We start from the raw sequence: 72,089 nt of genomic DNA on the forward strand, positions 1-72,089 counted from the left end.
TTGGAAAACAAGAATGAATGACCTGGCCCCTAAAAATTTTTCTCACATTCACCCTTAAAATTCTTTCTTCACAGGGTTGACTCATTTTATAGATGGTAGGTCAGCATGGACCGTCTTATAACTTTCACTACCATAACAATTTCCATAATCTCTAAATTACATTGCTATGTGACTATCATTACACTTGAAAAATCTCTAATGACCTCATTTCTTCACTTGCTTGTTAACTGTCGATTCCAGTAAAACATCCCTTCTCTGAGGACAGAATCATCTTTGTGTTCATCAGTTTATATGCAGGACACAACAGAAGCTGATACCTCTTAGGCATTCAATAAATATTTAAGTGAATTGGCATATATACACATACTGACTGTGAGTTCTGGGTAGGACTAGAACTTTCCACAAAGTAATTTCTATCAATGTCTCTATTAATTGAACAGATGAATAAATGAAATTATTATTTTCCATTTTGTTATTTGAATGTGAAAGACATGAGCTAAATAATCCTTGATACCCCAAATTTATGCTTTAAAATTTAATGGTGAGAATTTTTGAACATGTGCTCATTTTCCATCTGCTTTTCCTTAATAAATGTTAATTTATGTAGCCTACTAGATATGATTCACAGTGAAAGACAGTATGAAGAACAAAAGTTATAGTTCAAATATCTTAATTACTCTGAGGCTTAGGCTCCTTGATTAAAGATGAATGAAAATAAGCCTCAAGTCCTTGGATTTTGATGAATTGTAACAATGGCATTGTGTTGTATTAGAGAAACACTGAACCATTTGCTGGGGGTTCAGAATGTCACAATGCCACAGGTCCCAGCCCATGGGAAGCCTGGTGAGAGCTACAGAAATCATGGAGAGGCTCATCTCTTGGCCACAGCAAAGAAAGATGCTTAGCCTTTCCCAGTGCAGAGCCATCTTACAGTGCACAGTATGTTTCACTCAACAGGGAAAGGATGGAGCTCAGGTTACCTGAGAGGAGGACACCATGTGTCTGTCCTTAGATGCAGAATGGTTTTCCAGCTGTCACAGTAAGTCCCATTACTAACTGCTTGGCAAATAAATTGATCTTGGAAAGAGGAATGGGGGGAAAGTTGAGGAGACATATCTGATATGGAGGTTTTCTTGAAAAAAAAAATGAACATTTCATGAATTGATAGTTGTTGAAGTGCCTTAAAATTAGGGAATTTTAAAAGTTGGTTTATTTATCTTTTGTTTTATTTTTCTTAGTTGAAATTTCTCCTTTATTTGTGAAAAAAAGTAAGTAAGATCTGAAGTTGGAAAGATCTATGAACACATCTAACATTATTCCAGATAGAAAGTGATGCGTAATAATTGGTGATTTCCTTTCCTTTTCTTTCCTTTGTGCTGACGAACCTCTAAACTGAGTAAGGTGATATAATGAACACCTCGCACACACGTTACACACAGAGAGATGGGGACCGAAATAATCACTTCTGGCTCAGAAGTGACAAATTCTGTGGAGTTCTCCCTGCCTGTTCTTCTGCCTGTTCACAAGGGTGTGTATGTGTGTGTGTGTGGGGGGGGGGGTTAATTGATGACAAGTTCAATCACTGCCAAGGGTAACAGCATCACTGGCAAACAGGGTTCAGCTTGCACAGAAAACATAAAATTCTAGAAGTATTTTTTTGCCTATTAATCAGTAAAAAGTGTGGTTTACTTTCATGCAAAAGTGATACAAAGCCATTAAGCTCCTTAAATTTATAATTCTTCCTTACTTCATGAATTTTATAACTAGTATAGGGCTTGTCATATTATTGAGTACATCCGATACTCATTGAGTAAAATACACAAATTTCTGAATAGAATATTTTATAATTTTTTTTTAAAACTCATTATTGAGCTTTTATTTTATTTATTTATTTTTTTTGGTGCTCAAGATATGAGGATAGTCATGCAAAGGATGCAAAGATTAATGGCATAGCCTCTTTTCTTCCACAGCTTACAGTGAGCAGATAAAAGGGCTTACCTAAAAAGGATTTTAATGTAAAATGTTCTGTGATTATGACTATGATAAAAGTAAAGTTATCCAGAAGCACACTGAAAGGAAACAGTAAATGCAATTGGAAGAGATTTGAAAGCATACCGGGAAGAATTAGGGTTTGATTTAGTCCCTTTTATTTATTTTTAAATTGGTTTTGATAGCAGGAGCAAGCAAAAGAAAATAATGGGAAGGCATACAGCGTTTCAGAAAATAGTTGGAAACCTGGAGGTCTAAGCATAAAAGGTCTTTAAAGAGAGTGGGAAGAGGGGACGTAGCAGAGTGGACTGGGGAGGCAGAGAGCACCAAGGATCCCAGGCAATGATGGCTTTGAATGGTGACAGTGTTATGGTTTAGATATGAGGTGTCCTCCCAAAGTTCAAGTGTGAGACAATGCAAGGATTAGAGCTGAAATGGTTGGGTCTTTAAAGCCATAAACGAATCTGTGCATTAATCTACTGATAGGTATTCCTGGGTGTAAACTGTAAGCATGTAGGGTGTGGCTTAAGGTATGTATTTTGTCCCTGTTGAGCACAGTTCTCTCTCTCTCTCTCTCTCTCTCTCTCTCTCTCTCTCTCTCTCCTTCTTGCTACCATATTTCTAGCTTCTTTCCCCCACCACCCACTTCTGCCAAGATGTTCTGCCTCCCCTTGCACCCAGAGGAATGGAGTTGACTGTCTATGGTCTGAGACCTCTGATAGCATGAGCCAAATATACTTTCCTCCTTTAATTCTTCTCATCAGGTGCATTGGTCACAGCTGTAGAAAGCTGACTAACCCAGAGACTCAGTGGAGTACTAGTAATCAGGTAATGAGATGACACTATGAAGGCCTTATTCGCATTTGGCGTAGAGAGAGAATCTGTAATAAACCCAGCCTTAAGCAGTCATAGTCTCATATTCTAGGTCCCAGAAGTGGTCATGTGCCACCAAAGCCACTCTTGATCTGACCTCTACATACTGGTGTGCTTGTTCTCATCCTCAGTTTTGCTCAACCATAGGTATTTTAATTATCTTTTCAAAAACATCTCAAGTTGTGGTTGATTTTTAAAATATAAAAGTCTTTTTGTTATGCTTTCACAATTTTTATCTGAATATGTTTTTTGTAGGTCAACATAATGCTAGTCATTGAAGGATATTACTAAAAAACACCAAGAAGCCTGGACAAAGTCCCCTATGATGGTCATTGAGACATGATCAAGGTGTGCTTGGGCTTTCACCTTCCATGTTTTTCCTAAAATATGTTCTTCACTGGAAGGATCTCATCTCTGTGTTTTTCCTACTGCCCTTCTCCTCTTAACATTTCACCACAGGCATTTCCCACGAATTAAAAAATTATATTAGAACACTTTAATTAGCTATAGAGTACATAAATCCATTTTCTTGTCTTTTTCTAAGAAACATTATTAAAATAGAATTATTGAATAAATTTGCATAAATTTTAACAAAATGTCTATGTACAATGATAAAAACCTTTTCCTTAAGGTATAATAGAATTAAAAGGGTGTTTTTCTCTGTCTCTCTCTTTTTTTAACGTATATTTGTGATATCTGTGGTCACTTTAACATAAATTTGTGGAGTCCACAGCAAGCACTGATTGTGTGTATCCTTCAGCGTCTGCTTCTTTCACTCAGCATGACTGTGTGTTTAACCGATACAATGGCAGATATCAACTGTTTGTCCTTGTTATTGCTTCCTAGGGTTCTTCTAGATATGTCATTCTTTGTACTGATGGATACTTGAATTATCTCTAGTTTTTGATATAATGAATACATATGTAGTCATACATTGCTTAACAATATTGATATGTTCTGAGAACTGCATCATCGGGTATTTTCATCATTGTGTGGCTAGTGCAGAGTGGACTTGCACATACCTGGTGGTGCAGCCCCTGGACAGTTTGGCTCTGTGGGGCACCCTGGTTCTCTTAGCCTACATGCTTGAACAGCATGTCCTTTTACTGAGTTCTGTAGGTAATTGCACATGATTGTAAGAATTTATGTACCTAAACATAGAAAAGGAACAATAAGCATATGGTATAAAATATGAAAATCAGCACACCTGCATAAGGCTTTTACTACGCACAGAGCTTGCAGGTTCAAAAATTTCCATGGCTAAGCCAGTGAGTGGTAGGTGAACTTGAAGGCCTTGACATTCCTGTCTACTGATGTAGACTTTATAAGAGTACAAACTTAAGCTACACTCATGTTATTAAAATAGCTTCTTTGCTTAATAATAAGTCAACTTTAACTTTCTATAACATTTCTCTTTTATAATTTTTTTATTGTTTTTGACTTGTTACTCCTATATAATAACTCAGATTTAAACTTATCGAATAAATGTACAAAATATTTAATTCCTTGATATTCTTATTCTTTAAGATGTGTACTATGGTTTTAATTATTTTGATTATTTTTTTTACTCTTTAAATTTTTCTGTTAAAAACTAAGACACAAACTCATTCATGAGCCGAAATCCACACAGGATCACAGTCACCAATACCTCTCTCTGTCTTGCACCTTCACGTCTGTCTCACTGGAAGTTCTTCATGGACAGTAAGAGAGCTGGAGCTGTCATCTGCTGTGCCAACAAGGCTTTCTACTGGAACATCTCCCACATCCTAAAGAACCTGCCTTTTGTTAATAAGTAAGAGTAAACCTTAAAACAAAAATGAAACATACAGAATAGTAAACACATAAACCAAGAGCAGCCAATTGTCATCACGACCGAGCATTATTTTTTTTAAATAGTTTGTTTAGTTGTCAATGGATCTTTTATTTATTCATTCATTTATTTATATTTGGTGCAGAGGATCAAACCCAGGCCCTCACTTTTATATGGTGGCTAGTGCAGTAGGTTTGTTTACACCACAAACTGGCAGGTGATACAGTGTGTTACGATGTTGCAACAGTTACAATATCAGATCCATTGGTGTCTTATGGGACCGTCATTGCTTGTCATTTATGCAGTTTATCATTGAACAAAATGTCATTGTGTGGTGCACGGCTCTACAAGACTCTGTGCATTTTCAATTCTCTTAGGAAAGTACTTAAAATTTTGATTCCTGGGTTACATAATAACTATACATTTAACTTTATAAGACACAAACCAATTTCTTTGCTAAAATGAATTAAAATTTCCTATGTATACCAACAATGCAAGAGAGTTGCAGTGATGGAGTGGTTTAATTCTGGAGGCCTGTGGAAGCTCTGCAGCTGTCTACGGGTTAACGTCCTCCAAGCTCTTGGCACACTAGAGCGAGCAAGAACAGGTCACTGTTCTCAGGATACACTCTGCTGACATGGTCAGACTTGCTGCAAGTTCCTCTAGAGACTGAGAATTGCTTCATGCATTCCCTGTGGTTAAAATTATTTTGGGAATATTCTTGCTAATTTGTTTCCCTTGAATTGTGCTTAATCATTGGGCTTAGATCTAAGATAGAGATTAAGGAAGTGGTTTATGAACATTGCATTATTTTAATGTTATTCTTGGTATCTTATTTATTTTAACCTCAAAGAACTTGCTGAAATACAAGATTAACACAAGGGATATATAATGGCTGGGTTGCTTAAATAAACATCTTCAGCTTTCCCCAGCTCTGGGTCCCCTGCATCCTGTTTCTCTCTTGCTCAATTCCTCAGCACTAATCTTCAATGTGGCAGCTAGTCCACATTCCCACCAACATTGGGTTTTACTGTGTTTTAAATTTTAGACCCTCACCTATTGTGAACTGGTATCTCCTTGTGAGTTTAATTTGCATGTTCTAATGACTGATGTTATATCGACTTTATAGATGGCATCCAAACCCAATTATCCTAATCTTTTTAAATTCATTCTTCATGCCTTTGTCATAGGACATCCCTTTAAGTACAGGCTAACTTTACAACATGTTTCTTATCAATAAATTAAAGAAAGTTATGAGATGCCATTTCTAAGATTAGGTTGTTATTTCCATCAGCTAATCAATACTGTGTTCTTCTGGTTTTGATGATGAAGTCCTGTGTTGTGGGGGTAGACTAAGATGTCCCTCTTCCAGCAGCTAGCAGGGCTCTCAGGACATCAGTGCAACAGGTCACAGCAGAAGAATTCTCTAAGAAGCATTGCAGCTTGGAAACCAACCTTATACCAGCTGTTGAGGTGGGACTGTGGCCCCAGTTAATAATTTGTCATCCCAAAAGCCACCCTTCTGAAGCAGAAGGATAATTAATTTATGCCAAAATGACTGATGAAAAGTAGGGAAAGTTTACTGGTTTTGAGTTTCTGAGCTTTTGAGTAACAGTTTTGTAATAATAGGTAACTACTATAAGAACATCGCCCTTTAATTCTTCAGCCATAGCTTCTTAAATTCTATAATAAATGCAATCACCAAATAGCTCAGGATTCTTTCCCTCTGGGTACTTCTTATTTTTTTTTTTTAATTCATAATTCCTTTTTTACTGCTTTTCTTTGGGAGTTTAATAATATTTTATTTAGGACTTGATGGTTGATATACTACAAATACTCTGTGTTCTGTTGTCTTTCTCAGGCCTTTGATGTGTGCTTTGGATTAATCACACGGTACTTGCAACAAGCTTAGCTGCACCATTTGCCCATTTCTGGAAGCAAAAATCCTTCCAGTGCTCCCTAATTCAACTCAGTTAAGCTATGCCTTCAGAGTCTGTCCCTCTTGTGTATCTTCTCAAAGCTTAAACTTTGCCTTTGATAGGATGTGTCCAGAAAAAAAAAAAAAAAAAACTTACTTTCCAGTCTCATGCCTTACTTTAAGACATGGCATTTTTGATATCTCAGTTGGAGGCTCAGGGTGACATTTGGCCCTAATAAAATCTATATTCTCCCGAAGTCAGAACCTGAACATCTTGCACTGCTGTTCAAACCCTGCAATATCTTTTCTGCTCTCAACCTTATAGCTGCTCTCTATGTAAGCATATATATTCATGCCTAAGACATCCTCAGCCAACCTTCAAGCCAAAGACTCATGAGGGATCAACATGGACTTTGTTCAACCTCAGCAACTCCTTTCTCTGTACTTTTCTGCTTTGCAGACTCTCACCATTTATACTGCACTAAGGTCAGAAGGCTTCCTGCAGGGAACTCTAATGCTTCTCCTGGATAAAACCTCCTACAGCATTAGTGAGACCTTGTCTCAGGTAGAGGATGGCTCATCACCTCATTCGCTTTTCTCTGCTCTAAGGATTATAGTCTGCCTTCCACTGTCTACAAGCTATTGCCTCATGTATCATTTTCCCATTTTATAGGTTTTTACTATAAGACAGACAGTCTTGTATCAGTTACTTTGTCAAAATTTAGATATTCTTTTACTCTGAGTCATTATTCACTATTTTATTTATTGTTTTCTCAGTTTGCTATATCATAATTCTTTTATTTATAGCTCTTATTCTTTCTCACAGCACATTCAATTCTTTAGCCATTTTTATGTCTAAATTTGGCAGAAAACTACAAGTTTGATTTCTTACTTTAGCAAGTTTTCTAATGGGTTCAGAATGCAATATTTTTTTCATAACCTTAAAATTAGTAATAGCTCACCTATATGTAAAGCTCATACAATTGTTCCTGATTTTAAGTAATTTCATTTTGATAAATACATTCTCTCTTTTCATGGAAACAATTTCCTCTTCATTTCTGTTGAGAATTTTACAGATCTTTGAGAATAAATTTCTGAATATACATTCATCTTTTTTGAAATAAAATAATACTTTTAATTTCAAAGAGTTTTTTTTTCTTTAGAAAGATAAGAGGAGCAGGGAGAGGTTGGAGAGGAGAGAAAGGGAAATACTAGGAAATAAAATAAAGTAAATTTTGTTATGCACACAGGAATATGTCACAATGAACCCACTATTATGCATAGTCACAATGCACAAATAAAAAAATCATAAAAAGAAACATCATGGTTTTAAAAAATGTATTTCCTTAGATTTGATGATTCTTCTATCTTTCCCTAGTTTGTGCTAAACCTAAATCTTTAAAAAGAACTTTAGCCAACAGTTAATGTGGCCTAGGTGCTATCTCTTCAATACTGAGCTGTTTAGGCACACTGCACATGGGCATAAAAAAGTCAAAACTGCTTCTGTCTCTCAAAGCTGAGATTCTTCAGACCAAAGACATTCTGTACAGTGTGATTTAGCTCTAATTGTCCTTGCTGTGTTAAATAAAGTGTAGTCCAGAAAAAAACTTACTTTACAGTCTCATGCAGACACGTTGGCTTTCTACTTTCATTCACTTTCTATGTTACTCACGTGTTGCCCTTCAGTCACATCCGACTCAACTCCCCCAAATCACACCAACCATGACACCCAGACAGGTGGGACTTCATGTCTTCCACAAATGATTTGTCTTCCACTGTTCCCTCTAAATGGAAGTAAAAATGTTCTGATTCACTTCCATTTACCTTCCTGACAAACCTCTCTTATCAGGGGGAAAAAAAAAAAACAAACTAAGTTGAAATCTTACAATTGCTTCCATGACATGTTACCACCCACTTAGCTTTAGGGTCAGTGGTAGATTTTGTTGCTTTGTTAACATTCTGAAGATTTGAATATGGATACTCCTCTCAAACATTTCACTCCCATCTTTATATCCTTTCTATCTTCCTTGCCATCCTAATTGGTACCAGAGTAGGAGAAGGATCCACAGGTGTGTGGACTCATCTCATCTTGCCTGGGCAATATGGGGAAACCCAGGAAATACAGACATGATGAATGCTTAGGGAAAGATCAAGAAAAATCACAATGTCTTCTCTTGACAAATGTCACTTTAGGTCTATTTTCTACTTATACAATCCAGTTATTTGTTTTTTGCTATTGAGTTTGTTGAGTTATTTATCTATTTTGAATAGTAAATGCTGTTCAGATGCATTGTTTCTAAACATTTCTACCATTCTCTAGGTTTTCTCTTCACTGGGATGATTGTTTCCTTTGCAGTGCAGAATTTTTTTAGTAGGGTAAAATACCCTTTGTTTATTTTTGGTTTGTTTCCTGCCTTTTGGAATCTTGTTCAAAAAATCATTATAAGTGAAATAGGCCAGGCATAGAAAGACAAATACCACATGGTCTCTCTTTCTCATGTGTGAATATAAATCTGGGCTCATAGAAACAGAATGGAAAGGGATTTCCAGATGGTGGGGAGAGTAGGGAACTGGCAAGGTTGATCAGCCGTAGCAAGTTAAAAACCTTCAAATAGGGGTAAGGAACTCTGGTGTAGAGTTGCACAGTAAGGTGACTCTAGATAACAATTATGAATTGCATACCTCAAAAAGGTAGAAGAAAGAAATTTAAATCTTTCTACCATAAGAAATAGTATATAATTGAGAATATACACTTAACTGAACTTAAACATTACAAAATGTAATGAAATATCACAGAGTACCCCATTGATGTATACAATTTTACAATTTTAAATTTTAATTTAAAAATTAATTCTAAAAAAATAGGTCCTTTTGGAGGTAAAATATTATACCAAGTGAATTCAAGAAATGGAGCTGTTTTCTTTTACTACCTAGAATCCCTCAATGCCCAAGAGGGCACACTAGAGTACTGGGTAGAAATCCAATATCTGAATGTGCAGAAGAAAAAACAAAAACTGCGGTGGCTGTATAGGGGAGACATTTGTGTGGGGCCAAGGTATGGTTCTGATAGCGCAATTATGACAGGTGACATATTTACATGGTGCCAGTCCATCAAATAAATGGAGACTAAATCAGTTGTGGAATAATAGCTTATAATTCCCTTTGTCATTTTCTTTGACTGATGTACTCCATTTTAACCTTGATTTCCTCACATATCTTCCTTGATTTGTGGATTCAGGAAATGGTAGGGCACTCTGTAATCTAGGGCATAGGGACAAGTGATAGCATTTGTTGCCCACCTGTGACTAGCCTTGATGCTAGTTTAATTGTACAGATGACTGCTGTTAATCACCGTAACACCTAATTAGGCCAGTGTTATCCCCTGTGTAAAAAGTCAGAAGCCCACAGTGCCCAACGCTAGCCCAAAGTGATGCACCTTAAAACAGAAGATATGTATTTGAGGACTTCTTTCTCTGACACGGCATTCTGTCTTGTTCCAAATGGAAAAGCACTGTCTTTACTTAACTGCAGTGCAACTACTAACCACATGCCATCATTCCCTAAGAAAACTACCTGTAGGCAGAGACTGTGCTTGATAACTGATACGAAAACTAAGCATAGGAATTGGTAAACAACAATTTAATTCCAAAGCCCATAGAATACCACAAATATATTTACATGGAGACTGAGACTTGAGTTAAAGATTTACCTCTTAATTGTTAGGTGCTTCCTTAAGCCATGCAAGAGATCCAATGCTTGACCTAAAGGATTAAGTAAATAATAGAATAAAAGAATAGAATAGAATAGAATAGAATAGAATAGAATAGAATAGGTCACCCAATATGTAGTACATAGATAAGATACTATTTGTCTGTTATGCATTATACTATAATAAGGATTCTCATACATTAATATTTGATTAAAATATATTTCTACTGAATTATTTTGGCTGTATTATAAAAAGTAAATTATAAATTCAGAGCTATGAGTCTATTTATATTGCAAATTTTGTTCCCAGTCAGTTTTCATTAATTTACACTTTCACTAACAGAATATCCATGAAATAAGACATTTTTCTAAAATTTAAAAATATGTTTAAAAAAGAGTTAATTTGAACATTTCAATATGAGTTATTCCTGTATATGCTATAATTATTGAATTGTTTTATCATGTTTTTTTGATCCACTTTTCCTAGTGGTATTTCTGATATCTTATAGCTAAGTTACGTAAAACATTCTTAACACCATATCTTTACCCCTAAAAGTATTATTGAGTTTTAAATCAGCAAAATCTGTGTGTTGATTGGGATACTTTGTAAGTAAACCTTTCATATGTTAATTTGTTTTAACTTAGGTATTTACTAAATCATAACAAATGATTACAAAACTGATTAATCAATTAAAAAGCACATGTCTGATGTATATGCAAATACATTACACACAGTAGCCCTCTATAATATGTAGAATTCTGTCAACCCAAGTTGAGGTCTGGCTTCTCAATGCAGCTGGTGATGTAGGGAAAAGGAGACCTCACTGGGGCTGGGGTTGTGGCTCAGTGGTAAAGCACTTCCTAGGACGTGCAAGGCCCTGGGTTCGATCCTCAGCACCACATAAAAATAAATGAAATAAAGGTATCGTGTCTAAAAAAAGAAAGAAAGAAAGAAAGAAAGAAAGAAAGAAAGAAAGAAAGAAAGAAAGAAAGAAAGAAAGAAAGAAAAATATCTGACTCTGCACTTGGGGTGCTTAGTGCAAAGGAGTTAAACGACTGCCCATGAAATCCCCAAGGTAGGAGAAGAATAACCACCCAGTGGAAGGGCCAGCAGAATTGCATCTGTCTTAGGCTCCAAGTTCACTTTCAGAGTGTTCTTTGGGGATTTGGAAGAATTCACTGTGGTCCATGTACTGAAGTTGCAACTGAGTCACCTATGTCCAGTCCAACAGAAATGCTACACAAAGCAAAAGAAACTACAGATCAATCTCAGCTTCTAAGAGGTTCTGGAGTGATGTGTGCAAGACCTTCTTGAATAAATGATGCAAGTACTAAGGAAAAAAAAAACCAAACTTCCAGTCAAAGAGAGCCATTTCTAACCACAAGTCATCAGAGAAAAAGCTTTCAGTACTTACTCAGGGAATACAAAGAATGATCCAGTGAGAACTTGCTCACACCCCTTGCTCTTGCTCAGACCTCATAGAGATCAACTAGAACAAGAAGGGAGAGATGAGAAGTCAACAAGGAAAAGCAAGACCCCCTACCTACCATCTGCAGAGCAGGGAAAGGCTATCAGAGCATGGGTTGTGACACAGAGCATAGGGAGAACATAGGTGCCTTAAATTGATTTAGATCTCTTGTTTTTTACACAAGGTTGGACATTCTTATTATTAGGACAGGAATGCTTCATGACTTAAAATGAATTTAAGGTAATGAATTAGCTAAAAGGAGAAAAAGGCATAAAATCTGCCCATTTAATTTTTTTTAATTAAGCCAAGAAAAAAGGCTCGTTCTCCTTGCATGAATGTTAAGGAGACAGTGGAAAGCAAATATAGTACTATTAATTTAATTCCAATAACACCCGAAAGACATACTGCTTAGGCATGACATTATAAGAGTCATGGCCACGAAAATGGCAGGAGAGTCCCATACATTAAGGTACATTAAGTGGACACATGGTGGGGGTGCTCTGGCATGTCAGGGAGGAATGCAGAAGCGCCATGATATGGAGGCTCCGCAGGGGCCAGCTTGGTGAGCAGGAACATCCCTCCACCAAGGTCAGAGGCAAAGGCCTGGAATTTGCAAAAAAGGAGTGTCTTGTATATATTTTGTATGCTCAGTGTGCTCTGCTTAATGTTGCTGCATACTTGCTTGTGTTCTGTTTTCTCTGTTATAGAGATGGAGAAATGTGACTTGCTAAACCACAGGGCCAGGTATTGTGTCCAAAAAAAAGAAAGATAAATATCTGACTCTGCACTTGGGGTGCTTAGTGCAAGGAAGTTAAATGACTGCCCATGAAATCCCCAAGGTAGGAGAAGAATAACCATCCAGTGGAAGGGCCAGCAGAATTGTATCTGTCTTAGGCTCCAAGTTCACTGCAGGGCCAGGGCTGGAGGTCAGGTCTCCCAGGTCTTCTTTGCACCTGATAACTTAATACAGGCCGCCCTTTACTGATGAATAGTAAGATGTAAGTTTTTTTTTTCTGGGTTAACATTTTCAGTACTGTAAAAAAAAAATTTCAGTTTTGTTTTATCCATATAATCACTTTAAGAAATGAACACAGGATTGGCTTTCATTGGGTATATGGTGAATGAGGCACAAGACAAGAATGACCGCTATGAAAGCAGATGTTCTTCCATCGAAGTTTCCTAGAAATTCTTCTTCCCTCTCCCTATTGCTCCATCTTCTTCCTCTACTCCACTTACCTCTCATCTATTTTCATGGAATACCCTCTTTTTTTTATTTTTCCTGTTTTGATCAACCTTTCATACCAGAGAAAACATTCAAACTTTAGTTTTCTGAGTCTGGCTTATTTCACTTAGCATGATGGTCCCAACTCTTTCCATTTATCGGCAAATGCCTAATTTTATTCTTCCTTATGGCTGAGCATAATTCCATTAGGTATATGCCCACATTTCCTTTATCCATTCATCTATTGATGGACACCTGGGTTGGTTCCGTAGCTTGGCTACTGTGAATTTTGCTGTTATTAACATTGATTTGGCTGTGTCCTATAGTATGCTGATTTTAGAACCTTGGGATATTTACCAAGAATTGGGCTATCATATGGTGGTTTCATTCCTAGATTTTTAAGGAATCTCCACACTGTTTTCCATAGTGGTTGCACTAATTTTCAGTTCCACCAAAAGAAAAAGAAAAAAAAAAGCATAAGCTTACATTTTTTCCACATATCCTTACCAACATGTTTTATTACTTGTATCCCTGAAAATTGCCATTCAGACTATAGTGAGATGAAATCTCAATGCTTTTTTTAAATAACTTTATTTTATTTATTTATATGTGGTGCTGAGGATCAAACTCAGGGCCTTGCACATGCAAAGTGAGCGTTCTACCGCTGAGCCATAACTCCAGCCCCAAATGCTTTTTTATTTATTTATTTTTATTTGATTTTCTGGCCTAATTCCTGTTTTTGATCCACTTTGAGTTGATTTTTGTGCAGTGTGAGAGAAAGGCATCTAGTTTTGTTCTTCTACTTATGGCTATCCAGTTTTTCCAGCACCATTTGTTAAAAAGGCTGTCTTTACTCCAATGTGTATATGGCACATTTGTCTAGTATCAGATAACTGTCTTTATGTGGGCTTGTATCTGTGTCTTCCATTTCATTAGTCTTCATGTCCTTTGGATACCAATACCTTGCTGTTTTTGTTATTCTAGCTCTGTAGTATATTTAGACATCTGGTATTGTGATGCTTTCAGCATTGCTTTTCCTGCTCAGGATTGCTTTGGCTATTCTGGGTATTTTATTCTTGCAAATAAATGTTAGAACTGTTTTTTCTAGTTCTGTGAAGAATGTCATTAGTACTTGGATGGGGATTGCATTGAATCTGCTTAACACTTTTGGTCATGGGGCCATTTTAACAATGGTAATTTTGCCTATCCATGAACACGGGAGTTCTTTCTATCTTCCTAGGTCTTCTTCAATTTTTTTTTCTATAGTTTTCATCACAGAGATCTTCCAACTTTTTTGTTAGACAAATCCCCAACTATTTTTTTTAGGTTATTATGAATAGGATATGTTATTTTCTCTTGGGAAGAAAGAGAAGAGATGGTTTAAGACTGGCTGGTTGAAAATTTTAGTAGATTCTAGGATTCATGGTCTGTTTCCAGGTGTCTGATACCTGACCCTGAGGAGATTAGGGCAGAATGTGTTGTGAGATAGCTCAATAAAGGAGCCAGTTGCGCATCTTGAATGTGAATGATTTATTTGATGAAGAAGATGAGCTCACAGGTCAGTTGTGAGCCCAGATGCCAGAGTATGGAGAATAGAGGAAAAAAGTAACTATAGTTAAAACAAAAGTTAATGAGAAGCAGCAATGTAAGGTGGAACAAGAAATGTCCTTCACATAGAGCTTCCTTGAATTCCTAGGCTACAGATATTTCTCAGTCTATACCATATGAGCAATCATTGGGCAATTCACACCCAAATAAGGAATAATATATAACATAAAATCAGCTGGGATTGCATGAGAAAGTTCATTGTTTTCAACAACATTTGGGATTGCTACATAAAATACGGATGCACAGTTAAATTTTAATTTGGATAATTAATTAATGTTTTTTAATTAAAGTATTTCAAAATATTGTATGGTTTGTACTTACACTAAAAAAAATTAAAAATTCACCTGAAATTTATCTCAGAGTTTTTAATTTAATTATTTCTTGCTAATTCTGGCTACCTCTTCCATTTCAAATATTATCTGTAAGGTCTACTTTACTTTCTATTTAAAAACAAGCCAGAAAATTTAAAAATCTGCTTGTAATCCCAGAGGCTCAGGAGGCTGAAACAGGAGAATTAAGAGTTCAAAGTCAGACTCAGCAACTGTGATGCACTAAGCAACTCAGTGAGACCCTGTCTTTAAATAAACTACAGAATAGGGCTGGGAATGTGGCTCAATGGGATCAAGTGCCTCTGAGTTCAATCCCCGGTCTTCCCCCCAGAAAAAAAAATAAAAACATATCTTCCTACAATCACAGTCCAAGAGATTTCAAACCAAAATGGTCAGAGACCTGGGGTTCCAAGATGGTTTATTTTAAAGTGAGAATAAGAAGATGCCTAGGCTCACAGTGAGGGGTTACTCCAAGGGGCAACAGTTAAGGGTGATGGTCTTTTGCTCTTTTTGGATGGTAACTTGAGTCTTGTTATAAATAATATGTGGTGTTTGAAAAAAATAACCAAAGTTTTGCTTACATTAAAAAAAATCAAACCAGTTTCATTTATGTGGCTTAACCAGTTTTCTTTGCTCTAGGTATTTTCACTTCTTGTCTCTATTTTACTGTACCTTAATGATAGTTACTTTACATTTCTGAAGAAACTCATTTCCTCCTGACAGTTGAATAGCAGTTGTTTGCATAAATCTTTGTTTTATGCCCATTCAGCTTTCTTTTAAAATAAAACCTTAAATGAGTTATAATTAATACATCAACTTTCTCCCTCCCACCCAAGAAAATAAAAGGCACATATTTCTATGGAAAACTTGTAAAGAATCCACAGTTTCTGTTTAATATCTCTATATATCTGCAACAAGTCATTCATCACACATTTCTAATTAACATCTAATTTTGGATTAATTTCCTTTTTTTTCCCCTTTGGGCTTTGCTAATGAGACAATAAGTTACTTTTACAAAATGTCTATATTAGCAATACTTGCTTAATTGTAACACCTTGTGGGTAGTTAACATATAATTGTGTTTTTTACAATTATTCTGTTTGTTACATATTGGTTTTGCTTTTTGTAAATGTGTTGTTAAATGTGTCACTGTCTCACAAAAGAAACAAAATCTCCTTACAATATTTATCAAGCTTCATTATGGAGCTTTAATGGAGATTTTAGTTTAAAAACATAATTTAACATTTGTACAGACCCCTGAATTTAACTGCTCAGCATTCTAGGAGTTTTTCATAATTGGGGGTCAAAGATCAGGATCCTAGTCTCTGCTGCACACCTGCTAACTCCAACCACTAGGTGACTCTTCATTAAATTTTCCTGGCTGCAATCTCCTCTTAGGTTTCAATAAAAAAAGAAAGAAATTCATAGAATGTTGACTGAGACAGGATGATCTCAAATTTGAAGCCAGCCTCAATGGCTTAGCAAGGCTCTTAGTCAGACCCTGTCTCAAAATAAAAAATTAAAAGAGCTGGGGTTGCAACTCAGTACTAACATACCATATTTTCAATCCCCAGTACCAAAAGTGGGGGGAAAAAACTTTCAGGAATATCATGGACATTTTCCTGTAACAAGACATTCTCAAATTAGGAATGATTAGGTCTAGAGTAAAAGACATGTTTCGATGAAACTTTTATCAAATGAAATATATTTTAGGCAAGTTTATAGGAAGCCTACAGAATTTGTAAGAGAATTGTACAGGTGAAGGTGACATAAGACCAGACTGAAAAGAATTGAAACTGGTTAAGAATTGAAACTTGTAGCCAATTCTACAAGGAGGAGGTGAGTTGAAAAACATGCTAAGTGGCATGTCTGCTTAGGAGAGAACACTGAGGTTCATGGTAAAGGTTCGTATCTCCTAGGGAACAAGGCAATAGGTCATGAGGAACACATTGGAAAGCCACTAAGGAAGCATCATCAAAACCCAGGAAAATAATTTTCACATCATTCAAATCAGCAATTTATAATTGCCAAGGTGAATTTTGACACCTGTATGGCCCAGTGCCTATTGTGCTATTCTTCCCGTAACTGAAAGGAAATTCTAGTTGTAGCTGTTCTGTCTCTTTTTCCTAGAATTACCTTGTGTCCATAGGAAGAGGCAACTTGGCTTTTTATTTCTTAGGTTTATGGAGCAAGAAGAGTCATTTTGGATGTGATAGATATGATAAGACCCTAGGGCTTCAGTGTGAATGACAGGAGCAGCTGAGGACAACTTTCTGGGAAAACCTCTGATGCAGTGGGGTGTCTGGTCAACATTCTCTCTAGAGTTGACTTCCCCTACAATGCTTAAGGGCACAACTCAATTAGATTGCATGCATCTTGGGAAGGTGTAAAGGCATTTTATGTGATGGAGAAACGTGAATAGTTGGGTTCAGAAGACAGATGTTGGTGCAGTATTTGAGCTCACTCTCATAGCCTTCTAGTACGCTAACTCTCTGCCCTATCAGGTTATATCTCCTTCCTTAGCTCAGCTTGTCTCTGTGACTTGCTTCAGTCAATCAAGTACTAACACAAATAACATAAGCAGAAACTGCTATACTTGTGGACAACTCTATTACTTTCTTGCACAAGCAGATGTTTATGCTTTTGCTTCTCTATAATCTCCAAGTTAGCACACATAGGTGTGGTGAGTGAGCTCTGCCATTAACATACACCAGAAATGTTCCTGTCTTTCCACATGTCAGAACTTACTGGATGACAATAGATTCACAGTCCCATCACTTTCATCAGTTGCAATTCATTGAGTATTCATGTGTCACTTGAGAGCCATAAACCAGATAATCAGATTCTTTTATTCTAATTTGATTTACAAATATCTATAACACTCAAGTCACACATCATATTTCACACAACAGAATATAAAATATTCATTTTATATATTTATATATACACTTCTATATTTACATATATGTTTATTTAGATATACACCTCTCTCTCTCTCTCTCTCTCTCTCTCTCTCTCATATATATATATATATATGGGTTAAGTTTGCACAGAGTTTCAGGGCACTGCACCAAGAGCAAAAGCTGAGAGCAAATACAAATATAGAAGCAGTCACTGCAGGTGGTCAGATAAGATTAAGAAAGAGATGAAGCAATTGTTCAGGGCACAGAGGTTTCAGACAGCAGAACTTGTTCTAGGCCAGGTCTGGAAGGCAGGCAGTTTGGCTGGCAGGTTCCAACTGAGCCACCTCAAGCAAAAGATGGATCTGAGTGAAACCCTGAGGACTATGTCATGCCCCATGGCCTTGTGACTTGTTCACTTCCCCATCTGATGAGGGATTGGTGCATGCCTCTGTATGATGGTCTTCGGTGCCTCACTTCTTGGGTTTGGGTGAGGGTGTTTCACTGGTGAGACTTATAAGTTCATGGACCAGGATTTCCTGATAGAGGTTTGGTACAACTATGCATCCACATGCTTCTGATTTACTTCAGTAAATTCACAGATGGTCACTTTTATTAGCACAGTTAATCTGTCAGTTTTTGCCTTATGATTTTGTTGTGCAGATAGGGGTTGTTTACATATATGGATTCTGTCTAACTTGGCACTTGTACACAGGAAGGAGTAGCTCGTGGCAAACTGTTGCTTTTTAAACAAAGCAACTCAGGGTTAGGCTCAGTCTATGCATCACGGAGCAGCTCAGAACAGGGCACAGCTTGCTCTCTACAACAGGCTAGTTGAAGAACCAGCCTGGCTTCCTGCCAGAAGAATGCCATGTGAGACATGAGGACAGCAGCCCCAGCCCGACACAGGGGCAAAGCCTGAGACTGTGCTGAGATCAGCTGGACTCCCCCCAGCTGACTTGAAAATGCAAGGGAATAATAAATGGATCCATCATTTCGAACCACTAAGTTTTGGGTTGTTCCTTGTGTAGCAATAGTTAATATCGTGACACGTTAGCCATCTGAGTCTACGGAAATTGAGGTATATTAGTTAGCTATGCTAGTCAAGACATGTTGAGCAAACAAATTCCTATCTTTTGAATGGTTTTAATAATGTATTAATGCCTCACTCAGAGTTCATTTTTAAATTAAATAAATTAACAAAAGTAAAGAATACATGGTGCATCTAAATTTTCTCCAAACATTAGTGTTATTATTGCCACTGCTACCTCTGATCTTTTTAAGTTTGTCCCACACAGCTATGGCTTGAATGTCACCTCCAAATCTCAGCTTAAAAGTAGTTGCTTCTGTGATGCTATGAAGAGGTGGGACATTCAAGAAGTGATTCCTGAAGCAGAGCCCTCATGGATGGATTAAGGCTGTTGTCACAGGTTGGGCCAGTCACCTTAGAAGTGGGCTTCTGATGCAAGTTCATGGTCAACTCCCATCCCCCCAACTTAGTCTTGTTCTCACCCTCTGTTACCCTCTGCCATCCAGCATGAAAGCCCTTGCCAAGTGCCAGCCATGAGTTTGGACTTCCCAGCCTCCAGAACCATAAGCCAAATTTTCTTTCTTATTAAACTGCAGCCTCAGGTCTTTTGTTTTATAGCAGAAAACAGACTAAAAGACATGAGCTTGTTTCATGTTGTTCTATGATGTTTTTCTCTTTTTGACTCAAAGCAAACTAAAATTGCATTTTATTTAGACATTGTCTGAAACTTTTCTATACTTTGCTGAGACAATAACAATAGATAGATAAATCTGATAATTCCAAACACTCCCACATTGGTCTTCTAGACTTCAAACCAATTGTTTAATATTGAAAAACTCAAAATAGATAAGACACATGGAAATTTTACAGGTAGTGAATTGTACATCCAGACATTAAGAAGAGGTTTGATTATTAACTCATTGTTTTCTGCTCTATAAACTCCTAGCTATTATCTTAATCCATTTTATCAAACATTATTTATTATTTATTCAACTTAATTTATATGACCTAAGGGAAGACATGCGATTTATTAGATATTCAATAGAAAGGTTAAATTTTGATGCAACCAGAATCTTTCCTGGGTAATAAATATAAAAACCCACAGAAGCAAGCAAAAACAAAAGGGAAGTGTCCATCCCTGGCTTTCTGGAACTCCAGGATAATTGGACACAGCAAAACCTGGCTTTAACCTAAGGGGTTAGTGTTCCACCCACTTATAAGGCAGGAAAAAACAGATCGAGAAAAGCCTTAAGTTTGAGTGATCCATGAAGAGGTGTCCAGATTGGAACACTCTGCAAATGTGGTCAGGCTCAGAGAGCACAGAGAGTGACCCAAAGTGCATGAGAAATTGCAGTGACATAAGGTCAGAGTTCCCCCAGGCCCCACTGCTTCTGTCCTCTGGGCTATTGTCATTGGACATGTGGTCTCCTGTCTTGCACTGTAACCCCTTCCTGCATCCATTCCCTGAACTAGGGCCACAATACCTTTCAAAATGGAAAGCAGATTGTATCCACATCTCCCATATACCTTAAAGGTTTGTTATCTTCTTACAAAATTAATAATAAAAATCCCTGAAAAAAGCAATCACTTGCTTTTGCATCTCTTTCTCTTGGGTCAAGTGCCTTAAGAGTGGGACTTACCACTCAACTATATGACTAGTATTATATTTATGTTTTTTAGGAAAAAAAAACAATTGCTTTCAAGTGTGTTCAGTTAGAGATACTTTTGGTTCATTGAGATAGATATGATTGTCAAAAGGTTGGCATATGGAATGCACATAGAATTTTCAAACTATTTAGGTGGATGCTGAAGCAAAAAGTAGAGATGAATAACCAAAAATTTTGAAGAGTCAGCAAGTCACAGACGATGACCTAGAAATCGTCAGCATTTAAGGTTTATGTTATGTTGCCAATTGTGTAGTAACAATAGCAACTAGGATGTTGCTAGAGGAGACAGGTCACTGGGGGCATGACTTTGGGTTTATATTTTGTCCTTGGTGAGTGGAGGTCTATCTCTCTCTCTCTTCTCTCTGGTTATATCCTAAGCTGCTTTCTTCCACCATCATGTCCTGCCTCATCTCAGGCCCAGAGAAACAAAGTCAGCATCTATGGACAGAGACCTCTGAAACTATGAACCTGCAAATAAACTTTCCCTTCCCCTGTTCTTTTGGTCACCAGTTTACAATGAAAAATCAAAAACAAACAACAACAACAACAACAAAAAAAAAAAAAAAACACAAGATAGGAAATTCTAACACAAAGGTTAAAGAAGCAGGTGAAAATAATTGGAGAGCCAACCAGCACAGTAGAAGAGAGTGATAAAATACATTTAAAGGTAAGTTAGTTGTCCATGGAGTCAGACGACAGGGGTCATGTGAGGCTGAAGATTTTGAAGAATGCCATGGAATGCACCAGCAGGAAGGGGAAGTTTTCTCTTGTGCCTTAACCTCAGAGGCTGTTTTGCTTCATGGGGTGACAGAAGCCACAGTGTAGGTGACCACGGAGAGAAGGAGAAGGGACATACTGGAAGGAGTTCACCAAGCATGTTGCCTTTTGGCTTTGTTCAGGGAGGGAATGAATGAGGAGGGCGGGAAGCTTAAGGAGCTACCTGGGTGGAATTTTTATTTGCTTATGGTCTTTAGTGGCTTCCCTGAGAAGTGGATCTAAGGGAGAGAGACTGACCTTCTGAGAAGTGAGGTAGGCATGACACAGACAGGAGGCTTTCTCTCATCAAGGAGGCTGCCCTGGCCTCCTGGCCTCACTGGGGAGACCTCAGGTTGGTGGAGGAGGTAAGCAGTGGAGTAGATGGGAAGGTAAAAAGGGAGCCACATCCCCCACTGAAGCTTGCTTTCTGAACAGGGGGACAGTAGGAAGTCACAAACAGCAACCTCAGACCAGAATGACGGAGAGGTCAGATGTCAGCCTGCAGCTGGGTCTCAGGAGAGGTTCCGGCATTGTAAACAGGAGTCCTCCAGCACCTGGTGATTGTCTCTTCTGCGGGAGTGAATATAAAAGGAGGAAAAGGAAGAGAGAAGTGGAATGGTAGAAAGCACATTTCACACATGGAGAAATTAAATGATCTTTTCACTGGTTTTCTTCGTGAGAAATGTTTTCATTTTTCCTTTAAAAGAAAATGGTTCTTGAGCATAATGCAGAAAGAAAAGAAGCAAGATCCAGTGACAAATTCAGGACAGAACTGGATTTTTTGTCAGAAGTCACCTAGAACATCCCTGCCTTTGGCATAAGCACATGCACAGTGAATGCTGGGTTGCTGATCTGACCTCTTTCCTTCTTTCCTTACCCTTTTTTCTTCCCTATCGATGCTCTCTTCTTTCCCTTCTTTTTCACCCCATTTCTTTCTCCCCTCCTTCCCTTCCCTGGCCCATGTCCCAAGCCTACTGTCTCCTTCCCTCCTTCTCCCTTCCTTGTGCTTGTAAGTTGGCATTCTCTTTCATTTCCCCTTCCAACATCTACACCAAATAAAATTTATATTCACTATTTTTAAAATACGCTGATGACCTGTATGGTAATTGTATTTAAAAACTCAATTATTTTTCAACCTGACTGTGCAAGCTTCTTCTCACTCCACACCATTTGACATTTTTTAAATTGACATTAAGTGTTCAAATCAATCAGATGATCTCTGTCTGTGAAAATGGTCTTGGAGGAAATGATACTTCTTTTGATGGAGTTATCAGAAACACAAAGGTGAATTATAATCGGATTTGAATTCCATGCTCCTCCTCCATGCTACCATAATGCACAGAGCACCAACCCCCTTTCATTTTATTCTCATCTTGTCATTTTCTAGATGTTAGCAACACAAATTGGGTTGAAAGTCTCAGTGACTAATCAGGAAAGTGTGTAAACTAGAAAACAAAGACATTTTAATCAAACTGCTTGGAAAATCCATTAGGGGAGAGGATCTACTATTGGAGCAGATTTATGCTATCTGAGTGCAGTCTGAGCTCTTTCAATGAAGATAAATGAGTAACTCCATCATTCCAATGTGTAGTCTCTTTAACCAACATGCTGTCTGCCGTATGATTTGTGATGGTTTTACACAGGAAAAACTAACTGAGATATATCATGGCTGTCAAATAGTGGTATTCCTGTGGGTTTTCTGAACAGACCATTGTTCGTCTTTCATTATCTTTGTGTTACAGATTATGGACGATAAACCAGGTTACAGGACCCAAAGGAGAGCTCCTTGGACCTAGGAAAGTCTTCAAATCCACCCTGTACACATTAAACTCTTCTTGCCCTCTGAAGATGCCTCTGAATCAAATAAAAATTGCTTTACTTTCAAAATCAAGAATCAATTTTCTGGAGTCCCGTGGTTGGAGAGGATATTTTTATCTGTGGTCTCATCTAATTCTTGAGGAATTTAATTCACCATTTTTCAAAGCTTGGTTGGGAGTACTGTAGGATTCACTTGGGACTCATTTTATAACCCAGATTGCTTCCCAGTGCCCTTCTTCTTCCCCATCTCAGACTCCATGGATTTAGTCATCTATTCTCTTTGACTTCAGTCCACACACCAATCTGCCCTTCACAATTCCTTCACTCTGAAATCTGGCTTCAAAGTAAGTTGAAATATATCCAGCTGTCCTCTCCCTGACCTACCCCAGAAGGCAAGTATTTTTTGAATCATTCAAACTCACTTGGTACACAGTCCATGTATGCACTAATTTATTAAATAAATTAGTTTTTATTCTTTCACCTACTTAATTTAAGACAATTTTTCTGGGTCCTGGAAGTGCTATATAAATAAAATAGACTTTCTCCCAAGTAACTCATGAGTTTCTGTAGTCTTTGTCTTTGCCTGAATTATATGTTAATTACCATAAAGCAAGAAAGTAAAACTGGTATTATATATAAAATATACCAAACCTGAGGAAGCTATACAAGCTCAAGTAATCACATAAAAGACTCATTCCTGAATTCTGTTTCTTGTCTGCTTTCCATTTTCATTAAACCTGTATGCTGATTGAATTCAGTAGATCTAACTTGATGTCTGACACCAGCCCCATTCAGAATATTGCAGACTCCCTTCTCTTAGAAAACGTCACCTTGCCAACTATAGAGAGAATGGAGAACTGCTAATTCAGTGGAGGACACTGTGCACCTATCTCCCATTGTCCTTCCTGTCCTCAAGGAGAAAGTGCCATCCACTGTCATCCACTAGGATGCTTTCAATTAGGGAACATTTTACCAACAACCAAGTTACAGGTGACCAGGTGTTGTAGACACAGAACTTACAAATATATCAAAAATAAATTATAATTTTTGTGCCAATTAAATGGAGGAAATTTTGCTTTCCCTGGAGATTTCTTGGCAGAGTGAGATATAGTATATTATTTTGTTGTCATCAAAGTAGTTTTCAAATGTTCTACTGGCAGATGTCAAGGAATCATAGGGTGGTTACCTTGTTAAGGGTGTACTACCAGTGAGAAATGATATTTCATTATAAGCTCCCAAAGGTCAGCATCAAAAGTTCAGTTTTTCAGTTTAGACCAATTCCTTTCAAATCCTCTTAAAAGAATTTTGTTGGTATTTCTTTAGGGAGGAAGATGGCAGCGGGAAGTGAGGAAGCCGCTCCGTGCTCCGCGCCGCCACGCCCGCAGCGTATGTTGCCGCGTCTTAAAAGATGAAGTAAAGATCATTAAAGGAGATCTGTCGACAAAGACTCAGCACTGTGTCAAGAAAGGGGCCTAGGTGGAGTGATCCGCCACGACTCCAGCCAAGGTGGAGTGAGTCCATCACGACTTCAGCGCGAGCAGTAAGGCTACAGCCCCCGAGCTGCCCGGCTCCCTCGGCCCCTTCTCCTTCTCCTCTCCGCCTTTCCACTTTGCTTCTCCCCTGCCGTCTCTCCTCCTACGCTCAGTCCCTAAATCTAGATCTCAATTTCTTTCCCCCACCCCGCCCGCTCTCCCACGTATCCAGTACCCGGCCCGTGCGGGCCCCGAGGCGCTGCCTCCCCTCCCCCAGCCCGCACCCCCTCCCCGGGGGTCCCGAAGGCCACAGCTGCGCATAAAAAAGCAAGGAAGAAAAGGAGTACAAACAATGAAGGACAGCCTAAATATTCAGGAGGACCTGGAGTCATCAGAAAAATGGCCATATAAAGAACTCAAGGAACACCTTAGACAGATGGAAAGGAACCTTAAAGATAACATTGAAAATGAATTACATAAACAGATAAAAGAAGAAGTTAAGCATCTTTATCAGGAGATAGAGATTATTAAAAAAATCAAACAATAATTCTAGAAATGAAGGAAACGATAAACCAAATTAAAAACTCAATCGAGAGTATCACTAACGGAGTGGAGCAAGTAGAAGCCAGAATGTCAGATAATGAAGACAAAATATATCATCTTGAAAAGAGTCTAGCCAACTCAGATAGGCTGGTAAAAAATCACGAGAAAAACATCCAAGAGATTAGGGATAACTTAAAAAAACCAAACTTACGAGACATCGGGATAGAGGAAGGCACAGAGATTCATACCAAGGGAATGAGTAACCTGCTGAATGAAATAATTACAGAAAACTTTCCAGAAATAAAAAAAGGAAACAAATATACAAATTGTAGATGCATACAGGACACCAAGCACACAAAATCACAGTAGACCAACGCCAAGACACATTGTTATGAAGATATCCAATATACAGAACAAAGAGAAAATATTAAAAGCTACAAGAGAAAAGAGGCAGATTACATTTAGGGGTAAACCAATAAGGTTAACAACGGATTTTTCATCACAGACGCTGAAAGCGAGAAAATCCTGGAACAACGTATTTCAAACACTGAAAGACAATGGATGCCAACCAAGAATTCTGTATCCAGCAAAATTAAGCTTCAGATACGACAATGAAATAAAAATCTCTCATGATAAACAAAAGCTAAAAGAATTTGTAGCCAGAAAACCAGCATTGCAAAGCGTTTTGATCAAAACTTTACACGAGGAAGAAATGAAAAACAATAACCAAAACCTTCAGGGGAAGTGCCTCGGTAAAGACAGAGGACGGGGGGAAAGCTAATCATGGAGAAACAAACTAAATTAGAAAAAAAAAAGAGATAAATAATCAAACATGGCAGGAAGTACAAACCATATATCAATAGTAACTCTAAACGTTAATGGCTTAAACTCTCCAATAAAGCGACATAGGCTGGTAACATGGATTAAAAAAACAAATCCAACAATATGCTGCCTCCAGGAGACACATCTGATTGGAAAAGACATACACAGGCTCAAGGTAAAAGGTTGGGAAAAAATATACCACGCACACGGTCCTCATAAGCAAGCAGGGGTGGCCATTCTCATATCGAATAAAATCAACTTCAAGACTAAGTTAATCAAAAGGGAAAAGGAAGGACATTATATACTGTTAAAAGGAACCATTCACCAACAAGATATAACAATTATCAATATTTATGCACCAAATAATGGTGCTGCGACGTTCATAAAACAAACTCTCCTCAAGTTCAAGAATCAAATAGACCACAACACAATAATCATGGGTGACTTCAACACACCTCTCTCACCATTGGACAGATCCTCCAAACAAAAGTTGAATAAAGAAATTATTGACCTCAATATCACAATCAATAACCTAGACTTAACTGACATATATAGAATATATCAACCATCATCAAGTGGATATACTTTTTTTCTCAGCAGCACATGGATCCTTCTCAAAAATAGACCATATATTATGCCATAGGGCAACGCTCAGTAAATATAAAGGGGTGGAGATAATACCATGCACTTTATCAGATCATAATGGAATGAAACTGGAAATCAATGATAAAAGAAGGAAGGAAAAATCCTACATCACATGGACAATGAACAATACGTTACTGGATGATCAATGGGTTACAGAAGACATAAAGGAGGAAATCAAAAAATTCTTAGAGATAAATGAAAATGCAGACACAACATATCGGAATCTATGGGACACAATGAAAGCAGTTTTAAGAGGGAAATTCATCGCCTGGAGGTCATTCCTCAAAAAAAGGAAAAACCAACAAATAAATGAGCTCACACTTCATCTCAAAGCTGTAGAAAAGGAAGAGCAAAACAACAGCAATGTAGCAGAAGGCAAGAATTAATTAAAATCAGAGCAGAAATCAATGAAATTGAAACAAAAGAAACTATTGAAAAAATTAACAAAACAAAAAGTTGGTTCTTTGAAAAAATAAACAAGATCGACAGACCCTTAGCCATGCTAACGAAGAGAAGAAGAGAGAGAACTCAAATTACTAACATACGGGATGAAAAAGGCAATATCACAACAGATGCTAACGAAATACAGAAGACAATTAGAAATTACTTTGAAAACGTATATTCCAATAAAATAGAAGATAGTGAAGACATTGATAAATTTCTTAGGTCATATGATTTGCCCAGACTGAGTCAGGAGGATACACACAATTTGAACAGACCAATATCAATGGATGAAATAGAAGAAGCAATCAAAAGACTACAACCAAGAAAAGCCCAGGACCAGATGGGTATACAGCGGAGTTTTACAAAACCTTTAAAGAAGAATTAATACCAATACTTTTCAAATTATTTCAGGAAATAGAAAAAGAGGGAGCTCTACCAAATTCATTCTATGAGGCCAACATCACCCTGATTCTGAAACCAGACAAAGACACCTCAAAGAAGGAAAACTACAGACCAATATCTCTGATGAACCTAGATGCAAAAATCCTCAATAAAATTCTGGCGAATCGGATACAAAAACACATCAAAAAAATTGTGCACCATGATCAAGTAGGATTCATCCCTGGGATGCAAGGATGGTTCAATATACGGAAATCAATAAATGTTATTCACCATATCAATAGACTTAAAGATAAGAACCATATGATCATCTCGAAAGACGCAAAAAAAAAAAGCATTTGACAAAGTACAGCATCCCTTTATGTTCAAAACATTAGAAAAACTAGGGATAACAGGAACTTACCTCGACATTGTAAAAGCAATCTATGCTAAGCCTCAGGCTAGCATTATTCTGAATGCAGAAAAATTGAAGGCATTCCCTCTAAAATCTGGAACAAGACAGGGATGCCCCCTATCACCACTTCTTTTCAATATAGTTCTCGAAACACTGGCCAGAGCAATTAGACAGACGAAAGAAATTAAAGGCATAAAAATAGGAAAAGAAGAACTTAAATTATCACTATTTGCAGAAGACATGATTCTATACCTAGAAGACCCAAAAGGGTCTACAAAAAAACTACTAAAACTAATAAATGAATTCAGCAAAGTGGCAGGATATAAAACCAACATGCATAAATCAAAGGCATTTCTGTATATCAGCGACAAAACTTCTGAAACGGAAATGAGGAAAAACACTCCATTCACAATATCCTCAAAAAAAAAATAAAATACTTGGGAATCAACCTAACAAAAGAGGAGAAAGACCTATACACTGAAAACTACAGAACCCTAAAGAGAGAAATAGAAGAGGATCTTAGAAGATGGAAAAATATACCTTGTTCATGGATAGGCAGAACTAACATCAACAAAATGGCGATATTACCAAAACTTCTCTATAGGTTTAATGCAATGCCAATCAAAATCCCAATGGCATTTCTTGTAGAAATAGATAAAGCAATCGTGAAATTCATATGGAAAAATAAAAGACCCAGAATAGCAAAAGCAATTCTAAGCAGGAAGTGTGAATCAGGCGGTATAGCGATACCAGATTTCAAACTATATTACAGAGCAATAGTGACAAAAACAGCATGGTACTGGTACCAAAACAGACGGGTGGACCAATGGTACAGAATAGAGGACACAGAGACTAATCCACAAAGCTACAACTATCTTATATTTGATAAAGGAGCTAAAAACATGCAGTGGAGAAATGATAGCATCTTCAACAAATGGTGTTGGGAAAACTGGAAATCCATATGCAACAAAATGAAACTGAATCCCCTCCTCTCGCCATGCACAATAGGACACCCATAGCACAAGAGTTAATAACAAGAATCAACAAATGGGACTTTCTTAAACTGAAAAGTTTTTTCTCAGCAAGAGAAACAATAAGAAAGGTAAATAGTGAGCCTACATCCTGGGAACAAATTTTTACTCCTCACACTTCAGATAGAGCCCTAATATCCAGAGTATACAAAGAACTCAAAAAATTAGACAATAAGAAAACAAATAACCCAATCAACAAATGGGCCAAGGACATGAACAAACACTTCACAGAGGAGGACATACAATCAATCAACAAGTACATGAAAAAGTGCTCACCATCTCTAGCAGTCAGAGAAATGCAAATCAAAACCACCCTAAGATACCATCTACCCCAGTAAGATTGGCAGCCATTATGAAGTCAAACAACAATGAGTGCTGGTGAGGATGTGGTGAAAAGGGTACTCTTGTACACTGCTGGTGGGACTGCAAATTGGTGCGGCCAATTTGGAAAGCAGTATGGAGATTCCTGAGAAAGCTGGGAATGGAACCACCATTTGACCCAGCTATTGCCCTTCTCGGACTATTTCCTGAAGACCTTAAAAGAGCACACTACAGGGATACTGCCACACCGATGTTCATAGCAGCACAATTCACAATAGCTTGACTGTGGAACCAACCCAGATGCCCTTCAATAGATGAATGGATAAAAAAAATGTGGCATCTATACACAATGGAGTACTATGCAGCAATAAAAAATGACAAAATCATAGAATTTGCAGGGAAATGGATGGCACTAGAGCAGATTATGCTTAGTGAAGCCAGCCAATCCCTAAAAAACAAATATCAAATGTCTTCTTTGATATAATGAGAGCAACTAAGAACAGAACAAGGAGGAAGAGCAGGAAGAAAAGATTAACATTAAACAGAGACATGAGGTGGGAGGGAAAGGGAGAAAAAAGGGAAATTGCATGGAAATGGAGGGAGACCCTCATTGTTATACAAAATTACATATAAGAGGTTATGAGGGGAATGGGATAACAAACATGGAGGGAAATGAATTACAGTAGATGGGGTAGAGAGAGAAGATGGGAGGGGAGGGGAGGGGGGATAGTAGAGGATAGGAAAGGTAGCAGAATACAACAGTCACTAATATGGCAGTATGTAAAAATGTGATGTGTAACCGATGTGATTCTGCAATCTGTATTTGGGGTAAAAATGGGAGTTCATAACCCGCTTGATTCTAATGTATGAAATATGATATGTCAAGAACTTTGTAATGTTGTGAACAACCAATAAAAAAATAAATAAAATTAAATTTAAAAAAAAGAATTTTGTTCAGTATTTGTAAACATTGCTAGAGGGTTGTATCAGAAATTTTGACATTAGCTTATTAAGCTATGATTTGAAAACCATGATGCTGCTAATGTCAGTTTTTGCTTGAAGTTTGTGATTTTTAAAAATAATTTTAGTAATTCCATTACCATTTTCTATCTATGATCAATAAGTTGCTTCATATGGGGTAGTATATATTAGAGCAATTTAAGTCAGCATGCACTTTTTCCTGCTATACTACAAAGTTGACTTTAGCCTATTGGACCTTTCTGTAAATTGGTACCAAGTTTACGTATCCCAATCATTCCTTATTAGATACCAGAATTTCTGGATTTTATTACTGTTTGGATTTTTTGGTCATTTCCGATTTTTTATGCATTTTATTTTCCTTTAAAAGATTAAATATTCTTAATTAACTTTCATTAATTTCCAAAAGTTATATGGATTTCAATTTTTCAGCTTATCTTATATTTTGGAATTTCAACTATTCTTTTGTAACAGGATAGCTTTAGCTTCTGTTAATTCTATCAGGTTCCTTAAATGCCATTCATAAATATAACTAGTATTTAGGTGATTTTTACTGTTGATTCACAAATGAATCAATTTTATATCAAGCTTAATTCTGAATTCTTAGCTAGTAGCAACTGAAATATAAGTTTTTCATATTTTCTTCAAAATTCTTTCCAAACATATCATATTTATAGCAAAAATATTTCAGCTCAAGGGCTCTGTTCTCATTCTGATATTTTGATTACTGGTTAAATATGCTTTTATCAATTGAAAATATTTTGTTAAAATAATACAGAAAACAAACTTACCTGTGATTTTTGGCTTTCAAAAGGTCATCTTTCCTAAACTTCTGTGGAAAGTGATCTGAAGAGCAACCAAAAAACTGGACCACAAACAAATTTAATCAAAACCTAACAAAATTATTCTATTTGATAATAAATTCTTATGAGCTTTATAAGTATTTGACATTAATAAATGTTAAATATATCATTCACTTGGGAAAAATAAAGAAATTGGCTATTTTACAATGTTGACATTCAAACACTTTTCTTTTGACTATTTGAACCATAGCCTCTAGAAACAGGAAGTACTGGTGTTCCATGAATTTGTGGCCTCAGATGACATTATCTTTCATTTTTCCTTCATCTCTTTTGTACCATGTCTCTTTCTAACCTTTTTGTTCACTAGTAATAAAAGTAAAAATAGGTTTTTCTTTTTACTAATACCCCAGATAGCTTACTTAAAATGATCTTGTACATGGCACAATCATAATTAATGAGCGAAAATAGCAAGATCATTAATTATCATAAAATCCATGGTAAATTAGAATTGCAGAAGGTCTCTTAGTCTAACTTTCTACCCATAAGTAGAATACACACAGGTACGTGCACATGCACACGCACACACACACACACAACACATATAATCAATCCCACAGGTGATTCACTGACACATAAGGAAGTTACATAACATTTTTAAGTATTCAGAGCGGTAACGCAAAGCCATTTGTTTAAATATTATCATTAAAGATAATGTATGAAGATGTAGATTGTATACCAAAACTATAGCCAAGTAACAAAGAAGATTCATGGGAAAAAAAGGTAGAAGTTATATTAATGTGGTGAAATTTTGAGTGATCCTTTTGGTCTTTGGTGTAGATTTCAAATGTTCTATAATTTTATTATAATAGTCTCATGAAAAATGAAATGATGTCAATTCACTAAGTGAAGGGAAAATTGCTCATTCTTTAAGAATTTGAGTTCAACTTCTTCTTGTTAGGTTAGAAAATAGGAGTTTTGGAGACATCAGGGAACTCAAGGAAACAATGGGATTTGATGCAGTTGGAAAACTCAACCCATGCAGAGGAGACAGAACGTTGGGACAGTACTCTAGACTAGGTGGGTGAAGTGTGTGTGTGTGTATGTGTGTGTGTGTGTGTGTGTGTGTGTGTGTGTGGCGGAGGGGGTGTTGATCCATGTGATCCAAAGTGATTGTAATATAAGGGTCCTTTTGGACAATCCTGCCCCTAACACTACAGGGAATTTGAACTATAAAAGGTCAACACAAAAATACAAGAAAGAAGACCTGGAGTCTATTCGCTTTATTACTTGAGTAGGTGTAGTCCCTGCTAACTAGCCAAGTCAACTGCTGGGGTTCTTTTTCTGTACCAGTTTTTTATTTGTGTGTGGACAGCTGACTGGGGATTGAACCTAGGGGCACTGAACATTCAGCCACATCCCCAGCCCTATTTTGAATTTTATTTAGAGACAGGGTCTCACTAAGTTGCTTACCACCTCACTTTTCTTGAGGCTGGCTTTGAACTTGTGCTCCTGCCTCAGCTTCCCAAGCTGCTGGGATTGCAGATATGCAACACTGTGCCTTATTGTTTTTTAATCAAAACTCTCTTGTTATTCACTGTCCCTAAGGAAGAATAAAAACTTGTGTGTGTGTTTGTGTGTGTGTGTTATTGCCTCCTTTGAAAACCAGAAAATTTGTTCCCAATATTGCCACCAACTACCCTAATTTATATGGCATCCTTGTAAATCCTCAGCACTAGGTAATAAGAATAAGGAAAGAGCCTGTGTTATCTTGTGAATGCTTAGCACAGTGCCCAAATTTGTGAGTGAGCAATTATTGCTTTTTTTAAAAATCTCCATTAGTTTCTTCTCTACTGATATGAACTGAATATTTGTGTCCCCTGAAATTTATATAATGAAACTCTGTAACTCCAAATGTAACTGTTTCAGAAGTGAACTCCTCAGGTTGAAGGAGGACAGAAGGTTGGGATCCTAATCTTCTGGGATCAGATCAGTGTTCTTGTAAGAAAAGACCCCAGACAGTGATAGAGAAGGTGGCCATCTGCACATAAGGAAGAGAGCTCCTACAAGTAACCCACACTACTGGATCTTTATGAGACTTGTTGGCCTCTGAACTGTGAGGACACACATTTCTGGTCTTCAAGTCACATAGGCTTGGATTTTTGATGCAATGGTCTGCAAAGATAAGGACTCTATATTTTTGTTCTTCCATAACTTCTGCAGTTTAATATAATATAAACGCAACTCAAAGTGTAGCAACAAATACTCTCATAGCTATTTTTTTCCCATAAGTGGTTTCCAATTTTACTTCATTACTACAGTTCAGATTCTATTCCATCATACGACTAATTATACTTAGAGGATTAATGTGATGGTAGTTCTGAATTACTTCTCAAATAAAAGTACTGCTTTCTCCTTATTAAAGAGTTCTGCATCAATGATGTCTCTAAATGCCAGATAAAAATATATTTATGTAATTACTACTATAGAAAAATTGTCAAGCTTTCTCCTATTAATATAAAATTAGATACTAAAAGTCCCTTATTTAAGACCAACAAGGCACAGATAACAGCCACCCAGTGATAAAGGCCCATTGCTTTCAGAAATTTAATTAAAAGTAAGTGGACATCGCTGGTTCCAACCCCTACCTCTATATTTTTAAAATATGAGATAATTAAATCACTAGGTCATCTTGGGAATTCTATAATTACAAAAACGACATTAGACTTGGCATCCACAAGCTTCTGCCTGGGCTCAGCTCACTCTTTCAAAAGCCCAAAGCTTTTAATAAATTACCAGTAAATTAGTAAACTATCTTAAAACAATTTTTTGGAGACAAGAAGAATATGCCACGGTTCTTCTTATGACATTTGATTTGAAGCTACACTTGTAAAAGTAGAGATGAGGAAATTATACAATATTTCAAAAGCAGACTGCAAATCCCTACACGGATTACATGAAAGGACAGTAGACCTAGAATTAAAGAATACATTAACTTTCCACATTCTGAAACTAAGTACAAAGGCATTTTTTCCCTGTTGTAGCCTAAATTTATCTTTCACAGTAAGTATGGATTAGGCTAATTATTCCCAATATTTCCCTCATTTGGATATTAATAAACATACCTACATGTTCAAAATCAATGTTTTGAAGCTACTATGTGCAAATTAAACCACATATATTAAGAAATTTTTTGCCCTGATACTGAACATAGATGCATTTTCTTTAAATGATTTCCTGTATGTGATAATTCTTTAGATTATTTCTGGTACACAATTTGGCCACTGTACATTAACACCCACTTAGCTAGATGTTCTACAATAAATATATGAGTTCATTTTGTAACTATAAATTAGGAAAATGCATGTACCTCTAGTACATGAATACTTGTAAGTAAAGTTTGGATAATAAATTCAATAAAACAAAATGTTATATGGAATCATATGACAATGTTGATTTTTCAAATCTCAAAATTTTCTGGATAAATTGGAGAAATTATTATCCAGATGCTTGCATACTGTGGCATCTATTTGCTTTGATTAATTCATTCACTCTTTTAGCCATGCATGAATCCATTCATGCAATGACAAGTGACTATGCAGTGAGCACGGTGCTCTTATTATGGATACAGTTGGAGCAAAGAAGGAGACACAGGATAAAAATAACTACAGTAATGAAGAAGATATGGTAAGCAAGTCAAAAGAATATTCTCATATTAGGTGAACTGACTTGTAGAGTCAGAAACAAAATGGAAGGGTCAAGATGGATGAATTATCCAGCAATTCCCATGGACATTTTTGGAGGAGAGGTTGCAGCTAAGGGGATTTTGAGACAAAAGTAGAACTCAGTTCAGAAAACAAGGGCTGCCTATTTTTTCAGTTCACTCTGATGATATGCATTTGTGATTGTCTTTTCTTCAGTTTTGATAAGCCCAAAAAAGTATGTCTAATGGATTTTTTTAAGTAAATGGATTTACTGGTTGCTTCAAATATTGTGATTGAATTCCTAGTTATGGGGAAGACACAGCTTAATTGAGAGAAGATAATACTTAAGTTGGTTTATGATGGAGAAAAAAATATAGGTATGCATTTTCCTCTAAATCTTTCTTCTTTCATATCATTCTGTTGTGCTAATGCAGGATCATCTTGTCTTTTCTTCCCCTGAATTCCAGACTTCACTCATTTAACTCCTATAATGTGCCAGCTGACGTTTGCCTGAAAATGTCATGAGCATACCGAGTTAGGAAAATGAAAACTTACATAGGTGTTAAAAATGATAACATTAGTACGGATGACCGCCTTGTATTGCTTCCACATTTAATTCCTCTGCACTATTTCATTTGTTTTTTTAAGGCATTTATTATCATCATCCTATATGTGAGAAGTCAAATCTATAGTCACCTGGTTTTAAAGATCCAAGTTGAGAGATAATACAATGGATTTTGTCTTCCTGTTTCAAGAAGAAATTGTCATTTACTGTGGTTAGAAGAAGACTTCATGAATGAAATAGAAATTCAAAAATTGAAGAACAGGATTTCGGTGGGTGAATTTTGGAAGAACTATATTTTCACAGAGGGAAGCAAACAATGCAATGTGAATACACATTAGAGATGCATGTATTGTGTATCTGCATCTGTATCTACAACCATTTCTACTTCTGTATCTATAGATCTGCAGGGAAGAGGAGTTGTGCTATTGTGACTTGAGCAGCTATGTCATTAAGAAAAGTCATGAATAATCCAAAAAAATGTGGGTTGCAAAGACTCTCAAAGACCAGACTAAATATTGCACTCTATTGTACTCACAGGAAAGAACAAATGCCTCCTTTCAAATTCCACCTTGAGCCAGCCCCAGGCCTGGGCAAGAAGTGGGACTTCCAACAAGAGCTGGTTCCAACTCTGAGCTCATGTCCTCCCACCATATGAGGCTCTTTGGCTCTTTTTTCTGTATTCCTAAGAGAGCAGATGCTCTGACTGTCTGAGTGGATGGTGGTACAGGGCTGTGTAGAGGACCTTCCCTGGCTGTGGTTGCCATGGTGACTCTCTCCTGGCTATTCTCCTGTTCCTCACATCTGCTGGAGTTTTGTTGATGACTGTTGGAGAGGAGCATCTCTGCATGAGACCAGCAGGAAAGAGGGCCTCTGGTTTCATTCAGAGGAAGCCATATCGGAACAACTCACAGGACAGCATTTTGCAGCATCTTCTTTTTCACTCTTTTCACACGTTTGGATCTATTGGGAAGAACAGGAGCTGTCAATGATTAGGGAGGATAGTTGGAAATGCAAGGAAAAGCGACAAAAAATTTCTGTGTGAGAAATTCCTGGTCTGCATTTATATGCTTTCTCAGTGGAGTGTGTGAAGTGAAATCTCTCTAGTTTTCTAAACTTTTCTAAGGCCAGTGTTCATTATTATGCAGTTTCTGAAATGACAAATCTAAGGACTGACTGCAAGTTTTGGTATTAGGAAGAAGGTAGATGCCAGTTGCCAAGAAATACAAGTAGCACCTGTGTTTCCAGGCACATTGTCTGGATTCCCAAGAATTTTAATAGTCCCAAGTTGCTAGCTAAGATGGGTGTCCAGTGCACAATGGGAATAAGGGCTGGTACCTGGGTAACCAAGGGTGATAAAAGTACCATGTTGGAAGCTGGATAAGGTAATGTCATCCCAAGTGAATATAGTTTGTAGTATTGATCTGTTTCTGAAGAACAATGTGCCCATCACAAGGTATGCTACAGTGAGAGACGTCAAGATCATACACAGTTCTGAACTGGAGAATTAAAAATGTTGCACACATTAATTTGACTGGGTGAAATATAAGAAAAAGGTATAGAGGACAATGACATTAATGAGAAATGGTGAATTATTTGAAACAGGATACCTCTCATACTGCATGGTACCACCACTCATCAAAATCATAGGCTAAGGTGGATTTGATAGCATTTCCTTAAACCTGAGAGAATTTGTTCAGGACAGATTTGATCTCAAGTTTGGGGTATGTTTTTTTCATTGCTCAAATACATACATTTTTTCCCCATCAGACCCTTAAAATATCTTCTCCTTTACAGGAAATCATGCAGGCAGGATTGCTATTTTGGAAGACTATTCTTAAAACGAAGATGCAGGAAACTTGGCTAATGTGGTATCTCCTGAATGGTTCCATCAACAGCCTCGAAGTGACTCAGCTGAGCTTCCCAGGGCAGTCTCCTAGCTCAGGCTTAGGTATCCAAGGTCACTAACATTCCCAAGAACGAAAATTTCAAGCTCAAATCATAAAATATGAAAATATGCAGGATATTTTATTCTAAAAGTCACAACTCACAATGAAGTTACAATAGTTACAAATATTTCTGTATCAATTAGCACAACAACCACATTGATAAAAGGCTAATACTGTGAGATATACAAGAGGACATTAAAAAGGGGCACCATTTTTCTTTCAAAACAGAGTACAAAAACATAAGTGAGATCTGAAAGGCTGAATGTGTGGATGGATATAAAATTTTAATCTCTGGTAATATGGTAGACAATTATTTTTACTGTTCCAAAGGAATCTTCTTCATACTCATTCATATATGTGGTCACAGAGAAAACACCAGTGAGCTTCAGAAGTAAGGAGTGATCCAGCTTTTAACCACGTTGCAAAAAATTCTGGAAAGTAATAAAAAATTAAATAAGTAAATGTAGAATAATTTTCTAGCTACTAGTTAAGAATGGTATGTATAAAACTTAGGGACAGTAAAATACCACTTTCAGGATTATGAATATTGGTAAAGCAGTCATCATTGGAAGATTCATAGTTTTTTTTTTTTTTTAGATAGAGAGAGATTTTTTTAATATTTATTTTTTTTTTAGTTCTCTGTGGACACAACATCTTTGTTGGTATGTGGTGCTAAGGATCTAACCCGGGCCGCACGCATGCCAGGCGAGCGCGCTACTGCTTGAGCCACATCCCCAGCCCAAGATTCATAGTTTTAAACAAATACTTACATCAATGAAACTGAAAGGATCAAAGTTAATAGATTAAATTACCAACCCAGAAATCTAGGGGGGGGAGGCAGAATAAAAACAATAATAAAAGATAATAAGAGGAACAAAATATATGATTCATCCCCAAATCTGATAGTGAATGCAAAAAATGAAATGAAAGAAAACTCACAATGTTGCTTGTGACATCCAAGTGAAAAGGAGATGTTGGCAAACACACAGAGCTCTGAGAACAGGCTCTGCTCGCTTAACTGCTTTTCTGTTCTTGCCATCTGAAGACGTGGTATGTGGAAAACACTAAGCTACTCCTATGAGTCCGTCCCGTTCTCTTGGTGACTGACTGTGATCCAGCAAGGTACAGGATGAGGTGGGTCCATTGCTGCTCATTCTGCCACTGCTGCCAGTGACAACAGTGTCTAAGGTCATTTGCTGCCTCTGCCTCTGAACAGGGTGGGACATGTTACTTACACCAGCTCATGTTAGTATGGTATCCAGCATCGGATAGTATCTCATTTATACAGAAACAACACCAAGACGGCAGTAGCAGCAGGACATAGCTAATGCCTGTAACAGTGCTTCATGTATTAGTTCATTGAATTCTAACAAGGGCTCTGAGAATGGGCACTTTTACTAGTCACAGTTGATAAGCGAAGGTTATGTACACAGCTAGGTTAAGTACTGACCCAGAGTCCCTCAGTTAGTAAATGGCAGAGATGGGACTTGTACATAGGTGGTATGGCTCACAGTGCATACTTTTAAACAACTGGAATAATTACCTTCTACATGAAGAAGCTAAGCTCTGGGCAGGCAGATTAGCCAAGGATATAGCAGCCAGCACTTTGCTAGAATGTGTTTACAGCTAGCACCTGTCATTTAGAAAGGAGTAAATGGGGCTCATGAGTCATGTCCGTGGGACACGTTGTCCTTGACGGCAATGCAGACAGGAGGAGCTCAGCCTGTAGGCTCACTATGTTACCCATGCTCAGGGTCTCTTATCCACAGAGTCCATTTAGTTCATGCCACAGTTTTAGAAGGCTCTGAGAATGACATGAGTCTTGTCCTGTGCCTGAGGCTGCCATCAGCAGTCAGCAAGGCGGTGCAGCCCTTGCCATGTGTTATGCAAAGGATTTCAGGTTCAAGGAGAGCCAAGAATGCCTGCGCACAGGTGCTCTGGGAGATAAGGAAAGTGACCTGGCACAAGTTGGGGATCCAGAAGTTCTCCAGAACAGATCTCTGTACGAGGATTAAATCAAGATACACTTGTTAAAACACTTTGGAAAAACAAGTGAAAATCCTCTCTACATGCAAAAAAGGTACAATTGCCAGGGACAGAGGTTTTCTGTCTGGATAGAGTAAGAAGATAATAAAAGGCAGACATTAGGACATCCATCCTACTGCCACATCTAAATCTGTTGAATAATTACTATAAAATAATATGTTTCAATGGTTTATTTTATTATTGAAATAATATGGTTACTTAATACAATTACTGTTACCAGGCCTTATTACTCACTGTGATTCCTAATTCAATTGAGTGTAACATCTCATTGGTACAGGGATCTGTTTGTAGGCCTCTTTAATTTTTTTTCTGATTCTCTGTCCTACTTGTTGTGTCCTAAGTCCTTTTCAATGGTTTTCATTACCTATTTGTCAGGCAACCCAGGGCTTTTGGTTATCTGCCTGTATATGCAGGAGCATTGCATGAGGGAAGTGTTGGGCCGAGCTCAGTGTGAGGAAAAAGGACCTGGAAGGGAAGGGGAGACAGAGCAGGAGACTTCTTCAGGATGTTCACCAGAAACCAGGGACACAGGAGGCATGAGCTGCAGAAATAACTGCAAGGAAGAAAGTGTCACAGCACAAGGGCAGCCGTCCCCAGGGTGGTTCCAGGTTCAGGTTCTTGGCATTCCAAGCAAAGAACTGAGCAAGACGCCAGAGGTTGGCAGGCCAGGCAGGGCTTATTGAAAAAGAGAGGAGACACTCTGGAGAGCAGCGAGGGCCAAGCTGATGTGAAGTAACTCAAGGTCCCATCTGCCCAGCTGTCTTTTGTGAAGCTGTTATGGTTCTCCCCCTCCTCCCTGGGTAGACCTGGGGTTGATTGGCACCTTTCTGACAGATGAATTTGACATACATTCTCTACTGCCCGTGTGTAAGTCTCCTTTCCAATCCCACAGAAAATACACAGAGAACCATAGAAATACGGACAAAACCGTAATGCTGATGATATACTGACCAGCGACAGGTTAACTTTAGGCTGGTCTCTCGGCTGTCAGGCCTGTCCTAGATAGAACTACCCCTTCAGGGTCTAGAATTCTCCTAGGGGTCATCTAGCTTCCTCCCTTTAGCTCGAAGATGGCCCAGTTTCTCTTTCAGGAAGGAATACAGGAGCAAATGTGGGCAGAGCTGAAGGGTCCTCGGAGGAGCTGAGAGCCCCGGGTGGACCTGGAATGTCCCTTTCCCATGCCCTCCCTCCTGCCTCCAGGAAGGAGACTCTAGGAAGGATCTTAGCATTGGGAATTGGATAACTGGCCCAAACTGTGCATTTTCTTTATAGACAAACATTGCCCTTTCTCATCATGACTATTAGAACAGATAACTTCACACTCAGCCAGACCTACATGGAGCTTCTTTTGATTTTTAGGGCAAACTGTCCATTTTCTTTCTTCTTAGTTTTGTTGTCCACAATTCAGACCCAGAAGAGCTCCCAGAAGTGCCAGAGACCTGGAAGTGACATCAGCGTTTGCTTCTGTGCTCAGGGTCTCCCTTCCACATATTCCATTTAGTCCCTGCAACCGTTTTAGAAGACAGCGGTCCCTATTTTTCACATGGATTAGCTGAGAAGGGCAGTGGCACTTCTTCTGGGGTGACAGGTGAATAGTAGAAAAGCAAGGGCTAGGACTTGCCCTGAGTTCAGTATAGACTTCTTCCATCCATGGAATAACATGCTCTTCTCCTACTGATTGCTCATCCTTTTACTTAAGGCTGAACATCTCATGGTTGTACATCCTAGAGGGGGAAAAATAGTTCCTACTGCACCTTGGGAAACTCACCTACGGTGATACTAATCGCGTAGCTGAAGTCGCAGTCTACAGATGTGTACAAGCCCTGTTGAGTCTGAGCTATGGCCAGTGAGCTTATGGTTTTAAGGCTGGAATTCCTTCCTGAAAAAGGAAAGGACTCATGCAGAAATGAGCACAGGACTATTTATGGTGATAAAGTAAATGATCCCAAATTGAGTCCATTTTGAATATGCTGACCTTTTGTCAACAACATAAGACCACATAGTCACTAAACCACCCAGAGACGATAATATCAACTCTAAAGGTCACAAAGCCACAATCCATCCAGTGGCATATGCCAGGAAGTGTATGGATACTCTCAGGAAAACACAGATAGTTCTCAATAAAACTCCATCTGATGTTTGTGAACCAATTCTCGGTCATTTTTATTCCTTCCATCTGAAAGCTACAACAGTTGATACTAAAGTTAAAAACCTGGGTCAGAGTTGCACAGAGGGAGTCTTAGGCTGTGAGGAAGGGCCTTCATGTAGCGAGATCCCCATCGTCAACAACTGTCATAAAATCTCCATTAAGTCATTGTTCTATTTATAGGGGGTTCCCTGCCATCTGTTTCTTCCTGAGAACAAGAATTTCTAAAGTCAAAACCATAAGAACTGCTTTTTGCTTTTGAAACATTGCACCTTCAACTCTAGACTCAGAAACTACTCCTCAAATGGAAGTTAATTATAGTCACAATTCAGAGAAATCAGACATTGTCTTCTGAATGCCAAATAGCAAAATACAAGAGAAATTCTCATTTGGACTTTCCTGCATGGAGGCTCAACTCCATAAGGCTGATAATTCCTTGTAAGTTACCTTCAACACCAAAGCAAATATCCCCAACAGGATATTGTGCACTATTTTATTTTATACACACACACACACACACACACACACACATACATGCAAGTGTTTGTGCGTGTGTCTTTGAGAAATACTTGTCCATTTTCTGTGTAATGGTGCTTGAGTATTCAACAATTTATCTTTTATAATATAAAAAAGCATTTTTCAACTCTTGGATTTCCTTAAATTCATGTTTTAGTTCTAGTTTTTGTATTGAAGTATATGTCTTTATAACATCGAATATTGAGGTCACCCAGGTAGAGTGAGGCATAGTGTTAAAAATGGGATTTGCAGTTTTCCCAGCACCATTTGTTGAAGAGGTCATCTTTTCTCCAATGTATGTTTTTGGGACCTTTATTTTATTCATGTGAGTTTGTCTCTGTGTCTTCTATTTTGTACCATTGGTCTACATGTCTATTTAGGTACAAATATCATGCTGTTTTCATTTTTATAGCTCTGTAGTGTAGTTGAGGTCTGGTATTGTGATGCCTCCTGCTTCACTCTTCTTGCTAAAGATTGCTTTGACTATACTGGGTCTCTTATTTTTTCAAATGAATTTCATGATTGCTTTTTCTATTTCTATGAATAATGACATTGGGATTTTAATAGAAATTGCATTAAATATGTATACTGTTTTGAGTAGTATGGACATTTTCACAATATTAATTCTGCCTATCCAAGAACATGGGATATCTTTTGATCTTCTAAAGTCTTCTTCAATATCTTTCTTTATGTTCTGTAGTTTTCATTGTAGAGGTGTTTCACCTCTTTTGTTAGATTGATCCCCAAGGATTATTTGAGGCTATTACAAATAGGGTAGTTTTCCTAATTTCAGAGGATTCATCACTAATGTTTAGAAATGCACTTGATTTATGTGTGTTGATTTTATATTCTGCCACTTTGCTGAATCTCTCACCCTGAACAAAACTCAACTAAAAGTGCACCAAGGACCTGTGGATTAAATCAGAGACCCTGCATCAAACAGAAGTAAAAATTAGCCCAAATATTCATCATGTTGGCTTAGGACCTGACTTACTTAACAAGAGTCCTAAAGCTCAAGAAATAAAATCAAGAATCAAAAATGGGATGCATTCAAACTAAAAAGCTTCTTTTCAGCAAAGGAAATAATCAATAACATGAAGAGAGAGCCTAGATAATGGGAGAAAATTTTTACCACACACACATCAGAAAGAGCACTAATCTCCAGGATATATACAGAAATCAAAACACTTACCACAAAAAAAAAATCAACAAATGGGCTCAGACACTTACTTCAGAGAAGAAGATATACAATCGATCAACAAATATCTAAGAAATGTTCAGCATGTCTAGCATTTAGAGAAATGAAAATCAAAACTACTCTAAGATATCATCTCATGCTAGTCAGAAAGGCAATGATCAAGAATACAAGCAAAGATAAGTGCTGGAGAGGATTCAGGGGAAAAGGCACACTCATACATTGCTGTAAAGACTGCAAAATGGTGCAACTACTCTGGAAAGCAGTATGGAGATTCCATAAAAAAACTTGGAATGGAACCATCATTTGACCTAGCTATCTCACTCCTCGGTTTGTACCCAAAGGACTTAAAATTAGCATACTACAATGACACAGCCACATTAAAGTTTATAGCATGTCAATTCACAATTGCTAAGCTATGGAACCAACCCAGATGCCCTTCAACAGAATGATAAAGAAAATGTGATATATATATATATATATATATATATATATATATATATATATATATAAAATTCAGTCATAAAGAACAAAATGGTGGCATTTGCAAGTAAATGGATTGAGTTGGAGAATATCATACTAAGTGAAATAAGGCAAATCCCAAAGACCAAAGGCCAAATGTTTTCTCTGATATATGGATGCTGATCCATAATGGGGTGAGAGGAGGAAAGGAGAAACTTTGGATTGGGAAGAGGGGAGTGAGAGGAGACAGGAGGGGGTTTCGGGGTGGGATGGATGGTGGAATGAGACAGACATTATTACTCTATGTACATGTATGATTACAAGAAGAGTGTGAGTCTCCATTTTGTACAGCCAGACAAATGAGAAGTTGTGCTCCATTTGTGTACAGTGAGTTGAAATGCATTCTGCTGTCATGTTTAGCTAATTAAAACAAATTGTAAAAAAGAAAGGGATTTGAATTCTTGACAACAAGAATGTGAATTTTAAATATGAATTTAACATGGTATCTGCATGAGCTTTGGGATATTACTTACATACTTTGTGTCTGCCTTTTCTAATTAGGAAAAAGGTGACACCAAGACCAACCTTAACCAACAGCTCTAAATATTGCTAATGTGACCTCAGAATCTGACAGGAAGGGATTTTAATATCTCTGAATTTTTGGAAGCCATACAAGACATGATGCATCAACTTCAATGTACACATCCAACTTATTAGGCTCCTTGAGATGAAGCTGTTGGTCACCCCTCGGAGGCCTGTATCATCCCTCATGTTGGCTTTGCTTACTCTTTCCTTACTCCTGAGTTTCACTTCTTAGGATTCAATTCCTAGATTGAGTTAAGAGTCATGAAAAGACAGAGTGAGGAGGACCTGTTCTCCAGTCCTGAAGAGGGCGTCACCTAGGTAAAAGAGTTATCACAACCCCGAGTCTTCCTGCCTCGTCACGGGTGGGGAAGCACTGTCACATCGCCTCCATAGCACGGCAAGAAGCATGAAGCAGCCATGATGCTGGGGTGCAATCCAATGAGGCAAACAGAGTACAAGAGGATCCACATTTCAGACAGGATGGGAAAATATTTGTGCTTTGGATACACCAAAAACATTCCAATAATTAAAAAAAAATGGCAATCCAATCTTCTAATAGGACAAATATATAGAGCAAATACTTTCAACATGAGAAAAGAAGAATGGCAATGAGAACATGGAAAAACAGTCTCATTATGATCTTCTTATGTCCATGATTCATAGATGAAATATATGTAATTATGTCCACAATTAGACATAATTTCCAGCCACAGAATGACAGACTCTGTAAGTACAAATGATATTGAGGACAGAGAGCGAGAAAAGGCATCTGGGTGATAGGGTGGAATCTGCCTCAGTACCTGCCGTTACATTTTCATCCCACAGTCACGCTGAAGGCGTACTTCCTGTGAACCACCGTTGTGCTGCTGAGAACCACAGGGAAGGCCTTGCCCTGTGTCCCAGGAAACCTGTCCAAGCATGTTCACACAAAACAGTCAGAGAAATCATCTAAGAAGACTAGAGACCTAAATGAACTGTGGAAAAACCAAGCTACGGGATGTTGTTCAGGAGTGAACAAGGAGGAGTAAAATGCAATGAAGCCTCATGGGCGATTCGATTCTCAGGAACAAATCCTGAGTACGACTATTAAGTCACAGAAGAAAATGTATTAAGGGTCCTCTCATGTACAATTCCAAGACATGAACAACTAAATATAAAGGTTTCTCGAGTTGAAAAACCATAAGGAAAAGAGAAAATAAAGAAACAAAACTCTAGTAGATGAAGCAACTGTAACTTGGGAAGATCAATGGAATATTCAGAGTCAAATACAATATACCGCTTCTTAAATATTGGAGGTTGGTGTACTTAGATGTTCTTTATCATTCTTTATACATTACACATATATCAAAATTTTTGTATATATTCTCAATATTTAAAACTCATTAATTAAGCAATAAGAAAGAAGAATGATAGAGACAACATCTCTATGGTTGTGCTCTACAAGCTTGGTTCACCTCCTGACTCCTACTCGCTCTGGGGCAGCACTAAGTTGGGGTGGTATTGGAGCAGATTATATTGAGGGAGACAGAAAGTCAGAAAGAGGAGAATAAAGAAGAGAATAGAGAGGGGGGAGAAGAAACCGAGAACAGTAAGGAAATAGAGGTGTAAACAGAGGACAATACAGAAATTCAGAGAGGAAGGAGGAGGAGTGTGGAACCCTGTTAGAGGTGGAGATGTACCAGCCATCGTGTTAAAGGGCTTCACACACTTCAGTCGATCCTAGTGTCAGGCTGTAAGGAAAGTACATTCCATTCCATTTTAAAGATGGGAAAACATCTCTGAAATTAAATATTCAAATATTTGGAAGGAAAGGAGGAGTGGGGGGAGTGAAGAAGAAGGGGAATGAAATAAGGAAATGAGGGGGAAGGTGAGGGAGAGAGGAAAGGAAGACATGAAGAGATAAAGGTAGAGGAAGGTGCTCACCGACATGTCCTTGTTCCCCAGTCTGGTCAATGAGAAAGGTTTGGGACTTGTAGGAAGAGCAGCATACAGAACTGCAGCCCCAGGTGTCGCATATGTTCCACACCTATGAAAGGCAAACACGGAGGCTTTATTTTCCAGGCTTAAACTGTTGAGCAAAACAATGATTGAAGCTAAAGAGCTAGACTTGCCTAATTCATGGGCCCTTTGGATGGTGTTTTCAGTTCACCAAACTTTTTTAAGTGTACTTTTAGTACTTATGCTAGCGAGTCCATCTGCAGGATAGGTTTATATCACCTTCACCACATTTGACAGATGAGAACACTGAAGTTCAAGGAGGTGGAGAAAACGTTTCATCCTGAGCAGTTGAGCTGGGCAAGGATCCACATACAATGTCTTCCAATTTTTTATATTTTTTATGAATTCACCTCTAAATGATTTTTTTTCCTTGGGAATAAACTGCATGTTTATTATAGACTTATAAGAATTTGCTAACTTCATGCAGAATGGAGAAGAAGTAAGTTGTCATTTTAAAAATTATATTGGCTAATTATATTAATGTGCTGGAGAGGAGGGGACAAGTGGATATTTGAAAAGAACAAGGGATGTTTTGGAGCTGGGGGTGCAACTGGAGATTTGTTCAGTTTCAGTCTTCACCACTGATGCTGGTGTCAATATATCCTGGTTCAAATTAACTCAGCTGATGCACAATTCCTGGAAGAATGAGTCACACTGCCGGGTTTAATGGAGAGATAATGACTTGCATTTGGGGGTGGCAATATAAAGTCAAACATAAAGAGATGATGTTCTTCCTGTGCAGAGTGGTCCCAGTGTGAGGCCATAGGTCATCCTAATGTGTTCTCTCTGCTCTGTTGGTTTGATCAGCGTTACACAATAGTGGCTCTTATTTCCTTTCAGCATTATTTCACACTTGTTTTGAAACAAGGCTTGGATTTTGAAGATGATGTGTTCTCTCATTCTTTCATTAAGTCTTCCTGGGTCTCTAATGCATTTGATCAGCCAGGAATCTCACACAGGGAAGTGGATCAAAATGAGGTAAGGACTGTAGTGCACAGGAAAGGGATCTCAGGAAACAAGGAGGTGTGCTAGAGATCTGTGAGAGTTAGAGGCTGGCCCTGGGGAAGCCCTTGAAATGTGTGAGTAGGAACAAAAGATGCCCCTGGAAGTCATTATTCCATGATCTCCACCTTCATTTAGGAAGGGAGCTTAGAGAAATGACAGAGCAGTGCCCCTGTCACAAGCTGCTATTGCCTGGCAGAGCCTGGTCATGAACTGCCGCTGTGTCTGGTCCCTGTTTATGTTATTCCTGTGAAACTGAGAACACAAGGACTAGATTGTGTATCTGGATTATTTGCTAAAAACTTGGGACATGTCCAATACCTAGTGGATACTTCATGAATAGTTCTGCAGATCATGGGTGGTCATGGCAACAGCTTCCCTCGTCAGTACCTTGCAATGTTGTGAGGGTCCTCAGAACATGTTGGGTGCCCTATTGCACTTCTAGTCCATAACCCATAACCCCATCAGAGACAGAGACCCTTCCCTCTTCCATAGACCCAGTTCTGCTGCAGACTGACAGAGATCATACTAGATGGTAGTGTTAACTCACACACTCAACAAACACCTATTGACTATCTACAGAATGCCAGGAACGGTGCTGGGCAGGACATACAGGAGGGAATTAGAGACTAGTAGTTCATTTCCTCTCAAAGTTTATGTTGTGATGGCATTTCTTTTCTGATTTAAAATCATTTCTTCTATTTTTGTTAAAATAAGCAGATGTAATTTTTTATAATTTTTTATAATCACTTTTATAAAATTTTTAAAAATTTTGTAAAAATGAAAACAAAATTCTGCTTTGCAGTTTTAAGTATTTTCACATCGGCCTTCTACATAACAGAGTGGAATCAGTTTCCACATAAACATCGAAGTAGAGAGATGGTGATAGATAATTGATGGTGTTCACATTTAGATGAAACTCATCAAGTTCTATGCCCTGTTCTCGGGCTTGACCACCATGGTGTTGTCACCTGCCTAACAGATTATGTGTGGAAACACCTGCCATTCATTTCTTTGTTATTTTTTTTTTTTTTAGAGAGAGAGAGAGAGAGAGAGAGAGAGAGAGAGAGAGAGAGAATTTTTAATATTTATTTCTTAGTTCTCGGCGGACACAACATCTTTGTTGGTATGTGGTGCTGAGGATCGAACCCGGGCCGCACGCATGCCAGGCGAGCACGCTACCGCTTGAGCCACATCCCCAGCCCCTCTTTGTTATTTTTTAAACCAAAGATATGAGTTGGCATTTTTCTGACTAATGACCTTTTAAATAAACATATGATTAAAAATAGCAGGCAGTTTTTTTTTTTTCACAAATGTTGCCCTGAATCATGATAGTGTAGCATGAAAACGAATCCTAAAGACGAATTAGCAGAGTAACAGCAACAAAAATTGTGTTGAGTTTTTATGTTAAATTTAATCAAAAGGCATCATTTAAAGGAGGCAAAATCAGAGATGTTAAGAAATCTATCCATGACTGTCACTCAGCTAGTAAGTGATGACTCCACTTTGGATTAGTTAGCTCCTCCCCTGCCTTCCTCCCTTTATTCACTGAATCGTCATCTCCCTCTGTTCTGAACCTGGCACTGCTACCACCTGGGAAGTCCACCCAATATTCATCCTTCTCTGAGAGGCTTAGAATGAATTGGGAAAGAGGAAAAGGGAGGAATGTAATGTGAGCTCCCCAGAGTGCTTGAGATGGGTTCCAACTGGGTGGCTGGTGAAGCACGAAGGAAGGAAGGCTGCCTTCGACTGGTGCTCTAGAAGAACTCTCTGAAGAAGAGGCATTGAGGAAGGCAGGGAGAGTTAGAGGGGGCTGAGAGATGGGGAACCTGGAATGAAAGCCTCTGTTAACACCTGGGGCTGAACAAGGTCCCTGTGCCTGTGGCTGGACAGAAGGAGGCTTCACAGAATACACACTGGGACACATCAGAAGAATGCACCATGCTGGGTCTCATAGACTAGAGCAAGGAGCTTCCATTTTATATGAATGACAATGGAAAGTTATGACAAGGCTGTAAGTTGAGGAAGGAGATATTTATTTGAACAAATATCTAACTAATTAACAGTTCATGCCACGTTCCGCACACCAAACTGTCCACAGATACACAGTGCATGGAAGTGTTCAGGAAAGTAGGGGAATCTATGTAGCTTCGAGGTGCTAATGGAAACAGAACTCTTTGTTTCCTGGGTCAAGAACATCCGTCTAGCTTCAACACCCCGTTTGTTCGTTGGGCTTTTTGTTTGTTTCTATTTGGCTGATAGAAATGTTTCCCTTGAGACTTGTGATGTCCAGCACAGAGAGGCCAGCCCCAGAGACACCTGCAGGGTGGAGAAACTGGTGAGGCGCTGAGTGAAAAAGGTGACAGAGGAAGGCAGGGGAACTGACCCTTGTGCCAGAGGCAGGCAGAGAGCCACAGGAGGAGCAGAAGGAAGGAGCACACAGCAGGAAGCCCGCCAGCCCCAGCGCTCCCCCTGATTCACCTGTGTGCCCTGTCCCCTGGCTTGCTCTATACTTTCTTTTGCTTAGTTTCTGCCTCTGGGATAAGTTCCTAAATTCCTTTGTTTTCCAGAAGTCTACTGTGATTCGCCCACCTTGTTCCTGACCTTCGTTTGCACTAAGGATCTGCAGCGCGGGTCACCTATGGAGACAGCCAGAAGGTCTGCAGAGTGCACTGGGGACCTGTGGCAGTTTTAGCAAAAAGTTTCTTTTTTGTTTATTTCTCCTTTGGGGAGAAATGTTTCTCCTGCATTTTTTTTTTTTTTTTTTTTTTTAGCTTTTCACCATGGAGATTTTTCAAGAATTCAAAACAGAGAAAACCGTAGAGTGAGTCTTGGTGTCCCCACCACCCATTCCCAAATTGGGTCAGTATTTGCCAATCTTGCTTCACCCATCCCTCGCCACATCCTCAATCCCAGGAGGGTTTCAGATAGAGTCTTTACACGTTAGATATCAGAGTGTGACACTTCTGAATACTACCCTGGAGACCATGACCAACAAGAAATTGCATCCCTTTTGGAAGCACTTCCCCTCCGTGTCCCATAGAAGCCCTCCCCTAGACTCTCCTGTGTTCTATATTTCCTAGTCTTAAAACATCTCTGAAGAAATCTCTTTATAGTCTTAAACTGAGAATTCTTGGAGAGGACTTAATGGAAAGAGGCATTAATTGACAGGGTTGTGGTTAAAAGCAGTTCTGATCAAGGATAGGCCAATGGTCCCTGGAGGCAAGGTTGGTTGAGTCAGGTCTTGTCATCAATCGACATAGGCTGAGTATTATAATGAAGATGCTTCTTTTACCTGTGGTGTGGAGCAGAACTTGGGGACTGTTTGGGGGAATGATGTGATAGAATCATTGCAGATGACTGTCTACCCCATGGTTCTGACCCATGGCAGGCAGTGCCGATCTGATGTGGCATAAATATTAGATGGTGACAAACAACACTGACATTTTGTCAGAAGCAAAGATGTGACTCAGACCCATCAACTTAGCAAAGAATGGTGCCCAAGTCTGGTGACAAATAGCTCCAGTCTGACAGCGTGCTTCAATGCACAGACTCTCATCCATCAGAGAGTTTTTTTTTTTCTTTTTTAAATCACAGAACACAAAACACTCAACTCTCAGAATTGGGTGACGGGAGACGGAAGGTGAGAAAAAGGCAAGTCAGAGGCAGCGACAAAGACAGAGAGCCTGAATTGCAAAACAGCGACTCTCGTTTTATTTTAAGAATCTCATTTTTCACTATTCTCATACTCCATAATTTAGAAGTGCAGTCTGCAGATACCTTCCTGGAAATTACAAAAGCAAAGAACACGGGAGAGGTGTGTTTAAAGTTGTCAGCTGAGCCCTACCTCATGACCAGAGGGTTAACACTTGACCTCAGCCTCTTTTTAAAATCTGCATTTGTTGTACATGTGACATCTATGCATTTATATTATTATTATATGTATATGTGTTATGTAAAACAATCTGCTAACCTAATAGTACAGTCTGCCAATCGTAAAATTGAGTAGTGGGGTAGCCATGATGGAGTGAGATGCATATGGGAATTATAATCAAAAAATGTTGTGTCCCACTTCAGCAAATTATTAGCTGTGTGAGTTAACCTTCTTGGCCTCCAGCTTTTGCACCTGTTTACTTATATATCAAATATTTACTAAATATCTGTACTGTGACAATCACCATTTTTGGCCCTGAGATATGGCAGTATACAGAAAAAGGGCCCCTGGTCTAGTGAGATTCCGTTGACATGATAGAGAAAACAAACAGTGAAAAATAAAGAGTCAAAATAATTACAGTGTTATTTACCATGTGGAAAATAAGGTAATTTGAGTAAGATTGGGCCATGGTTGAAGGGTGAAGGAATCTTTTTGATAGGATAGAAGAGACAGTGTCTCTGAATCAGTAATAGTTTTGCCTAAACATTAACAGTGAGAAGTGTCAACCAGAAGTCCAGGAGGAGTAAGATTCCAAACTGAAAAACAACAGCAGAAGGTTTCCTTTAAAGAAGAGAAGCGATGTATTGGGGAACAAACTGAAGGCCACCGTGGTGTACCTCTTTCCCTATTTCTGACTCTCAAAGGTAGATTTCTGGGAACACTGGGGTAACCAGTGTGAAAGTGCTTTTCTCCATGGGTGATGTAGGACCCTTCAAAATAATCCTTCAATGCCCTTGTGAAAAAGTATGATTAGCTGTGAATTTGACATTGACCAATCAATAGCTCTCTAAACACCCAGAGGCCAGTGGGAAAGGACACAGTACTGGCCCCTTTCAGGAGGGCATTCCTGTGTTGAATATTCTGGGCGTTTTTCTCATGGTGTCTTGTCCTGATGTAAGTGGGTACAGGGTACAGGAGTGAATGGCTATCAGGTGGGTACAGGTGGAAAGAGACACATTTCTGGGTGAATCTAAAATGGTTTCCTTTTTAAAAATTGTTAAGCCTTCAATTTTTTTTTCTCTTTGTATAGTTGCCAATTATGAACCTCGGATGAAAAAAGAACCAGACTCTCTTCCCCGGAGACATTACACAAGTCTCCACAAATTGCATGTACTACACAAGTGCAGAGCCTCTCTGGATGGACGTTTTATTGAAAGCACATGTCCTCCAGGCTTGTGTCTGCCTGTGGCCCCTCTGCTGTGTTTAAACCAGTCTGAATATTAGCCGCCTCAGTGAGCTCCTAAAGACCCTGCATAAATCATATTATTTTCTTTCCCACATCAGATCTTGCAAAGGCTTCAAAATTTTACAGATACTATTCACTCAGCTTTAATTGAAAACAATAATGTAAGTGTATAGTAAATGCTGAGCAAGTGACCGAGTCTAGTGATTCAACAATGAGAAAGCTGGGCGCTGCCTGCCTGTCCCATCATCATGGAGCGTCTGGTCTACGGGTAGAGATAGTTTAAACAAAAGCAGGGACAGAGACAACAAGTCACATTTTGTTAAAAGTAACAGTCAAACTCTTCTCAAAAATTGTCACAAACATAGCAAAAATACACCCGAGTGGAACAGATCCAGTCAAACTTAACATCTGTGATAATGGCGGCTCGTGGTCCTGGAGACCAATGTGCATTCTGCCAACTTCTAAATGTTTTGGTCTCTGCATGACAAACCACAAAGATGTGTTGGCTTAGAACAACTATAATTCTTTGACTTAGCAATTAGGGCTGATCTCAGCTGGACAGTTCTTCTGACCTCCCCTCCGGTGGCTTGTGAGATCCCAGTGTCTGAAGGGTTGGACTGGGAATGGAGAATCCCTGAGAAGCCAATCTCTCACCTGGAGATGAAAGCTGGACTGGAAGACGGAAAATCAGTGAACAGAATTGCTGTTCAAAGAAATTCAAAAACTTACCCCAGTTTAAGGAGTGGGGGAGGTGGAGTCCACCTGTTGATGTACAGAGCTAAATCAAATGTGTGAGCATACTCAGTCACTACTTCCTTCTTCCTGAACCTTAAGGTGCTTATGTGTCACTGAGAAAATAACACCCACTTCTCAGGTCACTCATAAGAACCAGAAACAAATACAAGATATCTGACATGTACTTTATAAAAAAAACACTTCCTTTCCCCTCTCTCACTAAGTGACTACTGAGCATACCCACTAGGGACGCATTGATGAAAAAATATGATGCTTTCCTTCAGAAGAAACATTTAATTGAATAAATTGATATTCAAATTATCCTTCACTGATAAATGTCATAGGAAAAGATTTAAAATTAGGAAATTGCATCTGAAGTCAATATCTTTTTCTTATTTTTAGTTAAAGCCTTTTAGAGTTCTGGAGGCTGCCAGAACTCTTAAAGGTTTAAACTAGGAAAAAATATTAAAGTGCCATTGTATACTCTTACCAGGGCTGTAAGAGAAGAGCTCAGGTGAATATTGTAAATAAGAGAACCTTGATTAATCCCAGAAAGAGTGTTAGAGACTGAATTGGGGCTCTCTAGAATGTATAGGTCAGAGCGTCACCCACAGTGAGACTGTGTATGGACTGAGAACCTTGAAAGAGTTGATTAAGGGTAAATGATGCCATCAGTGTGGGTCCCTATTGTAAGAAAAGGAAGAGACACCAAGATTGCATGTGGACAGAGAAGAAGGTCATGCAAGGTTACAGCACAAAGGTACCTTTCTGTTAGCCAAGCAACAAGGGAGACCTCCGTTGTCCAATGTTACAACACCATTATTGCACCATAAGTGCAGCTTTGTGGAATTTAGGTGAGAAAATAAGTATAAACAAATTAGCCCAAGAAATCAGTGAGGTGAGAGGCCGAGCCTGAGTGGTGCAAACTGCTACCCAATGAAGCTGCACTGATGAGTTAGGGTACAGTTGAGTGGGGACAGGGATGGCAAAGTGTCAGATCTAAGGCTTGAAGGGAAGCATGAGCCACCTACCCTGGGAACTTCACTATGCATGTGGATTTCGTGTTGAGAGAAGAGTTGTAAGCTCCTTTTCATTCAGTGAAATTCCTTACTGTAAAAGACATAAGCAAAGATCAAGAGTTTTACCCACTATGATAAAATCATGAGAATTCAAGGGCTTAGTTGTAGAGCATTTGCCTAGCACCTGCAATATCCAGAGTTCAATACCTTTTACTCCAAAGAACAAACAAAACAAAACTATGACCATTTCCCTTGAAATTGTGATTAAAGTGGATTTTATATTTAATTCACAAATTCTCCCTGTCGCTTAAAATCCTTCCTAACTTTCCCATACTCACCCACTTTTTTCCCTTCTTATAAACATTTGTTGAATTTGGTCATCATCTAGGGATCTGGTCTCCCAAGCCAGCTTTTTGAAATCTTTCTACCTTTGCAAATGAAAGTCCATTACAGATGACTTGCACTCTTTTCTACCTTAAATAGTATTGTTCTTCAAGATTCAGTTCAAGCCTTATTTTTTAAAATTTTTTAAAAATTTGTTCTAATTAATTATACATGACAGTAGAAGGCACTTTGACACATCATACATAAATGGAGTATAACTTCTCAGTCTTCTGATCGTACATGATGTAGAATCATTCCAATCCTGTAATCATATGGACACAGGGTAGTAATGTCCAAATCTTTCTACTTTCCTTCCTCCTCCCATACCCGCCTCCCTCAAGCCTTATTTTTTATATGAATGTTTCTCTGATTCTGCAGAGTTATCTGCACATCACACTCACTGCACACAGCTGCATGTATATGATCACATTGATGGAAACTGTTTCAGTGAAGCCTGGTGAAATGTAGAAGCCTTCTAGACACACACACACACACACACACACACACACACACATATCAATACAAGTACTCTGGCATACACCAAGTCACTAGCACACAAATGGATGGCACTAGGATCAAGTGTCACTATTCACTGACATCTTGTATGTATTCTCTCTGAAACTAGTTTTTCTTTACAAAGGGAAAGAGGCTGCGAGGGGTAAGCCGATGAATTCTTAAAATCTGTGATCCTGTAACTGAGACATCATGTGACATGTTCTTTAAGTCAAATGCACATAGCTCTTAACCTCATCTGATATATTGAAAACGATGAATATTTCTCTGACAGCAGAGTAACAGGAAAGAAAATTGGAGAAGACCAAAATAGCTCCCAGCTCCAGGTGTGTAGAAAGCACTGATACACGGGAGGACAAGTCATCTTTGAGCCTCCAGGAATCCATTTCAGAAGAGGATTTGCATGAAGGCTGAGAGACACAACACACTAATTAGAATGCCCTCGCTCAGGTAATTCTCTTTTGTTCTTTCCTTTCCTCATAAGAATCTGCTTAGGAAAGACTGCCAAGAACTTAGTTGTAACTTTGAATGGCAAGTCTCTGGATGACCCTGAATGGAAACTAATTGAGAGTTACACTGTTTCAGACAGCTGATGACAATTACCAATTCCACTGCTCCTCTCCTCTGACACCTGATATTTTATGAAAATTTAAGGCTCTCACAGAACCTCTGTTCATATTTATTTTGCCAGGTGAGCTTTTTAAATTTAAAAAAGTGTCCCCTTTGTGTGGTCATCCCCCCAGGCACTCTGGCCCTGTGATCATTCAAAAGGCAGGAAGTCCACCATTATAGCTGCGCTTTGATAGGACTTTGGGGGGGAGGGAGGGAAGAAAACAACTTTTGGAGTAATAAACCATGGTTTTAAATCCTTTTTTCAACCTTTATTTGGGAAGATTTTAAATATCTCGGGCCTTGTTTTCTACGTCCATAGTGAGGATTCTCGTAACTAACAAAGAGATTCATTGTTGGAGTGAGAGAAGAGACTGACGCAAGACATTTATCTTATCACTGGGCAAACCATTGCCACTCACCGTCATCCTTCCACGTAAAATCCATCTTCCTCCAGGAATATATTGGCAATTAAATTCCCCAGCTTCAGAATCAATAATAACAATGAATGTTTTATAGAATAATGTATGATGACATGGAATAGAATAACAAAATTCATAGCTCTGTTGGCTTGCTTGTTTAAATTGAGCGTAGGATAAGGCATTCCATAAACTCCAAATGATTATTTTTCTTTTAATGTGAATGAGGAAACACAAGCAGCCAGAAGGGTGGATTACTTAATTGCTAAGTAAGGTCAGATCAAGGATAGGGACCCAGAAACCAGGATCATTCATCCAGAATTATAACAGGGTGCTGCCATCAGAGACTAAGCAAATGTGGAGCCAAGATGGGAGGGCACCAGGTGTGTGGGCAGAGGAGCAGGCCTGCAGGAGGAAAGAAGGGGCTCTGACTCCAGGCTTTATGTGACCTCAACTAGTGCCTCACCACGAATGAGGTGGCAGTCGGCGTTACAGGGAATGCTCGCCGACCCCTGCTGTGTGGATGCCACTCTCACCCTCACCCACCTGACTCGGACCAGACCTGACCTGGTAGCACAGAAGATGGCTCCTTCTTCTCTAGGCCAGACTGTGTTCTATGGCCAAACCCACTCTGCTGAGTAACACTGATCTGTTCCTGTGGCCTCCTCCCCAAGATGGTGCAACTTACCTTTGGCCAGGTGAAGAGCCCAATGTATGGAGGCCAAGTGTATTCATCAAATGAATGGATGAGTGAAAAACAAATGAGTGAACAAACGAATTCCTGTCCTCTTTACACCTGAACCTAGTTTGACTCTCAGTTGAAGAAGTCCTAAAAACCAAACAAACAAACAAAGAAAAACTCATGGGTACTAATAAGGAAAATAAAATGAGCAAAGGAAAAGAATTCATTGGTAAATACAGAATAAATGCTTCTGTCCAGCATCTATTTTGTCAGTTTCCTCGACCACACCCTTTACAGGTCCAGTGGGAGTCCCGAACTGCCTAGCTCCTACCAGTGTTCTTCAACTGCACCACCCTTATTTGTCCATTCTTTCTGGCTTTGACTTGATCTCTTCTGTGAATCCTCCTCTTCCCTCTGTCCCTAATGTCTCTGTGTATTTTTATCTTGACATTTGCCACTTTACAACTGTAAGTATCTGTGGGTCTGTATCCACCACTGGATTGAGGTCTCTTGAGAAGAGACAGTTCTCAATTCTCAGGGACAATCCTAGTGCTCAGCACACAGTGATATCATGAGGATGCTGTGGGAGAGAGGAAGGGAGGCTAGGAGAAAGGAAATAGTGGGAAATGGGCACCCGAGTGAGGTAGCAACATATGGTAACAAGGAGGGCAGCTCTGGTAGTTGTCTCCATCTCCCTGATGCCTGTCTTAATTTGAGCTAGAATTTTTCTCTCTAAAAAGTAGATTCTCTGGTCCTGATTATATGTTCATACTCACCTAATATTGAAAAACTTATGGCTGTCTCTCTTAAATTGTTTCTTTGTAAAGCCATATCTCATACTTCGGACTTCTTTGATTCTGTCTCACATGACAAGGTCACAGGATCCCTGAACACTCTTTTTCCCTGTGACACATGGACATAAGAAGTCATAGAGAGAAGAGTCAGTATTGAGATGCCCAGTGACAGTCTTCATGGCGAAAACTGCACTGTAATTATTCATCCGTAAAATCAGAAAACTTCATCTCATAAAATCAGAAAAACACAAAGCTCCCAACTTTTAAAATAAATGAGGCAACACAAGATTAACTTTGTATAATTTCTGGCATGCACACATGCAGATGGCTTTCAAAGTTAGGATTTGTTTAAAATTGTAGGTGTGTGTTTATTGCTTTCTGGGTCAACTACCCTGAGGTTTAGGATGGTTCTGTATCGTACATGAGAACATATGCAAGGCATCCCAGATAAGGTGAATTGTAGTAAAATAAGCTCCAAACTTGGAACCAGGAAATGTGAACTTCAGTTTTGACTCTGCTACCATCTAATGGAAAGAGTTGAGGGAAATCACGACTTCATAATTACCACATCCCATGTTTTTATCATAGAGGAATAGATCCAGATCATTTTATTAATTTCTCTAAGCATTATTTTCTAAACTATTCAGTAATAAGTTATTCCAGGAGAGAGGTGAACTCGTAAAACCCTCATGAAATCTCAGAACTACTGAGAAAACAAGGTTACGGGGGATGAAGAAGATGGAATCAAATTTGACTCTGGATTTGGTTAATGGAATCATTAAAACTATCCATATCTGAAACTGAGCTTTTTCTCCCCACCCACAAAAACAACTCAAGAAAAAATGTTGATGTTGTAGTTTAGAAACACCCATTACTGTAGACTGCTGCCCCACGACAGGAAGACTTCTCTCATCCCTCCAGACAACTGTCCTGTGAGTCTCTAATAACATGGTCAAGTGCACAGTGTCATCTTTCATGTCCGATTCAAGTCACATCCAATACTTCCATCAGCTTGAAGAGCATGAGGCACACACATTTAAATTTAATTTAAGTAATAATTGGACACAAATTTGTTTCTCGGAGTGGAACATAATATTAAAATAAATCTCCAATTTCCTCTCCAGAGCAGCAGGGTGCTCCTAGAATGCACACAGACTGGAAAGCTGTGTGCTATGGGCAAATGCCTCTTCCTTTTTATTCAAGTAGCACCAACTGTGGTTCCATTAGGAGCTCTGCTCTGTGATCCTCAAGGACAGTGCTCAGAAGTAACCAAGCCCTTCCCTTAAGAGAGTGCCCAGCCTCTCAATGGCTCTGCCCCCACCCGTTTCAACTCGAATACCAGAGTTTGAAGTCCCAACTAGTTAAATGATCATATGTTGGTCTTAAGAAGTGAAAAATCTTCTAATCCAGTTCTCAAAAATATTCCTTGGGAGGAAAAGATGAACATGAAACATAAGTGTAATTAATGGATCCTTAAGTAATTACTGCTCTGATCCATTGCATCATAGATCATGTTATATTTTGAGATGGGTATTTTTTATGTTGAACAAATTGGTATTGATAGTGATACTCTCAACAGCTGTCAAAATTATAATAAAATGACTTTTTTATTAAAAAGTTTCATTACTAAAAGGATATTTCCAGTACTGGAGTTGGAACCAAGGATGCTCTACCTCTGGGCTACACCCACACCTCTTTTTATTTATTTTTTATTTATTTTTATTTTGAGACAGAGTCTCACTAAGTGGCAGAGTCTGACTTGGTACTTGCACTCCTACCACCTCAACCTCCTCAGTGGCTGGAATTATGAGTATGTCATGAAGCTTGGATTATATTTTTAAAATGTTATTTGTGTATCCAAACATAACTGGGAAGTAGGCAGAACAGAAAATTGAGTTTTACCACGTCTGTTGCTGAAGGTCACACATTCTATGTGGAGCAGAAGGGGGTTTCTGTCTTTTCCTGTTGTCCTCCTGTGAAAAGATTATTCTGTAGGATTGGAGTGGCTTTACTGGAGATGCTGCAGGTGTGTTAGGTTAGGAGAGAAGAGACGTTGGGCAGACATTGGACAGAAGATGATGGCCCACAAACTATTATCCACAGTTGAGAGACAAACAGCTCAGATACCTGTTTAAACGTGTGGACACCAGAGCCAGATGGTCTGGATTCAACCTCACAGGCACCACTCCTGACCATGTACCCTTAGGCACCTGACAGTCTTCAGCTCCCCAAAAAAGTCCTGGGGATAAGAGTCCTCCCACACAGTTGAGGCAGGGACTGAATGGGTGTTTCAATCAGTTTTTTTTTTTAATTACTATAATCAAAAGATCCAACAAGAACAATTAGAGGAGGAAGGTTTACCTGGCCACTCACAGCTTCAGAGATCTCAGTCTACAGATCAATGACTCTCTTCATCAGGGCCCAAGTAAGGCAGGACATCTGGCTGAGGAGTGTGCTGGAGGAAAACAGGTTAGGACATGGCATGGTGAACCAGAGAGAGAGAAATATTCCATTTACCTGATACAAAACATAAACCCCAAAAGCATGCCCACCTCCTTCAACCGTATCCTACCTACCTTCATTTACCACTCACTTAATCCCAATCAGTGAATACTGACTGATTGGGTTAAAATTCTCATAACACAATCATTTCACCTCTGCACCTTGTATTGTCTTACACATGAACTCTGGGACACCTCACATCTAACCATAATGACGAGTGAATCATTGAGTGAAGGGTTTGGAGCATGGTGCACGGTAACCACAATGCCACATGTTTGCTAAGTAATGAATGACTCTCAGATTTTAAGACACCCTAAATTTCTGAACTTCATGGTGTAAATTAAAAAGAGTAGTTGAAAGACACTGAGAGGAATGGTCTCCAGGAGATTGACACTGATTGACATGTGAGCTATAGTTTTGATATCATTCACTCCCCTTCCTGGGCTTCCATTTTCTCATCTGAAAAAAAAAATGATGGACTTAGATGGAGTGATATTAGGGAAGTAAGAGAGAAAGGAGAGGAGCATGGTCTACGGTCAGGCAGATATAAGTGGAGATCACGGCTCAGCCCAGATCTAGCCATTGACCTTGCACATCTACCTCACTGACAGACTTAAAAGGAAAGAGTCTGCTTATGGCTGGGTGTGCTCCTTAATAGAATCACCAAATAAAGCAATTAACAACATCCATCAATTGTTAATTAATCCATTAATTAATAAATGTGAGCTACTGTAACCATAATTATTGATATAGGGAAAAGACCCTTTCTTTTAAGAAAATTATGTGGTGCCAAGGTATAAGCCTTTGATAAACAGTGAAATGAATTAAGTATTCAAATAATGAGAAAATAAACTGGCCAAAATTTTGTAAATACCCACCTTCTACACTGGCAGGATGTGTATTGATTCACCCACTCTTAAATATCATTCACTTGAATCTCGAATGGATCATTGCACTCTCCTCAGGTGAATGCCTTTCCCATTGGAGAGCTGGGATTACACAGAAAGGAATTTGAAAAGGAATAGTTAATAGAAAAAAATGCAACCTTCACGCTTCATTTAGGGAATACAAACCTGATCTCCAGAGATTTTAAGGTGCCTTCTATTTGTATTTATGTAAATTTTATTCAGGAGTGCTGATGTATCAGTATATATGTTAAAGGTGTGCTTGAGATTTTTATGAAAATCCAGATGCAGGCATGGCTGGATTGGTTTCAAGAGTGAGCATGCTGGTACTTGATGCATGGTGCTTAGTCCCAAAGACTAGGTTTGCATATTTTATGAAGAAATGCATGGTGGGAGATGAGACTGGGAAGGAGTCAGAGGCCAGCTCCTGAAACACTGTAGAGACTGAGGTGAGAAATTGTAATAGTAAGTGGTAAGTCTGCCCTACTCTGCATTGTCCACTGTGGTGCCTCTAAAAATAAAGGGGACAGAAGGGAATCTAGTGATCTAGGACAAAGAAACTTGGTGTGTGTTGAAAACTTCTTTGAATTATAATGTTTCATCTTTTACATGTGAAGGATTTGACGGCCAGGGATGTTCATTGGAGTCAATTATAATACAAGGTGTTTTCCCCAAATCTTTAAGGAGAATTGGTGCCCACAGTTTTGGCCCAAGCTTATTGGCTGACTTAGTATCCTTCTGAAACAGCTCCTTGTCCCCAAGAAGAAGACATGTTCTGGTTTAGAATCACAGTTACGGGCCATGCCCGTCCAGGAATGGCTGTTGAATTCTAAGCATTACAAGGCAGCACCTTCTTTAATGGATGAATTACTGCATTTCATGAAGTGGTGCAGTATGATAAATAAGTCACAATTCACCCAAAGTTCACAAGATTCTTCTTCCTGCAACTACACATTTAACTTGGCTCTGAACTTACTGTTAAATTAAAAGGGTCTGCATATTTTATGCTCTCCAGTGATTTTATTGCTCACTAGAGATTTGCTATATTAAAAAGCACCAAAATTACTTCTATCAATTAACGATACAATACTTAAAGTCTAGATAAATTATTGAGTGGTGTTGGGAACTACTGTGAGGAAAGTCTGCATTGAAAAAGAAAATGTGTGTATGTCCTTGCCTCCTGGGAGTAAGAAAGGCACTTTGTATGTCCACAGTAGATCACAGAGAGGAGCATGACCGTGGTGAGTGGTGGAAGTGAACCTGTTTCAAGTGTGTTGTGAGGATCCAAGGCTGCAGGGGTGAACTACAAAACTCCTGGCCTCAAGGAGTCTCACAATCAGCTGTCGTAGTCAGTAAATCAACCTCTAGTTATGACCAAATATGCTACTCACCTTAGCAGGGCTGAACCATGCCCTGGGGATAGAAAGAAAGATGTCTCACTCAAAAGGAACAGTGTGGATTAGTCTAAGAGTGAGATGTGTGATCCCATATTGGAAGCTAGGTATAAATTAGTCAAGAAGAGCTTGGAGATATTCAATAACAAGGTATGAGACCTTTGCCAGAGCAACAAAATATGGAGAAAACTAGATGCAATGGAAATCAGCAGTCTGTCTTCTTGACTAGACCACAGGGTTCAGAAGGGAGGATGACAGGCAGGTGAAGGTTATGTGTAATGTTTAGGAATTTGGCATCCACTTGCAAACCAGGTAAGCCCAGGTGGGTCCCCAGTGCTTCTTCAACTTGCTAAATGAATGAGCCACTTGGCTGAAGGGCAGCGGAAACAAAAATGTTATTCAAGCTCTAAGTCATGCCAGGCCTGTGACCTAAGCCTGACAAATTGTTTTTTCCCTAGAAAGCTGACACATGTTTGCTAAGTTCTGTGCTTGTGGGGCTCTCTCTGCCTGTAATTGTGCCTTTTTGCCATTTTCACAAAGAACAAAGGTCCTGAACAAACCTCAGCAGGTATAAAGGATTGACCTATGAATATTTTAGAAAGACGAGTCTTTTAGCCAATGGAGTGTGGCTTAAATGGAAAGACACTGGAAGGAAAGCAAACAGGAAGTCTACTACCACAATCACTCAAACTGTGATAAGTTATTCAGTGGAAATAGGGAAAAGGGGACAGATTTTCCAAATATCTTTATCCCTGTCTTTTCCTCATTATAGTTCACCATTTATGAGTTACTTTTTTGGGTTAAATATATGTTAATGCCCTTTTCTTAATTCTTCCCAGCCACTGCTATTTCTATATGAGTAGGGTTGGCAGATGTGTAGCAAGGTGACAGCATAGTCCCCTCTGCTGATAAAAATGATTATATGTCAAAGCCCTCTAATCCAGTGGTAGATGTAGGCTTTGGAAGTGCTAAACGTTTGGGGTTTGCCATGCATAAGAAAGAATAGAAAGCATGAATAAAAATAAGGTTCAAAGTGAATATTTAATTATAATTTTAAAAAAGAATTACTCAAAGATTACAAATATTACTGCACCCAAAAAAGCATAATATAATTATGTATTAATTTTTCCCATTATTTTAGTTGTATATTTTGTTTTTTTTTTTTGTTTTTTTTTTTTGTTTTTTTTTTTTAAAGAGAGAGTGAGAGAGGAGAGAGAGAGAGAGAATTTTTTTTAATATTTATTTTTTAGTTCTCGGCAGACACAACATCTTAGTTTGTATGTGGTGCTGAGGATCGAACCCGGGCCACACGCATGCTAGGCGAGCGCGCTACCGCTTGAGCCACATCCCCAGCCCTAGTTGTATATTTTGACTATCTTTCCATTGGCCCTAACTATAATTTTCAGTGGAAATATAGAAATGTGGTTGAGTCACTTTCTCTAGCATCATAGCCTATTGGTAATTATTAATTGATAGCTTAGAAATACATTGCTATCTATCAATTCCTACATAAGCTGCAGGATGTGGAGTGTTTTACTAAAAATTGAAACCTATTTGCTTCTTGCAAAAAGACAAAATCATCTCATGTGACTCAAATGAGGGGGCATTTGGCAGTAACATTTCAGGGTGCACTGAGGGAAAGAAGTCACCACTCAGTGTGGCACAGGAGGTCTGGTGGTTCCCTCACGTGCTCTGTCTCTGAATGCCAGGGGAACCTCCTTTTGCAGGATGCTCTGGGGTCCAGCACAACAGATGTGTCCTCATGGGGAGGATTCATAGCAACCTACCCTGGAATGTTAGCTACATAAGTATTCCACTGAAGACTCAAAGGCTCATTGTAACCTCAAAGATAGCCCAGATGAGGTGGGGGGTGCCAGAGGGGAAGGTAGGAGGATATAAATGGATGGCTCTGCAAATACTTTACTTTTGCAACTTTTACTAAAACGTATGACATTTTAAGCTCTCCTTTAGTAACATAGCCTCACCCAGGAAGTGTTTTCACAGCCAGTCTTGGATAGGAGAACATCTGATCCATGCTCTAATGTTTGAGGGTGGGGTCCTGGGAATTGAACTCAGGGGCACTCGACCACGGAGCCACATCCCCAGCCCTATTTTGTATTTTATTTAGAGACAGGATCTCACTGAGTTCTTAGTACCTTGCCATTGCTGAGACTGGCTTTGAACTCATGATCCTCCTGCCTCTAACCAGTCCCTCTTGATTGATGCATGAGACCTATGTCAGTATAGTTGACAGTTGATTTCCTCTTGGAGATAGGGACCCTTGGCTAGGCCAAAGGTTGAGCCCAACCAAGGATTGTGTGAGTTTCCATAGGATTTCACCTTAAAGACACATGAGACCCGTCTAAACCACTGTGTGATGTCTAATCTTAGTAACATGAAGGAAAGATAATGGAAATAAATCACCATTTTCTGAGAATCTACTATGTATTATGCATAGTACATGATATTTCATATAGTCGATTTTAACTCATAAAGTGTCTTGAAGGATGTGCTACTGAAGCTCAGGATAACTAATTTGTCTATGACTACATCTAGTAAATAAGGACTAGGACTTCATAAGTATAACATTATGAAAAATGATATGGCGTTTCCTTGAAAAATTAAAAAAAATAAAACTCCATGTGATCCAGCAGTACCATTCCTGAGTATAATCTCAAAGGAGATGAAATCAGCACAACAAAGGTTTTCCTGGACTTCCATGCTTATTGCATCACTATTTAAATAACTAAGAAACCAACAACTGAAGTGCCCGTCAACCGATGAACGGAAAAAGGAAGGGGGGGCATATTTACACAGTGGAGTACTATTCAGCCATAGAAAGAATGAATTCTTGCAATTTGTGACCATACTGATGGAACTGGAGATTTCTAGATTAAGCAAAACAAGTCAGGCTCAGAAATGCAAGTATCACATGTCTGCCCTCTTCCACAAGAGTGAAACGCTGTAGAAGTGGGGATTAGAAGGAGGCTGCCAGCTTCTGGGACCGTGGAGGGGAATGAGGGAAGGGAAGGTGTGGATAAATGAGTACTAGTCACAGCTTCTCAGGAGTGAGAAGTTCTGGTGTACCATGACAAATGTGTAGCGTACCTCTCAAAAATCTAGAAGGATTTTGAATGTTTTCACCATAAAGAAATTATCAATATTTGAGAAGATCATTATGTTTAAACTGATTGCAACATCCCACTTCATATGCATGTACTGAGACATTGCAATATAGTCTATTAGTATGTCCAATGTTTATACTTTTATGTATCAGTTAAAATAAATTCAATTTTTAATAACAGCAGAGAAAGCAAACAAATTTGGAAAAATAAAACACTAGAAATTCAGATTGTATTTGTCAAGTGAAAAATCTAAGAGATATAAAAACAAAACACGTTAAAGCTCGTGTTAATAGTAAATAACTAGAATTAATTGAAATTTGTTAGTAACAGTCCTAGATGCTGTATATAGATAATCTCATTAGATCTGTTCAGTACCCAAACTGTATATGTGTATATTAGATCCCTATTATGCACCAGAGGACATTATGATGCATGGTAATTAAGTGGTTTGCCCAGTTTCTATCAAGGTTTTATCTTACCTCTTAAATATGTACCAAGTATATGAAACATTGAGTAAACAAAGAATATAAAAATCCAAATATGCAATTTATTTTTATTCCTTTTCTCCCTTTGAACTAAGTATGCTGTGTATTGTTCAGGGTTCTCTAGGAAAACAGAATCACTGGACCCACAGGTAGATAGATAAGAGGCAATTTATTGTGAAGATTGGCTCATGGGATTCTGGGAGCTGTGAAGTCTACAATGTGCTGTTGCAGACACAGGAAAGCCGCTGGTCTAGCTCAGGCTAAGGAAAGGACTGAGGGCCAAGGGAGAGAGAAGGTGTGGGAGACAAGGATTTCAGTTCCAGAATCTGAAGGTCTGTAAACCTAGAGCTCTTATGTCCAAAGGTGGATGGGAGATGAATTGTCCAGCTCAAGAAGAGAGACAGAGAGGGAATTTGCCCTCCCTTGCCCTTCTGTTCTTTTGGGAACCTCAAGGAATTGAATGATTTCTTTGGTGAGAACATTTTTTTTTCTCTCTCAGTCTGCTGATTCTAATGTTAACCTATTCCTGAAATATCCCCACAGATAAAGCCAGAAATAAAGTTTTAGCAATTACCTGGGCAACCCTTTAACCAGTCATGTTGACCATCACATCCACTTTGTAAATATGCCAAAGCCATGGGGTCTCCTAATTCTGAGTAGAACAGAACAAAGGCCTGTATAACCCTGGATTCAGGAACAGTCTGCATTCGATTCTTTCCACATTCTTTGCAGGCCGATGATGCAGGGAGAAGATTTGGAACAGCAGATACCCTCTTAGTAAAACAGAAAGGCAGTTCTCACACCCGACCCACTAGTACTAGATACATTAAAAAAATACAGAAGAGATTCATGCCAGTAGAAATATTATGCATATTATGTTTGGTCTGTTTCCCTCCTGGGATAACAGCTGGGTTTCCTGGTTGTGAGTTTCTCCTAGGGTTTTCTCTTGAACAGATAATGCAGGCTAAGAAGTGAGACAATCACTTGAATGCTTTAATTAAACAGTGAATCTGAGAACTATCAGAACACTCCTGTGTGAAACCATGCAACACACAAAGAGCTATATTTGGTCCTACACTGGGACTGAGAGGCACAAACTTACTATCACTGAGCCCATTTCAAGAGACAACCACTGTGCAAGGCACTAGAAACTGATGCTCAAGTTTATTCTTTACAGCATCCCCAATTCACAGATGAGATGCTGGGCCTTCAGAAATCCCATCTAACTGATGGCAGATGGGGTAGTTATATCAATAGCTCAGCTCAGAGAAACACTAACAGAATAACTTCTGACACATTGAAGCTGGCTGGCATTCACATGTTCTCCTGTTGCACCTGAACAATCTTACAGAACACCAATTTCAGCTAAGAATACTCCAAGACCATGATACAGGAAGAAAAATCAATTCTATTTCATAATTTTGTGTAAATACAGACAAAAAAGTGTCAGTAGCCACCCACAAAATACCAAATATCAAATAAGCCTGTGTCTCAGCCATAAATAAGTGACCCTGACTTCCTAACTTAGTCAGATCTCCCTATAGACATTTTGAAATACCTTATACTTGACCTCCATATTTCTAGTAGCATCTAATCCAAAGAAAACTCCCACTTTCTTTATTTCTTCCTCAAATCACCCAACAAAAGTCCAAAATATACAATAGGATCCTTCTAGCACCCTGTGCCTGAGACACCCATGATTCCTTTATATATGTTCTTCCTCTGTATAAAATGTAGTGGATCCAACCTGTTCAACTTGAAGTGTATTATCAATGGTTTTTGGCTAATTTGACAACTATCTGCCCTGCTTTAAGATACAAAGTCCTTCGTGTGTGATGTGGTTTCAAAAGTGAGTTTGAAAATCATGATATTTGGGAAGTGCTGGTGCCTATGTGTGAACATGCCCAAGTTCCAGGACAAATAAAAAATTCTGAAAGCACTAATTCAGAAAATATAAGGTAAGGCAATTGATCTGCAAGGCCTTGTTGATCTAAGGTCATGATTCACTTAATGAGACCCACTTTTGATACTTGAAAGCAGTTTAGATATCTAAGGAATGTTTCAGTATTAGCATTTGATGGAAGAGAATAATAAGGTACAATAAAACTAAGTGGTGGAGCCAATGTTCAACAACTAACATGTATGCAAATACAGGAATAAAAGAAAAATGAGTTTCCAGAATCAAAGCATAATTCTATGGACTTAGTAAAGATGATAAGGTCAACTAATAGCAACTGAATTCTCATCATTTGTCAACCTTCATGACAGTTGAATAGATACTGTTGTTTGCTGCTCAATGTGGAAAATCTGATACACATAAAGATTAAGCTACTTGATAATGCAATAACTGATGATTGGCGGAATCTGGATTTGAACTTGGACAGGAGGTTCCACATGCTTACTCTTATGTCCCATTAAATAGGTCCCCAAACTGCATACAGTTTGCATGTGGCAAAACTAAGACTTGAATGAAAAGAGGTCAGAGTAGATGTATACTGGCTATAATTGCTATTAATTTATGTGGTCTAAGATGTACTAGAGAGCGTGAGATTTTTACTGTAATATACCTTATCTTCCTTTCTTCTCACAGCTAGACCATGACAGGAATTTCCATTGCCTAATTTTAATAATTCAAGAAACTGAGGCAGACACATATCCATTTATCTGCCCAAGATCATCCATAATGTGTTATATGGAATCAAGAAGCATGGTATGAATAAATTGTTGTAGTAAATATCACTGCAGATGAGTTACTTATTTTGTTGAAGAAACCTAGTGATATTTACTTTAACAAAACAACTAATATGGTAATTAAAATTTTGCACTAAAATAAATTGCAAAGGATTCCTTGCCTTAATAAGTTTTGAACCTTATTTCAAATGCACATTAATTTCTTTGAAAATTGATCATTAAAATAATTCAAACATAGTTTCACCTATCATTCTAATCAAACAGTTTTATTTTCATAATGATCCAAAGTAAAACAGTTACATATATTTGTACTTGTGTAAATAAAACACAATCTTTGGGACACCCATTTCATTCCAGTCACTTGATATTCTCAAGAATGCCAAGAAAACTAACTTTGAAAACTAACTAAATGATAGGTCAAAGGGTATTTAAATCCTAGTCTTTTAGCTCCAAGTCATCAGCACATTGAATCACATGCCACTTGCACATTTTCTAGATGATCTTTCTGCTGGAGAAACTTCTTGATAATAATGTGTGAACACAATATGGTGAATTGACTTCAGGGTCAGACTTCCTTATTCTCAGATCAACCTGACCCTTCCAAGCTGTGAGAATTCAGTTATTTGATTCCTTTGATCCTCAGGTCTTTCATTTATAAAATCAAGAATAATAATACCTATCTTGCAGGATAAAAATAAAACATTTAACATGATTAGCATAGGGTCAGACACCTTTTAAGGATAAAAAATCAATCATTTTTATAAAATATAAGTTTATTCTTAAAATAAACAAAGAGTTTCACAGTATCATTCCTACATCTATAGTCAGTTGCCATGCTTTCTATTCTTCTGATCAGGAGCCCACTTCATGTGCTAAAACTAACACAGCCTACGTATACATGAGTGAACAATTGGTGAAACTGACCAATTATATTTTACAATTAAAATTGTAAAATATAATTCAGGTTATTGCTTCTCCAGACTTTGGAATGAGTCTTGAGGCAGAACAACAAAGTAGAGCTGGACAAGGAAAGATTTTTGTATTATATATAACATTTCCTTTTGATTTTCAGTAACTTAGAGCAAAATAAAGCATTTTAGGCTGGGGTGAAATGATGTCAAATAGAAATTTGTTTCTATCCAATGGAATAAAGAGCACTAGAATTGGATCATATTATTGAAAATAATATTTATCCTTATCCCAGTTTCTTAAAATACAACTACAAAAAAATTCCTTTTAATGTATATTACATATGTAGAAATATGAATGTAAATTATAGCATAAATTTCAGAAGGCATATAAGTGGATGTGCACTTTTGGAAGATCCTTGAATCATGCAAGAAGTGGTCTGTTAATACATAGGAGATGATAATTAGGTAAGAATTCCTTTTGTAACACATATAATTTACATTAAGACAAAGACTATTATAATCAGTATTCATAAAAAGCCAAAGGAAGAGATTAAAAGAAATTTTTAAAAATCGTAAAACAAAAGCTAATCCAGTAGAAGTAGAGCAGAGGAAGAAAAAATTAAAAATGAATAATTTAATAACAACATCAATCAATGCATACAATAAATGTAAATGGACTAAAATTCTATTTGAAAAGCAGAAACTGGCAGAATGTACAAAAAAGAAGACCTAATATTTTCTGTTTACAAAAGGTACATTTTAACTATAAACATGCAGAGTCTTGAATATATAAATGGAAAATATATGAAGTGTAAAATCTGATGCTCCCTTAATATGTTAAGTATGGAAAAAGTAAATTTTGAGATAAAAAGTATTACCTGAGATGCAAATGGTCATTTCATAATGATAAAAGAAATAATTCATCCACATGCGATAAAGCAATCCAAAGAGTGATCCACATATATCTTAATATGATAATCACAGAGCATAATAATACATAAAACACAAAAGTTTTAAAAATAAATGTAGAAATTGAAAAAACTTAAAATACGAGATATTTTAACTCTATATAATAAATTAAAAATAAATGAGTTTAGAAAATCCAAACTAAATTATTAAGCAAAATAATCTTATTTATAGAAATTTATATCCTACAATTTCAACATATACATGGTTTTCAAGGGCACATGGAAAGATCATCAGAATATACCATATGTTGGGCCATATAATAATACTTAATGTATGTCAAGTAAATGTAACCGTTAAAAAGCATAAAAATCAATATAATAAATAACATAAAAAGAATCACTTTAGATATAAAGTTTGTTAAATATATACCAAGGGCATAAGAAGACCAAACTTTTGTCAATACATTGAACAACTTAGATGTAACAGACAAATTTTTTAACAACCCAAATTACCAAAAGTTACAAATAAATTCAGAAAAAAAATTCCATACTGAAATAACCTTATTGGTGAATTCAAATATCACTTAAGAAGGAAATAACATAAATTTTATTTCAATTTGAAAAAGATTAAAGAAAGCCTTCCTAGCTCATTATAAGATATAAACATATGCATAAGCTCAAAGCAGACAGAGAATTGAAGGATATTATAGACCAATTTACTTATGAAAATAGGGACAAATATCCAAAACAAAATCTTGAAAAATCAAAATCATCCACATATGAGAAGGAACAATTTATCATGACCAATTGGGTCCATCTTAGTTTAACTTTCAAAATCTGCCAGAGTAATGTACTATATTAAGAGCATGCATATAAAATCACAAGGAATGTAAAGTATAAGAAAATGAATAAAAACAATATCCCATAAGTGAATTTTAAAATGTTCAGAATACAGTGTCAATATACAATCAACAATTATTAAACAATTTAAGGCTAAAATTTTATACCAGCCTCACATTAAAAAAAAAAATCAGTTCCATTTCATCAAAGACATGTAATCAAAATATTTAGATGAAAATTTGAACACTATAGCTGTGAATTAGTAAAACTTACCTAAATAAATAAATAATGCCATGTACACAAATTGAAAGAGTCAATATTTCTAAACTTTTACTCTACTCTATTGATTTTCAACTACACAATAATCCAAATAAAAATTCTAATAGTCTTCTAAATAACCATAGAATTGAAAAACAAACAAAATCCTAGAATAATCAAAACTCTTGAAAAAATAGTAAAAATTTTGCAATATTTAATCTACCTAATTTCAAGTCTATGTTTAATGAGAAATGATTACATTATTCTATTTTTGTATAAATTGACACTGGGGTAAATACATTGTAGAAAAAAAAAACAGGAAAAAAAGAGAAAGTAGTAGCTAATAAGATTTTAATGTTTTAAAGCCTAAAACAATAGTTTTGTCAACAGTGGGCCTAGAATAAATGAACACATATGGAGAAAAAAATATTTCCAACACAATGTATAGAAAACAATGCAAGGTATATCAGAGACTACTTTTTTTTCCAGTTTTTTTTTTTTATTGGTTGTTCACAACATTACAAAGCTCTTGACATATCATATTTCATACATTAGATTGAAGTGGGCAGAGACTACTTTTAATGCTAAAAATATAAAGCATATATTTAAAAATGCAGAAGAATATGTTTTCACACTTGGGGTAAAGATTTCTTAATTCTGGGAAAGCAATATATATTATCCAAA

Source organism: Spermophilus citellus, assembly GCF_964194105.1.
Source record: "Spermophilus citellus genome assembly, chromosome: 14".
Classification (NCBI taxonomy): domain Eukaryota; kingdom Metazoa; phylum Chordata; class Mammalia; order Rodentia; family Sciuridae; genus Spermophilus; species Spermophilus citellus.